Here is a 72089-nt window from a genome sequence, read left to right as displayed (position 1 = left end):
CTCTGCCATCCATCTAGCATGACTTACAGCTCCTGGTATACGAAACGATATTCTGTTCTTCGCAATGCCACCAAGAAAGATCATTATTAACTCCAACAATTCTCGATAATCATCTCTCTGCTGTTTTTGTGTAGAAAGGTAGTGTTCAACAAATCCAAGAATGGTAGAGCGAACATCATCAGGCACTTCATTACTACCAGTTATATAAACTTTCTTGTCGAGTTTCGTCTAGGCTTCTCTAAATATTTTGAAAAGCGCCATGTCCGGAGAAGAAGTTGCACCCATCAGTGACTCGAAACAGCTCCTCAAAACTAACTCAAAAATGTGGTAACGGCAAGGGAGGTACAATAGGTCACGATTGAAAAATTTTTCTAGGTTTTTACAGGCATTATTTACTCGACCTGTGTTGCTTGCTGTCGTATCACAGCAAATTGCTTGAATTTTGTCAATTAAACCCGACAGTGAGTGCTGGGAGCAACTTTCCATCCCAGTATAGCACTAATTCTTGGCAATCATTTATTTTAAAGTTTTGCTGAATTTCTGAGTGTCTTGCTTATCTAAATTTTTTTCTAAGGCGTTGAAAAGAAATGCGATTTATCACCAGGTTTTCAGTGTCACATCCGAAAGCTTCTGCAGCAGCCATTAATATGTAAACCCAATTTCTGTCAGTAATTTTGCACCTATCAAAAACTTCTGCGAGACGGGGAGTGAAAAATGGCGATGTACCATCGTGTTGTTGGAACTTTTGCTGCTGCTTCTGCTGTTGATATTTGCCGAACGATGGCAGGTGAACTTTAACTGTCGTCACAACTATAAATGTCTTCACTGCTTGATGCTGAATAATCAGTTTTTGATGTAGAAAGCTCATGAGTACCAAAATGTTGCTCCATTTCTTCATAAGTCCTTTTTCTCCTGGCAGTTTCCATTGCAGTGCGCTTCAGTGCCCTTTCTTTCTTGTGTTTTAGCTTGTAAACCACACCAAGCATAGACCCTGGTCGTCCTTTTTGGCGCTGGAGGATTAAGAAATTCTTATCCTTTTCATTTTTCATCAGAACCAAAAGTTATGAATGAGCTATGTCATACAGATCATCCATATTGTCTACAAAGATATCTCTTTTCTCTTTGTCTTTGCCTGCACCTCTCGTCAAATTCTTTTGTAAGCCTTTCCATTCATCATATAGTTTCAGTAACTTCTCAACACAGTGGTCAGTTTCTTTAGTAGGAATTCGTGCTTTTTGCCAAAAAATGAAACTTCTTGAATTACCAGTATTGCACTTTCCTTTGTTGTAAGCTTTACAACTCTTACATTGTAGAAGAAAACGCGTAAAACTTGCCGGTTCGGAGGCAATTTGGCTCCGACAATTTGATTTGAAATGTAGCCAACAAGACAGACATGAAAATCTTTTCTTAACTTCTGTGACGAACTCCCAGACAAACTTGATGCCATTTTACTGTCTAAAAAGAAGAAAATCTAAAAGTCACTTTACATGAGCAGCACAAACAGTTTTGAAAACAGTTTTTAAACTTTTCACCTCAAAAATGACTCTCAGGGCAAAAATTTCGAAACTTTATGGACAATGTGGGTCGACTTACAGTTGTCCGACTACGCTAAAATTTTGTACAGATCATTATTTTCATGAACAAGAAATGGGGTTAGGAGCTAAACAATTTGAAAGTTTAAAAATAAGGGCCACCCTATATATACATATATATATATATGTATATATATATATATATATATATATATATATATATATATATATATATATATACATATATATATATATATATATATATATATATATATATATATATATATATATATATATATATATATATATATATATATATATATATATATATATATATATATATATATATATATATATATATATAAATGGACCGTTTATTTTGAAGGTGATGTAAAGTCCATTTTTTCTGCTTTCGAGATATATAAAGGTTAACATTTTAGGCGATTAAAAAATATGAATAAATTGTACTAAGTTTGGCAATGTCTCTTCGAATTTAGAAATGTGTAATTTGATTACATAAATAACTTGCATGTGAATTTAACTAAAATATTCTTTCAGTTTCGTAAATGGACATACACCACTTTCATAATTATTGAATTGTAAAAATCAAAAAATTTCAATAATCAAAAATTAATTTTCACTTGAAATACATTGTTTTGATCTTTTTTTCTTTATAAAAAAAATAATAACAAGAAATAAAATAGTGTCTTTTTAATTCTCAACGTTAAACGAGCTTAAGCATTAGTTACTGGTTTTCATGTAGGCTCATTATGTGGAAGTGTTTTGAAATATTTATTATGCGCAAAAGGTATATAAGGCAATAACTGCATCATATCCTTATATTTTTCGTGTGTAATGGGTCTGGCATTTATATACAAAGACTTTAGCGCGATTCTTTCAAATTTTGGTGGTTTCCCTCGATAGGTTGGTGATAAGTCTAAAGTCTTAAATTCCGTATCCTCCATCGATGTTTTATATAAAATAGTATATGGTGCACTTTTACAAAACCTCAGCCAACATATTTTCAGCCAGTTTACCTTTTCTCCTTCAGTGTTTTTTTTTCCTCTTTTGAATTGCATTTTCTAGATATTTTGTTGAAATAAAATTCTCACGTTTCATTTTGTACAAATTAAACTTATTATTTCGTCGACATTGTTTTAAAATCTCATATTAATCCTTAAAAGTGAACAAGAAGTTCTTTTTTCGTAATGCCATTTCTATAACTTCAAAATCTGCATCGTTTGGTAAAGACGAATGCCCAGAAAGCAAAAATTTACGGTCGATGATTTCAATGTTATTTTCCGAGGAGGGACAACTCTTAACCACATTAATGCCATTTGAATATTTCGATTTTGCCCAGTGCAAATATCACTTTAAGCTATAACATGGTTTTGGGTCGTTACATTTTGTAAATGTCTCAGGCAACAAGATGCAATTTCCTGCGATCCCCTAGAAGCAGTAATTTTGTCCCACACACATAAAAACTTTACCGTCGTAAAAATTATGGAATCCCTCGTTTAAAACATACATATTCCGATTATAATATGCAATCGAAACGGATAATTTTGGATATGGTAAGGCTTTTTGTAAATTGAAAGAAAAGGCAAAATACCTTTCTGGATTTTTTGTTGCTGGAATAAAATATGTAAAGCTTTTTTTTGCTAATTCGGCATTTTTTAAGTGAACATCATGTCTTTATACAAGAGTCGCCTTTTCTTCGTCACTGTTTGTTGTCTGAATTTTCATGTTAAAAAAATCACATTTTTTACACGTGTCTTTGCGTGGTTGATGGAAATATATGATTCATTAACTGCAACTTCATTAATTTCCGCACATTTTTCTAAGTATAAATTAAACATTTTGTTTATGTTCAATCAGGATTCAAGTACTTTCGTTCTGGATTTTTTGGATCGAGGACTCTCAAAAGCCGTAAGACTTTTTATGTGTTCTCTAACAAATTTTATAGCGAGTTCTCCTGCAGGAACCATCCATTCTCCCACGCATTTCTTTTGGAATATCTTTTGGTTTTAAGATGCGATCAATCCGTTCCCATAGATATATTAAAAGTATTTATAAAAAATTTCTTACATACTAAAATGTTTTCACGAGGAGTGCTCAAGTGAAATTTATACATATTAGTCCTCAAAGTTCCCGCATAATTTCTGGGCCTTATTCTTTTTACAGGATAACTATGAACACTTTCATAAAAAAAAAAGTTTTGTTTATCAAAGTCCCTCATTTTCCAAAATTGCTGAAAAGTTATTTTACGTTCTGCTTCATTAATACGTTGTACACGTTTCTTCGAACAGTTACAATTTTTATTTTTAAATTTTTTTTCTGGAATAATTTTACCGTTTTTTGTATATAGTATCGGACAAAACGAGTGCAACCAAATAATGCTAATTTGATTTCTTTATATAAAAGTGCTGCATTTTTTCAATTTAGAGAAATAACTATGTGACTGTTTAGAGACAAAGTTCTTCAAGTTTTATTCATCACAAAGTTCATTATTTGTACGCGAAAATTAATAAATTATTCAAAAGTATTTAAAAAAAGTTGATTTCCTTCTGGACAAAACAAGTGCAACTCGACAAAATGTTGACCAAGCTATATTTCGCTATCAATATTTCGTGGCGAATCCTTTGTTGTCGATCACAGCCTTGCATCTTCGAGGCATAGATTTGATCAGGTGATCAATGAAACTTTGTGGAATCGCTGCCCAGGCCTTTTGGATTTGTTCAAACAGTTGATCCTTATTACGAACACCTTCACGATTAATTCTGCGGTTGACGATCTCCCACAGGTTCTCGATAGGATTGAGATCCAGAGATTGAGGCGGTTGTCTTGAAACCACTGCTTGACTACTTTTGCAGTGTGTTTCGGATTGTTGTTATGCTGAAAAACCCATTTTATTGGCATATTCCATTCAGCATGAGGTAACGTAACATCTTTCAGGATATTTTTATACATGAAACGGTCCATTATTCCATCGTTTTGATGTATTGGACCTAGACCCTTAGCAGAAAAACACCCCCAGAGTATTACATTGCCTCCACCATGCTTCACGGTCTTATGGCAGTAACTTAAATCGAGGCGTTTTCCGGCCGGTCGACGTACACGGCAAATGCCATCGCTCCCAATGATGTTGAACTTCGATTCATCACTGAACAGGACAGTTTGCCATTTCTTCACATTCCAGTCAATATGAGATGTAGCAAACAGGAGTCTTTTCTTCTGGTTTTTTAGTGAAATCAGCGGTTTCTTTGCAGGGCGTCGAGAAAACAATCCGGCTTCAACAACACGTCGTCTGATTGTTCGGTCCGATACAGGCAGCTCTAATTACTTTTGTATCTCGACTGATGATATCCAGGGATCCTTCTTGACGGATCTGACGATCATAGAATTCTCTCTAGAAGTAATGGAACGCGGTCTTCGACCTTTGTTATTTGCTGCCAACTTCACCGTAGAACGATATTTGGAACATAGTCTTGATACGGTCCATTTTTTCACGCAATATTTATCACAATTACTTTTTTGTGACATTCCACTTACGTAATCGCTAATAATTTTCTTTCTTAGTTCCAATCCAAGACTGTCGGGAGCTGTTTTTGCACTTGAAGTCATAAAAATAATAAAAATAAATAATCACGCTTCTCAAAGGTTACCGTGTTACATTTACCTTGTGATGATACAATAATGCTCTGTGGGACACAACGTCTTGGTTGGATGTGGACTGTATTGATGTAATGAAACACTTGTTGTATTTCACTTCTTGTATTGATGTTCTTTGATAAAACACTTTGATAAAACTCACTTCGATAAACTGTCTTGATAATACTGACTGATTGACTTCCATATACTGACTGAATTACATGTCGATTTACATGTCTCTTATATAGTAAAATGAACCTGTGTGAACCTGTTCTGGAAGATTCTAGATGCTTCTTTTCGATGCTTCTGGAAGCTTCTGGATGCGTCTGGATGTTTCTGAATGTTTCTGGATATTTCTGGATGCTAATGGATGCTTCCAGATGCTTCTTCTGGAAACTTCTGGAAGCTTCTGCATGCTTCTGCATGCTTCTGGAAACTTCTAGATATTTTCTTTAATTATTAAAAAACTTCCGTGACGTTGACACGGACCAGACTTAAGAAAATGAAACAAATCAAAAAAGTTGCACTTGTTTTGTCCGCTGCAAAATGGCACTTGTCAAGTATATATATATATATATATATATATATATATATATATATATATATATATATATATATATATATATATATATATATATATATATATATATATATATATATATATATATATACTAAATATTATATAGTTAAATATAGCATCAATCATAATAAAAATAATATTCAATAATACAATATATCGTAAAAGACTTAAAACAAATATTTATAGCAGTTTTTGAATCAATACTTATTTACTAGTTTTTGCATCAATTCTGCATCACTCTTCAATATGTAATCAAAATCATGAAAACTCTCTATATTGTTGAATGGCAAATCGTTAATCGTCTATTCGGATGTTATTTTTTGGATATCAATTGTGTTATTGTTAAGGCTAAATAACGTTTTTGTGATTTTTGCTTCCTCTTTAATACAATATTCAATACTTCTCCTTACAGATTCCATATTGGCTTTCGATGCAGAAGCATCTTTAGGAGCTGTCATAAAAATGTATATATTCGCATTAGTAAAAAATAAATTCTTAGATTATTATTTATTAAATTATCATTTTGTAATTTTTGTTTTTTTAATGTAAAACTTTCGCCGCACTTGTGCAGTTTAACCAGGTTTCCATGTCATTCTCTTATCTAAGTGACATTATGAAAAAGTTAAATTACTTTAAATTACTATTATAAATTTTTCGATGAATGAAGCATTCAAGATAATAAAAAGAGGATGAGACCGTACTTGATTATCGTGAACTTAACACCTTTGTACAAGCCTCTACAAGGGGTGCGGATGTCATCAACGATGCAATGAGAGATTGGAGACTCATGAGTAAAAATAGCAGCAACTCGGTGGTGGATCTGAAAAGACCTACAAAATTTTTTTTTTTTTTTTGTTCTTTATTACAATATTTATGATACAAATACAAATAATATAAAAAAAGAAAAGTTATCAAATCAAGATATTGTTAAGAAATAAAGAATAAAAAATAAATATAAAGAACGCGGATATTCAAAGAAGACCATCAGGTTTTGTCACAACCGCTATTGAAAAATTTAGAAAAATTTAGTTTTTTTTTAAGGGCTATTTCCTTTTGTTATGGTATTCACGGCTTGCATCAATCAAATTACTGTGTCTTCCAAACAGCTGACTCATCCGAACAATAATGTTCATAATTTTCTAGATAAATCACTTGAGCACACTGAATTTAATATGTCAAAAATAATCACTGAATCTTATTTATCGCTATATATTATTCACTATATACCACTGAATATAATCAACATAATCTCATTTCCAGACTGAATATAATACATTTCTAGATTGTTCAAAAGGTTGTGCAAAAGGACCTAGATAGCCTAGATACGATCGTTATCGCTGTGTGTTAAGTCATACTACCAAATTTCCGTTTGCGCTTCTGACAATAAAAAACGCCAAGCCACTGCCAAATATATAAATTAACACTTACGCTTCTGAAGACAAAAACGCCAAGCCACTACTAAAGGATGGTTCATCTCCAAACGTAGCCTACATACATATATTGGCAGATATAGGTATGTAGCATGCATCCATTCTTTTTTATTTTCTTTTTTTCTTATATATATATTTTAATATTTTTGTATATATATATTTTTTATTATTATTATCATTTTTTTTTTTTTTTTTCAATGTTTTTATTCTTGTTATTTATTTATTTTTATTAAAATTTTTTTATTACAAAATTAAATTTAATAATAGAAATATATAAAGTAAACATGCTAAATAATTGCTTGTTGATAAAAAAACAAACAAAAAAATAAATAAAAAAGAGTATACATTAATTATATACAAATACTAATATAGGTAAGGGATTTTCAAAAATTTAAAAGTAGATTAGTATATTTTCAGTTGGAAAAATGAGTTTTAAGATTTTGTTTAAAAGAATCAAAATTACATTTTTGAGGAAAATTGTTAATAGTATTTAGAACTATACTATTCCATAAAAATGCTCCGCAAAATGAAATAAAAAATTTTTCAAAATTAGTTTGAGAAAATGATTGTCGAATTAAATTATCGTTCCTTAAAATATATTTATTTCTATCTCTTTGTAAATACAAGTTACGAAAAGAATCGGGTGTTAGGTGGGTCTTGCATTTATACATAAAACAAAGAATGTCAAAAACATTTAACTCATATATATTGAGTGCTTTCATATCATATAAAAGAGGTTTGGTGTGAGCAAAATGGTCCTTGAAATTTATAAGGCGTGCTACATGCTTCTGTTGCCGATAGAGAGGTTTAAGTTTACTTTTATAATTGCTACCCCAAGCAATGTTTGCATAGTTAATATGACAATGAATTAGCGAATAATATAATTGAATTAAGGCATGTTTATTAAGAATGTTTCTTATTTTGTATGAAGTGCCTATACTCTTTGAAATTTTATTGCACAAGTTAGCAATGTGGCTTTTACATGTAAGATTTTCATCGATATATACACCTAAATATCTTGTCACTAGAACTCTTTTAATAATTATGTTATTGATAAAAAGAAAAGGTAAGATGCTAGGCAGCTGGTGCTTTTTACCATAAGGATTAAAAAGAATCCATTTAGTTTTATCAATATTTAATGATAGTCTGTTTAACCTAAACCATTTGGAAATTTTGACTAGTTCAATGTTCATGTTGCTAAAAAGTGTAAAAATGTTGTTATGAGAAAGAAGCAAGTTAGAATCATCAGCGAACATAATTGTCATAAGGTTAGAAGCTTTTGGTAGATCATTAATATATATTAGAAATAGGAGGGGTCCAAATATGGATCCTTGAGGAACTCCACATGAAATATTTAATAAATTAGATGATACGTTATCATCCGCATAAACAAATTGTTTTCGATTATTTAGGTAACTTTTTAGTCAAATTAATAAATTTCCAGTAATTCCGTACCACGCCAACTTTTTAAAAAGAGTTTCGGGATCAATAGTATCAAAAGCTTTTGCCAAGTCAATGAAAACACCTAAAGTAAATTGAGAATTTTCAAATGAGTCAGATATATTTCTTGTAAATTGTTGAATGGCATGTTCAGTGAAATTGTTTTTTTGGAATCCAAATTGATTGCTGTATAATAAATTGTTTATAGTAAGATGATTATAAATTTTATTGTACAAAATTCTTTCTAAAACTTTAGAGAATACAGAAAGTAGTGAAATTGTACGATAGTTACTTATATTCTCAATGTCACCACCTTTTAATATTGGTATGACTTGTACTAATTTTAGAGCTTGTGGAAAAATTCCCTGTTTAATTGATATTGAAAAATCTTAAAGAGTATATCTTTTAAAACATCAAATGAACTTATAATAATGTTGCCGTTAATACCATCAGAGCCAACTGCTTTGTTAGATTTTAACATTTTAAAGCCAATTTCAAACTTTTCAAAAGATAATTCAAAAGAGTTCAAGTAAGAGTTTAGAAGGAAACATAGATCACTCATTAAACTGTTAGCTATAGCAATTCTTTTTGCAAGATTTGGTCCTACAGACACAAAATATTTATTCTTCCGTAATTTTTTCCGTAATTTGTCTTCTGTAATTTGTCTTTTATCAGATAAAAATTCATTATTATGTTTAACCGTGTTTGGCAAAGAGTGAGATGTACATTTTTTGCTGCTAGTAATTTCTCTTATTATAAACCAAGTGCGTTTAAAATTTAATTTATATTTATCTAGTAAATTTAAATAATTTTTATTTTTGTTATTTCTTGAGGCTTTCAAAAAGTTTAGCGAAATTTTTTTATATAACTTTATTTTCATTTGTTTTACATTTTAAGTAATTAATGTATAATTTTTGTTTATTTTTTGAAGACTTCCGCAAACCCTTTGTAATCCAAGGCAATTTAATACTTTTAGCTTTGAGATTTAAATTAACTTCAGGGAAATTAGTGTCGTAAATATCATAGAAAGTTTTAAAAAAGGAGTTATAAGCTAAGTTTGTATTATCAGAGGTGTTAATAATGCTCCAATCAATTAAAGATAATTGTTCTTTAAAAGATTCAAGGTTTTCATTTGTAAAAATGCGCTTTTTGAAAACTCGTTTTCATTAGGAAGTAATTTATTATCTATATTTATAAAAAAGAAAATCGGAAAATGATCAGATATGTCATTTTTAATTATGCCCTATTTTAAGGATTCGTTGAAAACATTAGTGGTTAAAATATTATCAATTAAAAAAGCACTTGATTGAATAATTCTTGTCGGTTTGCTAATCAAAGGAATCGCACCATTTTCAAAAATGCCAATATTAAACCTTTTAATTTTATTATTGACGTGATATTGAAAACAATATAAATTCAGATCACCCAATAAGTAGATAAATATATTTTCGTGGTTACTTTTTTTAATAAGGTCATTACATAAAAACGAATTAAAATTTTTAAATTCACCTGAAGGTGAATTTAAAACAACTTAGAACTTTTACAACAACTTAGAACTTTTTTTTTTTTATTGGTTAAAATTTCAATCGTTAAAACCTCTTTATCAGCATCAGTGATGCTCACGTCATGTCGGGTAAAATATCGTAAGTTATTTTTAACATAAATAAGAAAGCCTTCGCCACGCTTATTTGTTTTTCGTGCCAATGAAATTTCAATAAAACCCGGCATTTCAAAATTAGTAAAAGAATTTACGTCATCCGAACTGTACCATGGTTCTGTTAAGCAAATTATATTAACACGTTCGCAGCCAACTACGAGTATACTCGTAGTAAGTTGGCGTCATTTATTTGCCAACTACGAGTATACTCGTAATTAGCGGGACTTTGATATTTTCCAACTACAAGAATACTCGTTGTAAGCCGGCGTCATGAGTTTGCCAACTACAAGTAAACTCGTAGTTATACTAACTTATTTCAAATAATATTTGTGCATGACTGGCTTTGTCTATTCACTTTTTTTTTTTTTTTAGCTTCACATTTGATTTCAGAAAATATTACATTCAGGTTTTTATTTTAAAAATCCAAGGAACCTAATTTAAATGCGGATAAAGACAGAAATAGCTTAAAACAAATAAAAGTAAAATATTGATAATGCTTTAATTTTATTTCATGAAAATTAAAGTGTAAAATTATTCTTTTGAATGATACATTCTGAAACATTCGCCAATACATAACTGAGGTCTATTTTTACAAACAACACATTCATATCGTGTTTATTTACGTTTTATTTTAGAGCAGACTCGACATGGTTTTGTTGGGAATTTTTTCTTTTCATTTGGTGGTATTGAAGACAAGTAGTGAAAGCTATTATTGGTGATTCGAGGCACAATTTCATTCAAACGTTCACTAAATAAATACGTAATAATTAATTCTCTAAACTTAAGCAAGGAAATTGTTTTATCTAGTCCATATTTGCTGTTTAGACAGGAAGCATTAAACAAAAAAGTATTAAAGAGATGAAGTGCTACTTTTTTATACCATATAATTGTCTTTCTTAGGGAATCATAATATGATACCATTTGTTCCGCCCTATCTACTGACATACATTGATTGTAATCGTTAATAATATTGGGTTTCATTTTCTTCTCTCCTCTCCTGTTTGTCACTTCAATCATTTGCAACGAATGCAAGTTGCTAATCATTAGCACGTCTCTTTTGTCTTTCCATTTAGCAACCACTACACCCTCAGTGCTTCTGCTTATAACATCTCCCTGTTTCAGTTTTGCTTTTGTACATTCTTTTGGACTTGACTTTCGGTCAGTTCTTAAAATACCACAAATGTATGTTTTTTGATTTATCATGTGCTTTGTTAACTCAAAGGAAATCAAAAAAGTTATCGGTGTACAGGTGATAACCTTTTCCCAGAAACTTTTCCATTAAATCTAAAACAATAACTCCCGTTTGACCCAACAAATGTTTACCGAGAGTTGTCTCGCCAGAGTAGATTTTTACTTTTAGTACAATACCATCTGATTCGCATGGCTCATAGAACTTGATACCATAATTATGTCTTTTATTTTTCACATACTGCCTGAATACAAGACGTCCCTTCCAAAGCTTCATTGACTCATTGATTGATTTTTTTTTTAGGACAGTTGATGTTATCCATTGTATTATTTAAGTGATAGAGAAGTCCAATAAGTTTACACAAGCATCCACTACCTGAATCTTCATTGTTAATAAAATGCCAAAACCGTAACATTAGTTGGAATTTATTTCGTGGCGTTATTCTAGAAAATAAGGGAACTCTATAGAGACTGTTCCTAGACCAATAGTGTTCTAAAGGTGGCATTTTGACACACCCCATATGCAGGAGAACTCCAAGAAACTGCCGCATATCTTCTGAATTTATTGATTTCCAATCTTTAAAACGTGAGCTTCTTCTGAGGGGATGCTGCTTATTTATTTCTTGCGTAGTGTAGCGATTAGTTTCAACTACCATATTATTTAAAAGCTCTTCTCTAACAAAAAGTCTAAAGAAATCTAATGGTTTCTTGCTCTCCATGTTTATCTTCAAACCAGGATCGGCAGTAAATTGAATTTGTTTTACAATATTCGGCTCATCTTTCCATTGGTTTGAATTTCTAGATGGATTTGTTTCAGAAGTTATTTTGTCACGCAAAATATTACTTATAAGATCTACCTGTTGAGCTTTGTTTTGATTTTGTAGATAAGCAAGACCACCCGTTGTTCTAGCTCTTTTCGGTGGCATTAAAAAATCTTCTGCAGTGGCTGCTAGATAAACGTCTGTCAACTGATTGCCATCACTTTCTTCAGTGTTATTATCTTCAGAACCAGATTCTGATACACTCAAGCTCGAAGACGTAGTAGTATTAGCGAAAAATGAATCCAAATCTTCAATGTCATCATCTTCACTATCCTCACAATCTTCCATAATCATACGTGCTAATCCAATTGTGGAATATCTGTGCTGAACTAATATGAGATAGATAAATTTATAAATTATCTATTTATAAAAAAGAAATTAATTATCTATAAAACACATTAATTAGTATACTGTGTAAAAAAATTCGAAGTGCACGCTAAAATGTTTTTTAATATGTTAAAAAACATTTTGTAAACGTTGTGTAAATCAAATTTTTTTCACATTTTTAATAACATGCAGTATAATGTATTTATCAAATATATTAGTGTAGTTATCAGCTTCTAGTCTAAAAAACACAACAATTTAGAATTAAGAAAACAAAATATAAATTACCTTTTTTACTCATGATAACTCCCAATGTGCATGTGCATGTGCAAAAAAATTGAAACACTCTTTATAATAATATTGCATCAAATAAGCTACATTACTATTCCTTTTCAAGATGTAATTGAGAACTTGAAAGTTGTAATTAAGAAAAGTAAGATGCAATTAAAAAATACAACATGTAATTTAGAAGTCACAATATGTAATTAAGAAATCGCAATATGTAATTGGAAAAACAAAAGTTCTAATTAAGAAATCGTAATATGGAAATGAGAATACATTATTTGTAATTGCAAATTCACAATGTAAGCTTAAAGTTCATTATAAAAAATCTTCTTGTACGTGCATTTTAATAAGTTAATAGTATCAAATTTAGCATTTGTACGCACCAGCAATACAGTAATTAAGTAATGGAATTGAAAGATCATTGTGTTATTTCTTAATACACTATGAACAGAAAGTCTGTTATTAAATTGAATCCGTGCATTTATTTCACTAAATTTGTTTACATCCACTTTTGGAACAACCAGATCACCTTGTCCAATTTGTAGACATGAAATACATACAACCGAATAAGTTGAAAGATAACATTATGTTTTATCTTCATCAAATAAGTTGTTGTATGTGCTGAGCGAAATGACAACCCAATCGTCATTTTGCGACTTTGGCGCAAACTTTAGGTGTCAAATATAAGACAGCATACAATTGGGTCCTTAGCGGAAATTTAAATTTCTTTGGAAGATATGGAGTTACCGCCAACCGCAAATCCCTTATTCATCACTTTTTTATTTTATTGATAATATATTATTATTTATTGAAAACCAACCCATATGGCCACCTTGGTCAAATAAAGATCAAACCTAATATTACAAGATAAACTAAAGCTACAAAATTAAAAATACAAATAACTTCTTTCTGATAATCTATATTATAAACATTTCTCCATTACAACTTTTTATCTTCTCAATTACATCTTACGATTTCTTATTTACAACTTTCATGTTCTAAATTACATCTTACGTTTCTCAATTACAACTTTCATCTTCTAAATTACATCTATCGTTTCTTAATTATATCCTCCATGTTCCAAATTATATCTTACGTTTGTTAATTACAACTTTTAAGTTCTCAATTACATCTTGATAAGGTGTAGTCACCGCAATGTATTATACTCATTACGGTGTTACGAGTAAACTCGTACTTCGGTACTGAAGAAAAAAATTTCTTCTCCATTGCCAAAGTACGAGTATACTCGTAGTTCTTATTTTTTGTCACTTATATTCAGAATAAAAAATATCATAGAATTATTTTAGATTAAAAATATTTTATTTATTGAAATGTTGATATCTAGCCTTGGCAATGAGAATGAAACCGCGAAAAACAGCCTCGGCAAAAATAAAATAGCTCGGCAGCGAACGTGTTAACAACATTTATATTTCATTAATAACTTCCAATACCGCAGGAGACCGCAGTAATCCCTTTATATTTTAAAAGTAGAAATGTTTATTAACTAGAAAAAAAAAATATATATTTTTGGAACTCGGTGGAACATTTTTTTAGCTGATATATAAACCAAAAAAATACAATTACTTGCTGCCTTTTTTTAAAAAAAGGCTTTAAACTTAAATTAAAAAATTAGAATTTTTTTTCTTTTTAGTAAATTTGAATTGTATGGAGCCAAAAGATTATCTTCAAAATAAATATACACTTTTATTTAAATTAAAAGTACCCTATTTTAGTTAAATAAAAATCTCACATTTTTTAGATTTCTTTGAAAATAATAGCAAACTTTTTCACTTCTTTTTACTATAAAATAGGAAATAAAAGTTTTATTAAAAAATCATTTCTACTTTTGAAATAAAAAGTTATTGCAATTTAATATTATTTGAAAAAAGGCACTTAATTTATAGAAAAGTTATGAGGGGTTTATTACCATTTTTTTGTTATTTTGAGTCACTGTGCACCGCCTGCAGATAACGCGTGTATGCTTAAACTCTCTAATATTTAATAGCAAAATATTGCTTTGGATTTTACTGAATTATTAGAAGCAGTGAGTTCCAGTAATGAAACTGAGTAATAACTATTTATTATTCTTTTATGATTAAAAACAATAAATTTAGAGTTAGTTGACTATATTTAGAGACTCTCCAAACTTTTAGCATGCAATGTATGTATAAAACGCGAGACTAAATATAACAGATTTTTCTTTTAGTAAAGCTGCTATTTTTTTAAAGATTTTTTTAAAGCTGCTATTTTTAAAGATAAAACTTAAAATTTTGTTTTTAAACGATATTTTGTTAGGCTAACATCTTACCCCTATAACATTTTAAAGTTACGTTACGTATGTAACGAAAACGAAATTCGTTACGTTGCGTGCAATATATCCGTTATTTTTGCGTAACCGAGACGTAACATTTTACGTAACACTGTAACGTAACGCTACGTGCAAAATGTCCGTTATTTTGACGTAACCGAGACGTAACATAACATTTTGACCTAATGAGACGTAACATTGTAACTATGGTATCTTTCTAATTAAATGTTTTTTTAGATGTTAGAATGTGTTAACTATACAAATAATTGTCTAAGTTAATTAACGTATTTAATGTAACATTTTATCATAATAAACGTTGACATTTTATATACATTTTAAAGTTACGTTACGTCTCAATCGGTTACAATTGGTAACAAAGTTACATTCTCTAATTTTTTGATTACTTGATGATTCAGTAAGTGTTTGTTTATCATTGCCTTATTGCTAAATACTACCTTTTATTTTATTATTATTGTAAAATAGCTTCGTCTCAATTGGTTACTTTTTACCAAAAAAAAAACAAAGTCTCAATACGCAACGTTACGTCTCAAATGTTTTATTTTTTTTAACTTTAAAAAGTGTAACCAATTGAGACGTAACGTAACTAAATCTAGATTTGAGACGTAACTAAAATACGTCTCAAACATAGATTTTCTTTACGTTACGTTACGTCTTAATTTGTTACACTTAAAAAAAAAAAAGACGTAATGTAACGTAAAAAAATTTATATATGTGATAAAGTGCGGCCGTGGCGCAGTGGTTAGAGCGCTTGCTTTCAAAGTAGGAGTTTTAGAAAGCGTGTTATTGCGTTTTCAAAAATCAAATACATAAACAATCAAATACTTAAATAATAATGTTAATAAAACAATTTTGTTAAAAACTGTAATTAATGAGTTACGGTATTTAATAATGCGTTTGTCAAGACATTCGTAACTAAATTTTTTTTTTGAAAAAATGAAAATTATCATCGTTTAATTTTACTAACTTGTCACAAAAAAAATAAAGTTTCCAATCGCAAACTTAGGTCTCAATTATTTTATTTAAACTTATAAAAATGCAACTTTTAAAAAATGTAAATTAAAACTTAACGTTAAAAAAATATACATATAAGACGAATTTTAACTACGTCTCATATTTAGATTTTTTTTTTTTTTTTGGTGAATAATACAAGCATAATACTTCACAAGTTTTTATGAACCCACAAGCAAAAATGTATATTAAATGTGAATTTTTTCACATAACGTAATTTCAGGAATGATATCGCAATTAAATATTCCCAATTATTTGTTTACTGCATGTTCTGTAACTGTTGTTTTGTATTAATTAAAAATTAATTCGCGAATATGTTAGAGTGAAAGATAGAAGTCGACTACTTCTATCTTTCACTCTAACATATCTTCGTTCGTCCTAAAATCACTTTACTCTTGGTCCGTAGAGCGGGTTATGACGCTCCTTTTGGAGCCGAACTTGTCTTTGCGGTCCTTGGTAATGTGGCTTCTATATGGCAATTAGCCGGTGGAGGATAAACCACAGTACCAATTCTTTGTTTACTTAACACAATGTATGCGGTGCAATATCTGTCAACATTCTTCAATATGTCTTACTAACTTGACTTCCCTCTCACACTCATCACTTCCTTAACACTAACTACGCTACCTGCAACCAGTTAATTTTCGTTTAATTTAGGCTTGTATAAAGAAAATGCGTGTTAAAAAAGGTAAACTCATAATATAAGCAAGATCAACATTCCTATGTATGTATGTATATGGGGCTACTACTAAAAAGGTTATACAACAATTGGATGTTGGCAAAATAGTTCTTGACTATAGTAGAGGATTCTATAGAATGAACACCAGCTAGATTGAGATTATGCGCACTGCGAGGCATGAACAAAGCTTAAGGATTTTTCTTGAGAATGATGACCTGCACTCCTTTGTATAAGCCTGAAATATTAGCCCCGTAATCATAGTCCTGGCCTCTATAGTTCTTTAAATCAATTCAGCTTTGATCCAAAAGGTCTATAATCAGCTTCGCAATATCAGAACCCTTTTTTCTCTCCAGTCTTTCTACCTTCAGATAACACTCTTTTAATATCCATTGGCTCTCAGATCCTAGACGGACAAATCGTGTGCGGTCGTGGCACAGTGGTTAGAGTGCTTGCTTAAGTAGCAGGAGATCCAGGTTCGAAACGAGCTCTAGACTATTTTCGCGTCATTGGAAGGAAGGAGGCGTGAACTTCCTGGTTAAATGCTTTTTCGCGGTGCTCTGTGACAAGATCGTTAGGTCTTCTTGGGGCACCTAAATAACAAAAATTAAAAACAAAAACAAAAACGAAAGTAATTTGTACCGTATGAGACACGTACGGAGTTCCATCGACAGTAATGGAAAAATAAATGGCTGTGTGGATCTCTTCGATGAAAGCAGCAAAAACAGTTTCTCCACATGCTATATTGAACTCATTTTGAGTTCTCCAGCTCAAATAGTGCGCTTGCATTCTTGCTCCTTGTTTTAGGTGTCGATAAACTTCTTCTGGATGAAACTGAAGTGTCTTATTGTGTTTTTCCACAACAGCTCAAGGGTGGCAAAAAAATAACCATTATCATATTTGTCCAACATGTTTGATTAACCTACACAAATATGAACATAATATTAAAATAAAGATTCTTCTAGATTTATATTCCAAGCAACATTAAAAATATTTTATGAACATAAACTGCTAACACACCTCAAAAACTTAGATTTCTTGAAGCTAAATGGAGAGTGACGTCCAGAACGCAGCGTAAAATTTCATACCACTTAGATGCCTCATTTCTTATTGACTTTTCCAGTTCTAAATTGATACCGGTCTGATTTTTCAAGGCTTCTAAGGCTGATTTCCAGACAATGTATAATTTCTGTGTTGAACATTACACTGATGGGTTTTAATCTTTTCTCCTAGTATTTGTCAGTTATCTTTTATTCCGCCATTCCACATCAAGAGGAAAGACTGAAAGGGCAGGGGTAAAATCCAGGGCAAAAATTATGCTTTTGTCCAAAATAGAGCAGGGAAAATAAACGAAAGCTTTTGCAGTTCCAGTCCGAATAAGCCAGTCTCTGTTAATCTTCTCTCCGTTGAGAGAAGTTTCGTAAAAAACGGAGGCAGGAACTGTTTTTTTGGTAGAATCTCTTGGAAAAAGTGCCGGATTTTGAGGTGGTTCATTTAATATGACTAGACCGCGTCCGACTTTAGATAAAATCCTCTTCCACAAAGTGGGGTTGTTTCTAATTGCTTGATCACCCAGTTGAATCGCCTCTTGATCCTAATAATTTAATACCTGCAGATATTAAATGATATGTTTTTAATACCTGCAGATATTAAATGATACGTTTTTAGAACCTGCAGATATTAAATGATATATTTTTCATATCTGCAGGTTTTTCATAAAATAAAAATGCGTCCCAAACTCACCCGATTATCATCATCTTCTTCAGAGACCGTTTAAAAATTTAATAGGAAAGGTGGCTTTCTTAAACTGAAGGGTTCATCAACGCTGTTAGTAGCATGGTCTGTCTAAAAAAGAATTGTTTTTACGGTTTTGAAATTATGAATATAAGATTGTGAATAAAAAAATAAAGCTGTTAATCTATACCTTGACTACTTGGTCGGATGTAGAGTTTTTAGATGCCTTTTTTTTTTGACTTTATTGAACCTACACTCTTCCCATGTACATTCGTTCTTGTATTCTTTTACATCTTTTTCTGCAGCTTTTTTTCTGCCATGGGATCCTGAATCATGCTTTTGGAAACTGGACATGACGTTTTTACTCTAAGATGTGCGTTACTTACTTATAATTAAAATAAAAAAGTTTTTTATTTGTTTTGAAATCAAAATGAATTTTTTATATAGAATTTAATTCTCAAAGGAACTAAAGAGAAATGGAATTAAAATTACGATTTCACAATATCAAATTAATTGGAATGAATATATTGAGAATGAATATTTGAAAAGTATTGGAATGAGAGTAACTTAACTGAGAGTAAGATAACAAGACATTGATAATGTTTTAAAACAAGCCTATTGTTCGGATAAGTGTTACGTAATACGAATTTTAACTATATTTAAATTGGAGCCATTCCAATCAGTCCTTCCACGCAGAAAAAATAGAAATTGTGAAATCTCCATTTAACTTAACCTAAATTTCAAATTCATTCCACGTTATAAAATTCTAAAACTCTTACAAAATATCTTACACAATAAAAAAACTTTGCTTAAAATTATGCAGATAATCTTCCTTTTTTATGCCGTTTGATAATTTGCCTGTTTGAAAGTTTGCAGTTTGATAAATTTACAATAAATACATACTACATATATAAATTCAGGCCGGAGTAAGAAGAAGACATAAACTGTCTTATCACCGAGCCCCATTTACATATTGTCTTTGTTTACATAAAAGCAAATATATAAGCTTTGAACATTTATTTATCACGCATAAATAAAAAAATTTCAATTTTTCTTTCATATTAGTAATTAGAAACATACAGAAAATTATATTGATAATTGATATTGTGAAATAAAAAAATGAAAAATAAAACTTGTACTCAATATTTAATTTAAAATGAAAACATCTACTTTGACCGAACTTTTAATACCATCTCATAAGTTCGGTCGCTATATAAATACTTATAACTATGGAGGGCGTCGCCCCGAACTCAAAAAAAAAAGTCTTTAGGGACATCAAAGAAAACCTGAAGGAGCACATAAAAAAGGCCTTTTTAAATATAAGTAGTAGTATTTTTAATTTTCATTGTAATTTGTCAACTATTTTATTACTTTGGTATTTTTATTACTATTTTATTACTTTGGTATACTTATTACTTATTTATTTTATTACATTTGCTACGTCACTTGTAATAAAATTAAAAATATAGTTTTCAATTTAAAAAGTTTTTTTCAATTAACAAAAAAAGCAGAACTTTGCTTACTTTAGATTTTAATTGGTGTTTTGCTAAAAAATTATTTCAGCAGGTTGCATATAAACATTATTTTTTTTTTATAGATTCATATTAACGAACTAATTACAAATATGAGATGAAAATGAGAAAAAAAAGTTTGTAAAATTTGAGTTTTGCCTGCTTTTTTAATATTTTTTCTTAAATAACCGAAGTTACATGGTGACCAAACATAGGCGATTTTACGGTATTCAATTAGTTATAATAACAACGTTTTTTTCTTTAATTCTATTTTGAATTAAATTTAGAATAATAAATATTTGAAGTCTGTTGTAATAAATTCTAATTGTAATAAGAGGTCATCCATAAAGAGTCTTTTAAATTCTGTTTTAACTTTCTCCAAGGAATAGTGCTATTTAAGATTATTAAAAATTTTGATAAAATCTTTTATTGAGGGTTGCATGTGCCCCCTTTGTCCGTGCGCCTAGATAATATGTACCCATTTCTCCCCCCCCCCCTCTGGGCGGCCCTGAACCTACCTTACGCAAAGAACGTATGTACGTAATGAACGTATGAACGTATGTACGTACGCAAAGAACGTAGTACGATATGTCGATAAACCATCTTAGCTGCAGCCGAAAAGCCATCTTAAGTGGATTAAATATCCTAGCTGGATGCAGCCGAAAAGCCATCTTAGCTGGATTAAATTGACTGATTTTAGTTAGATCGAATACATTTTTATTGGAAGTTTAATTTTAGTGATGTAAAAGAGTTCAGATTTTCTAATTGATAAATTTAATCTTTAGCTCACTTAATTGGCTCAGTTTATAAAAAAATTGCAAAATGGCCGATGTCAATGTTGGAGCGTTAGCTTTTATTGTAGCAATTTTAGCATTGATTGCGAATTTTTCGATTCACAAAGTCGAAGAAGGTATTTAATTGTTTGTTTTCTCGTTAAAATATTTATTGAGATTTTCATTATAGTATTTGAAAATAACTTAACAGTTAAAAGCAAAACATGAATAAAGCATTATTCAAAATAATTAGATAAATCAATATTTGTATATCTATGTTGTCCTTTAATTTTTGATATATTATATTTTTATATATAGTGGTGATAAATGCTTATACTAAAAAAGGGGTAAAAGGGTTGTCAAAATTTATTTTTCACGTTTTTTGACACAAGGACTGATTTTTGTAAAAATATATAAGTATTTATTTGTTTTAAAAATGAAAACAATCAAAAAATTTACTAATATTGAAGAAATTCAAAAAAAAAAAAAAAAAAAAAAAAAGAAATAATTTTTAAATAACTAATATATTGTGCTCACCTTATTGTGTATAGCTTCTTTATAAACCACTTCCATGCATCAAGTCTCAAATCTTATTGTATAGTTTTATTTTTATTTTTTTTTTTTTTCATTTCATCGCTATGATTCTCAAAATATAGTCTATCTATCTATTAGATATGTCACATAAAATTTTGAAATTAATTAATTACCATATTGTTATATATCATCGGAAAGAGCTCCAATACAGTATTTTGACGATAAAAAAATTATAAAAATTGAAAATTTTTTAATGCTTAATGTTACATGCAGCACCATTAGTAGAGGAACTTAATTTTAAAGCACTAACTGACAAAAGTACAGATCATGCAATGAAACTAATAGAATTAATTGTTGAAGGTAAATGCTATCCTGCTTTAAATGATCTTATCCAAGTTAACAATAATGGTCTATAAATAATAATTGATTGAAAAATACATATGGTAAAAAAAGATTTTGTGTCTCTGGAGCCATTTTGTACAATAAAGAATTAAGAAAGCAAAAAAACAAAGAAAAAATTATAAAATACAAAAAAATAAAAAATAAAATAAGAAAAAATGAAAAATAATAATATTCTAGTAAAAGATCAACCTTCGAGGAGCAGAAGAAAGACAGTTAAATGTAACTAAATTATAAGGAAGTGCAAAGAAGAAAAAAAAAAAGAAAAACTATAAACCAGTTAATGATAGGCTAGCACATGGAATTAAAGGTCAATTGTTTTTTTTGGACGGTCATGAATATTCTTTTTCAAATATTTAAAACAATATTTATAAAATATTACAAAAATTTAAACCTAATACTTAATACTAAAAGAAATTGTTTTGTGAAATGCTACTATAACAATTACTCATGTTACCTAAAGCAAACTTCTTTCTAAAATTTTATTTTCAAATTTCAACCATGACTTGCAAGAATTCATTTTTGAAGGTCAAAATAGCAATTTTAGTTATTTCAGGCAGTTATTGACTGTTGACTGACTGTTATTTTCCACCCTATATATATATATATATATATATATATATATATATATATATATATATATATATATATATATATATATATATATGTATATATATATATATATATATGTATATATATATATATATATATATATATATATATATATATATCTATATATATATGTATATATGTATATATGTATATGTTAGTGATGTACCTATAGCACTTTTTTGACCCATACCGGAGCCAATGGATGAGAAAAGGTCGATACCAATGCTGATACCAATAAATTAACTAATTATTAAAATTTTGAAAATTCAAAACCATAAAACTTTAAATCGTGTAATCTCTTTCATGAAATTAGTACTGGTAAACAAATGCTTCGACCCAAATCAGAGTCAAACCATTATTTAAAAAATCTTAGAAAAACTCTTTTAGATTTTCTTACTATGAAAAAAAAACTATTAAAAAGAGAAACAGTTTGAGAGAAATGCTTTTAATTTTAATTTGAAAAAGAAAATGGTACTAGCTTAGGTAACATTTTCTTTTTAAGTACCATTTTCTTTTAAAGCTAAAGGATTACTACTGTTGATATGCGTCATTCAAGATAATAAAAAGAAGATAAAACTGGTACTTGATTATCGCGAACTTAACATCTATGTACAAGCCTCTACAAGGGATGTGGATGTCATCAACAATGCAATGAGGGATTGGAGACTCATAAAAATAGCAACGACTTCGTGATGGATCTAAAAAAAGCATACCTACAAATTCATGTGCATTAACGACATTGGTCTTACCAAACTGTCATTTACGAAGATAATGTTATGCGCTTACACGTTTGATTTTGTTTGAACCTAGCACCTGTGATGATGGGCTCAATACTATGATATGTTCTCCAGCAAAATTCTGCAATTACAAAATCAACAAGTGGATTTAATGATGTCGCCTTAGCAACCAATGGAAATGGAAGAAAGCTGGTGGCACATTTGAAGTAATGGGGTCTTCATGCAAAATCACCTGGATATTTTGGCGAAAACCCAGTTGGTGCACTAGGATTAGAAGTAACAGTAAATCCATCTACAAAAGAAGTGTTGTGGACGAGAGGACGCGAGATTCCCATTATTAAAAATGTGCTTACCAAAAGGGAGATATTCTCATTATGTGGTAATCTGGTTGCTGATCTACAAGTTGCTGGATGATTGAGACTCACATGCAGCTTTATAAAGAGATGTACAAACAAAAAAGGTTGGGATGAACCTATTATGAATAAGTACGTTAATGAAATGATGCAGGAAGTTGTGGATAAAGTCATCAAATACGATCCAGCAAAAGGCGTATAGAATATCAAACCAAATGCATCTCTAACTGTATGGTGTGATGCAAGTTTGCTTTGACCAAAGTCTGATGTAATGTATACCATTGTAGCTGAATTGGATGCATGTATTAAAGGTCTCAATATGGCATTGAAATGGAACCCAAGTGATGTCTCTATCAAAACTGTTCTCATAGTGTATTTAGTTGCCTATATTCTGAATTGACTTGTGACAAATCTGTAAAATGTGCTGGGCAATGCAAAATGCTAATTCAATGAAGACTTCAAATATTTGGAAAATTGGTTGAGGATTATGCCATAAATATAAGTGTTACATGGGTACCAACAACAAAAAATATTGCAAATGAACTCACATGAGTGCCAAAAAAATGGATAAAAAACAAAGTTGCAGCGCAAGAATGTAATATCATTTATAAGCACGATAATCAGCAGATTAAAAAAGTTCATTCAGTAACACATATGGGAGTTTCCAAGAGTATGGAGTTATGCTTGCGTGCTGGTATCCACGTTAAAAGAAATACAGTGAACCAAGTTATCACTGAATGTGATGAATGTAATTTAATTGATCCTAATGTGATTTTTTTTTTTTTAACATCTCCGCTTCTAACAAGGCTGCAAGCAACCACTAGTTAGAGTTGGAAGTTACTGCAAGAGAAAAAATGAAGATTGTACAGCAAGATAATGATTGACTGATTTCATGGGATAAATTAAATCTTGCTGTCAGTAAAGTGTAGGAAAGAGTAGCCTGCGATATTACTCACGTTGATTCGTCGCTATATCTCACTTGTATTGATTGTGGCCTAAGCAGATACACATTATGGACACCATTTTGCGACGAAAGTGCAGCAATGGTTGTTCAATCGTTAGGGACAATATGATCATCGCTTGGACCTCCTTCCAAAGTTTTCCTTGATAATTCTAAGTCGTTTAGATCTCAGACTATACAAGCTATGGCGTAGAAGTGGGAAATAAGACTTATCTATCAAGCTGTTGAAAAATCATCAGGAAATGAACATGTTGATAGAGTTCATCGAATGGTAAAAAGAACTATATATATATATATATATATATATATATATATATATATATATATATATATATATATATATATATATATATATATATATATATATATATATATATATATATATATACACTCTTCCTTGGTCAGGGCAGTTTGATGTTTTTTTTTTTAAACTTTTTGAAGACCTGAAAACATTTAAAAACTTTTTTTAAAGTTTTTTCTTCATTATTTGATAGACTACCTGCCCCAACCAAACCCTCAGTCGATGTAGCAGCACTTTCTTGTAGCAGTAGACTATAAGGTAGCAAAACTCTCTTGTAGTTTCATGGCAATGAAGCGGCAATTGTATCAAGAGGGTGAGTTTTAACTTGTACAGATTTTTAGCCCAGTTTAACTTAATCAGATTCTTTTTCTTTTAAAACACCTTGACCATTTTTTTGCTATATATACTCACTTTTAATTTGATTTGAGCAAGCATTACAGTTGAAATACTCATTCACTTGTGCAACATTTTTTTTTAAACTCTCAATTTCCAGGTCAGGTTCAGGATCTTCAGGATCTTTTTTTTGCTTTTTTAGGCAAACGCTAGGAGAAGCAACTCCAATTCAAAAGTTCCCTGCCTTTAGGCTCTTGGTTGAGTAAAGGCTAGAGATGGTGTCTCAAAAAAAATACTCATCTTGGGCAGCTTTTAACTGCATCCAGCTAAAACTCCTATGTCTTGGGTCTCTTGGTTGAGTAAAGGCTAGAGATGGTGTCTCTATAAAAATACTCAAGTTGGGCAGATGTTAACTGCATCCAGCTACTGTTTTGTAGAAAGCCTCCTAGGCAAAGACTTTACGGGTAAGCAGAAAAGTTCTGATAACCAGCTTCGAACAACTTTTGTGTTACATTGTTTCCTGCCTAGAATGATGAATGCTGGATCTTCTGGAATCTTCTCATAGGTTTTTACTTTTGCCTCTTTGATAGTAGCTATGCAACTTTTTCTGTTATCTCTTAATGAGGGTACAGCTCTAAAACTCAGTTTAATGGTTTTGAGACCAGCTGGTAGTAAGGTTTCTCGAACTCTGTGGTAGCTCTCAGAGTGGCTAATTCCTTTAACAGCTGCAAAATATCAGAGTATTAACAGTGCCATGTTGCGGATGGATGGTGTCCCTGTTAATGCTTTAAGTACACATTGTCGAGGCCACATAAGAAGCCCTATGTTATGACTTTGGGTTAATTAACAGGACTGAGAAAATTGCATAGCTCATTGCTTAGGTGGTCGTGCTCTATTTATGAATAAGTCAAGTTCTCTTTAAACTTAAATCATGTCAAAAGTAACCCAATATTAAACATAAAAAACCATCACCACCACCTAACTGTTTTAATATATCTTTTACTAGTATTCGTGGTCTGTGAAGCAACCTTCCATCGAATTCTTTTATGCGCTTTCCCTTAGCACCTCTTCACTCAATCACCTTTCTCTTTATTCTTTATTGTTCTCCTTCCCAAGACTGCACTCTTTTAGATGTAATTTCTGATCAAATTGACCATGCCCTCTTTCTTTACTCTCTGCCAATATTCTTACTATTGGTGATTTTAATGCTCATAGCACTGAGTGGCTTGGCTCTAACGCCACTGACCCTGGTGGCACTAAAGCCTGTAATGTCTGCATTTTTCAATCTCATACTCAGATAGTTAACTTTGTGACTCGTTTTCTTGACAACCCTAGTCATTTACCTTCACTCGTTGATTTATGTTTGATCTCTGATCCTAGCTTGTGTTAAGTTTCTCATTTTTCGGTTATAGGTGGTTTTGACTAGGATTCTTTTTATGATTATCTTCGTGATGGTCCTTGGGCTAATGTCTTTTTCCTCTCAGCTGAAAAATGCGCCTCCTACTTAACCTCCTGTGATTAACTCACAGTGGTTTGTAAATTTTAACTTCAACACAACTCAGTTATTTACTGCCAACAATTATCGCAATACTGTTGACATTCCTATATTAATGAATATTGACCCTCTTACTGAGTCCTCTTCTTTATGTCTTCTTGGATTATCATTTACTACTGACCTTTCATAGAAACCATATTTACAATCAATTGTTAAATTAGCATCTGCTAAGGTTGCTTCTCTTTATTGTTCTCACCATTTTCTCTCTCCTAATTTCATTCTCTATCTCTACAAATCTCTTATTCGTTCCTGTATGAAATACTGTTATCATATTTGGGCTGGTTCTTCTAATGATGCTCTTTCTCTTCTAGACAAGGTTTATAAACGCATTGTAAATACAAAATACTATCATGGTGGCTTCTCAATTATCTACAAATACCATCATGGCGGCTTCTCAATTAAGCCACCATCTCTAGTTTGATCAACCAAAACTCATTCTCGCTTAGCTTGTCATTCAGCAAAGTAACATCCTTTTATTGTATCTGTCCCTCCATGCTATACAAATTTTTATTCATCTAGTTTATTTTCTTGCATATCAACAAAACCTCAACCCCTTCTTCCATCTTTATGTTCTCCTAACCCATACAACCTAAAACTTTTTAAGTTTATTGTTTCCTTTCTCTTTAACCCTAACCTTTATTTTTTAGTAACTCATAACTTAACGGTGGTTGCTAAAAACTTGTTAAAAGTGAATTTGTATACATATATATATATATATATATATATATATATATATATATATATATATATATATATATATATATATACACACACACACACACATACATGCGCACACGCACACACACATAAAGGTTTTGTTTTAAAGTGTTACGCATAAAGCGATTTACATACGCCTTAAGCGATTTTATGTAAGCAGTAAGCAATTTTGGCTATGCGACTTTTTATCATTTTTTAACTTAAATTATTCTATGAGTGATAAGATAAAAGAAGTAATTAATTTTTAAAAAAGTCACATTAACTTTTGAATGACATTTATGTAAAAATATTTGTTACAAAAGTTTGAATGACAATTATGTTTGATATAAGCGCTATTTACTAATGAAAAAAATGCAAATAAAATTACAAGTTTATTTTTATTTTGTTTTTATTTTATTGTAATGATTGATTTTTTTAATGAAGCCAAGATTATAAAAACATAATTTAATTCTGATGAAAAATATATGATTTAATTTTAAATTAATTTAATAAAAATATATAATTTTATTCTGATAAAAAATGTATAATTTAATTTTGATTTAAAAAACATATTTAAGTTTATTAAAATTAAAGTTAATGCTTGGGTTTAACTTGTTAACTGTCAAATTTATTTAAGAATATTACTAAATATTATTCAATATTGAAATTTTATTTGTTCTTAAAAAAATTTAGCTCATTTTTATCGCAATTGTTTTTTCGGTTCTCCTTCTTGAACATTTTACTCAAAATTAAGTTTTAAATAAACGGCTGCATCAAAAATTTGCACAAAACGTAAGTTCAACATTTTTTTTTTTATAATGCAAGTTAAATCGCAGCGATTATTTTTTAACAAACAATACAATTGATTTTTATTATTTATAACCGGAACCGGAACAGAAAATCAATAATATATATTGTTTTTTAAAGTTGGTTTTAATTTAAACAAAATATAAAATTAATAAAAATAACTAATAATAGAATTCAACAACTGGAAGATTTTCTCAACAAAAAAAGAAGTTTTTCCAAATTTTCTAGATGGATTCTGTTCTTTTGGTTTGAGAGAATATCTCCAGCTGTAGAAAACAGTAAACTTCTGTAGTATTTTTTGCTAACAATTTTGTAATTAGGAGCAGCAAGAGCATGGTGCCTTAAAAACCCATGCATCATTGACAATATGCTATGGTTGGAGGTCAAGAACCATCATTTCAAATATTGACTTGTGAAATTTTTGGCCTTTTTTAGAATTATAGTCAATTTTTAAAGAAGCTTGAACCCAGTTTGGAATTGTAGATTTGAACATGTCAATTCTTTTTTTTTTGATGGTATATTGAAGATTGGAACCGTCTTTCTCTTGTTTAATTTCAAAGCAGCTTTTTCGTTGGCTTTTGGATTTCCTGAACTTTCTGGCGTAAGTTTGATGTCAGGATGATGATTCTCCAGGTATGATGTTATTCCAAATAATCCTTGTTTTTTGGGGTCATCTGATCCTCTTGAAACTTTGCTGTTGCATATTTTGCACTGAACTATTCTTGGATTATTTCTTTCAATTATGAAGTATTTCCATGCTAAACTTGCTTTTTTTTTTGAATTTATTTTGTTAGAATGAAGTATAAGATGGTTTTTCAGTGTTGCTGGTTTGCGTCAAATACAAATGTTAAAAATATAATTGACAAGTTTTTTGCATTTCCAATATTTATTGTAATGATTGCTACTAGTGATCGACCGAAGTTGAAATTTTGCCGAAATTTCGGTTTCGGTTCATTTCGATTGCGGCATTTCTCAACCGAAACCGAAATTTCGGCAAAACTTTTACCGAAATTCAAACCCAAGTTTCAGCACAACCAAAATTTTTTAAAAGTAAGAAATAACGTGTTTAAACAATGCTCTTTTGATATTTGTTTTATTAAGAGTTGATTTGTTGTTATAAATGAAATGATGTAAATTAATAATTAAGAATATAATGTAAAATGTTAACTTGTAATTAATTAAAAAAATAATTTTTGAAATGTCAACAAAATTTTATTAAAATAAATTAAATTTTTTATAAAAACGCTACAATGTCTTCAACAAAATTTGTTACAAAAAAAAAAACGTTTACATTTTATATGTACGACGTTTATAGAATAAATTATAGAATTAGATTGTAAGGGTTTTTTAATCATAAAATATGCATAACTTTATAAATTAAAAAAATAAATATATTAGATAGCTATATTAATATATTTAATATTTATATATAAAAAATTAATTAAAAATCTGTCAGCAAAGTTAAATTTGAAAAAAATTAATTATTATTTTAATAATGCTTTTTGAATCATGGTTTTTGGTTTGAAGTTGAACCGAAATTTTGGTTTGAACCGAAACTTAAAAAACTACTGAAACCAAAATTTCGGTTTCGGTTAAAAGCAAAATTTCAGCCGAAACCAAAATTTTCCGATCACTAATTGCTACACAAAAATTCCCTTTGGACAATAATTAACAATATGCTCTCTTTGGACAAATATTAATGATTTCAGTACTACAATTCCCTTAAGGAAATTATAGTGTTGAAATTGTTGTCCAATTGAAGTAGTTGTCCAATTGGACATTGATTTCCAATGGAAATTCTCACATGATTGCAATTAAAAACTGTTGTGCGAAACTTAAAAAAGAGTTGATTGAAGAGAAACAACAGATAATTTAACACTTTATAGATTAAATAAAATTAGGATAAAAGTTGGATTTTTTTAATTAATTGTAATATTTAATATATATATCTATTTATATAAAAGTTATACTCATAACAACAATATTGAATATATATATCTATTTATATAAAAGTATAATATAATATATAATATATATATATATATCTATTTATATAAAAGTTATACTCATAACAATAATATTATCTTTCAAATAATAATGATAAAAAACTTTACAAGATATGAATATTAATTTAAACAAGAAAGTTATTTCATTTAGTTTAAAAAACTTTTTTTTGAAATTATTTTATCAAAATAATGCTTAATAGAGCTTTAAGATATCCATTTTCAGTAGTATTTTGAACCGAAATTCTGGCCAGAACCGAAATCTTAAATAATACAGGAGCCAAAAAATCTGGTCAGGGTTGTGGCCAGAACTGAACCGAATTTCGGTCGATCGCTATAATTTTAAAAAGTTAATGTCTTTAAATAATAAAAAAATAAAGAGAATTTTTTTATGTCAAATATCACGTTAAGCTTATTCATTAAGTATTTTTAATTTAAAACAAGGCCTATATATATATATATATGTATATTTATAATTTATTTTGTATATATACAGGCTTGGTCGGGAAGCGTGAGCAATCGCTCTCAATTACTGACCACAGAAAGAATATTTAGTTGCAAAAAACTGGCCAGATTTTTTACTCGTTTTTAGAACATTTAAGTTTATGTATGTTCGTAAAACAAAAATTATGGACATACATTGAAACATACGTAAACTTGAATGTTCTCAGAATATCTTGGTGCGGAAGAATAAAAAGAATATTCGCAAACTCTAAAAACCTGCCAAATCTACGAACAAACTAATTCTATTGGTTCAAAAAATACGCCGACTAATCCAAATAAAGTTCTATAGTATTCTGTTAAAATGTTTTAAAAATTGTATTATTCAAGATTTGTTAAGTTTTGAGATTTTTAGCATAAATTGTTTAAGAATATATTATCAAGCAAACTATTATTTTGTGGCTCATTCTTGGAGCCACATCTGCAAAGCTGTAAATCTTTTAAACTATTATTTGTTTACAAAAATAATGTTTTAAATATAAATTTTTTTAATTGTCAAAATTTTGAAAGTTTGTTATATTTTATAGATTTTATTAGTATATTCTTATTTTTTATCTAAAAACTATGTATTTTATTTGTAAATGTAGTTTTGTGTATCTGTTTTTTATTCTAATGTAATCTTCTAAAGCAATTTTTATGATTTATTTTGTAAACAATAAGACTTTCAACAATAATTGCATTTTCAATGAAGTTATTAATAATCATTAAAGTTAATAGAACTAATTATAAAATAAACTACAAGAAGTTTCTGGGTACTAAACACAAACATGCATACAAAGTAACTGCGGATGAACAAGCACTGCGCCTGAGGTCACAACAGAACACAAATATATATATATATATATATATATATATATATATATATATATATATATATACATATATATATATATATATATATATATATATATATATATATATATATATATATATATATATATATATATACACACACACAGGAAGTTAACTAGAAATAAATTTGATATAGCATTTTGACGAAGTTGGGAATTTTTCAAAATATTTTCCAATCATCAGCCCCCCTTCTCTGAGATTTAAATGTGTTCCAGGAATGCGTGGGGTCCTTTTCTTATATACTTTCTTCTTTTATTCCACTTCATCGCTGCATGCATTGATTGGACAGCAAAAATAAAATAAAATACCGTCTGTAACATTTATTGAAAATGAATATGAAAACAACACAAAATTAAGAGTGGTTTCACAACGACAAAGCAAATTAAGTTCCGATTTCCAAAGATGTATTAAGAATTAAATATTTTTATATTATAACATAATCAGTGTATATTAATTAATTATTATTAAGAATAATATATTTGATTTATTTGTAATCCTAATATCTTGTCGCTTTCATTTTAAGAGTATTCTTTTGAATAAACATCTCTTTTTTACTGGTGGACATTAAAGGATGATTTTTAAAGTAATATAGCGATTTATGTTCAATGAAAATCTCCACAGAAGAATGTCAATGATCTTCTATTATTATTTAAATTCTGCTCAACATCCTTTATAGGCGAACCCCTGCACCATCATGTAATAAATTGTGACATCTAAAGAAATATTTTAAAATAGAAAAATAAAAAAGGTTTTAAAAATAGTAAACATGAGCTTGTAAATTTCATACTTCACATTTATTGCAAGTTCAATTTTATAATTAATATTAATTTTCTCTGTACATAAATTGCATAGCGAAAGAAAGTTACAATTACTAAGTCTGAGCAATAAACAACAAAAGATATCATTTAATTACAAAAGGGTATTGATCGCAAGCAATTGCACGCTATCGTTGCAACGAAAAATACCAATTGTTATTTTTTATTCATAAAATATTATTATGACTATGTTTTAAATTCAAGCAAGCAGTGAATCTAGTTTTCTTGTTTTTTAAATTTCTAGTACCAGTTTGTTGTAATAAAAAAACATTCTTGTTATTAAACAAATTTAGTTTACATTTTAATATTCGTATTTAAATTACATTTTAATTAAAAGCAAGCAGTAAAGTAAAGAAATCTATTATCCTTGTTAAATAAATTTCTATTACCAGTTTGTTATAATCATAAATCATTTTTTGTATTTAACTTATAATTCAGAGTTGGTCTTTTAAAAAAGATAGTCGAGAAATGATAGTAAATAAGTAAAAAAAGATTTTAGTCGATGCGAATATCTAATTCAGTTAATATAAATACCAAACAAAAAAAAAGAAAAACAATAACTAAAAGATTTATCGTAATATCCAAATTTGATCAAAATTTCGATAGTATTTGACGTAAATGACTTCTTGATATTTTTGTTGACAAAGCACATGTATTACTTGAAGTAGAGTTTGCAGTAAGACTTAATAAGTTATTTAACTTTTTGGCCAAAAAGTGAGAAACTTGTAAAGAAATAGCAATTGCGGATGTTAAACAAATTTGTTATTTTTTTATATGTACTTTATTTCTTGCTAATTTTTTATATAGTATTTGATGTTGTTGGAACGTATTGCAAAATATTATTTGCAAATTTTGTGAATTGAATTTTAGAAGCAAGTTGCTGATTCTCAAGAAGTTTATTTTAAGTGACATTTTCGCAGTTATGCAATAATATTGCATAACTGCATAATTATACCAATAACAGCAATTTTATTTCAAGTTTTACACAATAACTAAATAAGAATTTCTTATGTAATTTTTCTATTATTTTTTAATAATTAGTTTTAAATAATTTTAAGAATTAATTTTTAAACTTTAATTTGACGAACTTTATTTTGAAAATGGGATTTTTTAAACTTTTAAATTAGGAATTTCAATTTTATGTACTCTCGAGTACTTAATAGAAGTGGGTAGAGCGGATGTTTATTAATAAATTTTTAGAAAATTTTCCCATCCACTCATTATTCCCCCCCCCCCTGCCTCATTTTTTTATTTTTACTTGTTATCAACAGCAAAATTATTTCTCAAAACTAAAAAAAAAAATTAAGTGAAAATAGGCCTTAAGAATTAAAAAACATACTAGTAACTGATAAATATTGAAACTTTCAGTGTAAATTCAGACCCACTCCCCCCCTTCCTCCCCCTGTTTTTTTGGATCTGGACTAAAATTCCCACCCACCCTTTCATTCCCATCCCCCCTTGTATTAAGGACTCAAGAGTAACAATAAACAATATTTTTTCGCCCTCTAAGACTCTTTAGTAATGTAATGATTTTATGGGACTAAATCCAAGCAATAAAACTAGAAAACTGTTTTGTTGTGCACAAACTACAGAGCAGTGGGCAAGCAGTAATGACGCGCTCCATAAGGAGAGAGCTCAACAAAATTACAAGTTAAGGAGCTATATTGACAATATTGTTTCACACCACAAACATAATTAATCCATTTTCTTCCGTGTACCTGAAAACTGATTCTTTCCCCCAAGAAAGAAAAGTTTTTAAGTTCATAGATATTGGTTTACTAACTCTAATTACTTTCGCTTCAGTTGCCATTCTTACAAACTCGATTTACTTAAACTTAAAGTTACTTTTTTTTGTTTTAAATACTAATTAAAATTAAAAAGCCCACTCACTAAACATCATCAGTGGTATTGTGAAGCAGTTCTACTTCCTCTTCATAAATTATCTTTAACCTTTTTAGTTGATTTCTATCTAGTTAATTTAATTTCTACAGTAACTCGATGATTTAATTATTTCATTTGTTCATCTTACGAAGAATTATTTCAAATATGTTAAACTTTTCAAACTACGCGAAGCATAAAATAGTTATTAAAAAAATTAACTTTTATAAATAATTTAGCTTAAATTAAACTAAGACTAGCGTTAGTTTTATTAGAATCTTGTTGGACTTTAACAGTCTTCTTGACTATTTTGGGGCCCCTAACGTTGCGACCCGGGGCTATATAGCTCCTTCTAACCCCAATCCTCCTTAATCCAGCACTGGAAATAAGACATGAGTATATAAAAAAAAATTGTATTATACTCTTTGATAAATAAAAGAACATTTGTTTCCTTATTAAGCAATCATAAGATGTTACTTTATATAAAAAATGTCACTTAATTTTATGAAGAAATTATAAAAAAGCAATATAGATATTTGTTTTTTTGTATTTTTTCTTGGGTGAAAAAAAGAAAAAAATCCTAACGTTTGACTACTAAAATACGTCTAATAAATAACAGTTTATTAATTTATTAATTAAATTAAAGATGTGTTGTAATTTTTGTTGTAGTCGATATTTGTATTGTTTTGTTTCTTTTTGTCAATCTTAACAAAGTTTTCATTTTGGAAGCGAAAAAATGTTGAAAGCCAAAACTGCAAAGAAACATTTTATATATAGAAAATATTCTATTATTATCTCAATCTTCATTAAATTTAATTTAGTTGAATATTTTAAAACATGTTTTTATTGTTTTGAACATTTTTCATTAAACTAAGCCTTTTTTTTTTAGAAAAAAAGAATTTCCAGTTGCATCATTAATTGTGTTCTAATAATGATTTTTCACATGCATCCTAATGTTTTTTATTTTGTTAATTTTGTTTGATAAAGTTAAAAAAAATTTATTTTACTACTGAAAAACAAAAGATATTCAGTGTTATTAATGATTTAACTGCCCATTCACGTGATTCAAAATACAACTACAAGGTTTAAAAAAATGATACCATAGCATTTGAGAATGAAAAAAAAAAAAAATTTAAAACTCATTTTAAATTAAGAAGAAGCCTACTTCTAAATGCAACAACAATTTTTAAAAAAACAGTACAGTTGCACTTTGAAATATTCAATCGCGTGTCGGCTTCTTTTATTAAGTTTGGTAAAATTATATAATGCACCATGGTGTACCCATTGTTAAATGAAGTGTATGCTACTTTAAATGCTTTTTTCTTTTAAATAACACACTTTTGTAAGTAATAAACTGTCTGGTCGTCCTGCTGGGCTACTGACAGGCATTTTTTTTTTAATTTCAGTTGCCCTTGGAGAAAATGAGTTGTCTTGTGCCACCGGACGACCATGAGAGTACACCCCTGTTATATCATCAAAAATATTTTTTCATTATTTCAAAAGGTCTGTGTCAAACACAAAATAAATGAGCATTACCACATTATTGCTCATTCGTATTTTTATAATTAAGATATATAAATATAAGAAAAAGTACAATAAGATAAGGCAATTTATAAGAATGTGAATATGTTTTTAATATATTTATACATTTGCATTTACTGGATTAACTGTATTGGAGGAGGCCAACCATTTTTATTTTATTTTTTCTCAAGACTCTGTTCATCCTATTTTAACTTTTTTTACACCTTGATGAACAAGGTTGCTTCGCAAAGAAGCATGTTAAGTGCTTTTAGAGAAGGAACTGAGCTGCTATCAACTGATTTAACTTATATTGCATAAATTGTAAAAAAATTTTATCGTTATTTCATCACCTATTTCATAAACTCCTAAATTATTGGAATTAATATTATGAATTCAAACCAACCTGATATGCGATAAAATTTCCAAGAATTAGATCAGTTTTTTTCTTGGAAAAACTGTATCAGATTTTCCCCAACAAATATTAATGAAATTATGCAGTTCCAATAGCTAAAATTCGGACAAATTTTTATTCAAAGTTAATTCTTTTTTATCATTTAAAATAGAGATTATATGCTTTCAAGTTGTTTTTACTGATTTTTGTAATATTATTATTACAAAAAAGTTTTACTGTAGTTTTTTGTTTTTAAATTATTTTTACTTGTTTTAGTAATATTTTAGTAAAAATGTTTTAAGCCATAATAATTTATGTTTTGAACAAATATTTAATGTACTTCAAGCCATTTTGCTCATGAAGTCTTTATAATAAAAAATTTTAATATTGGTGCAACACTTTTATAAAGAATTTTATATTTTGTTTTTTTTATTGATAAATATCTGCTGTTCTTTACATTTTTAGTTTTTAAATCTTAATTTTTTTTTTAATTAAATAATTATTTAATGCTAATTTTGTTTTAGGCCATGTTGCAGTTTACTACAGGGTAAGCATGATTTTTTTAATGTTTTTATTATATAGTTATGGCCAAAAAGATCTGACCCCTCACAATTATTATAGATAAATACTTATAAATGCAAAATGTTTGTACTGGCACCATACTAAACAATCATGCAATGTGTAAGTGTTTGCATAGTTATCAACCAATTGAAAAATATCTTATTTGCTCTATATACATTTAAAAGATGTGTCATTTGATTACTATTATCTTAGAGTGTGACCACAACATCAATTTTAAATACGCATAAGTACAACTTTTAATGAAAGATGACAAGTCTAAACAAATGGTTGATAAATGTTTGAAAATGCCTTAAACAACTGTACATGATATCATTTAGCACATCAAGTCAACAGATAACATCAATCAAGAAAAATCCTGTGGAAGACCAAAAATTATCCCCTTAAAAACGCAGAAAATGATATAATCTTTAATCTTTTTAATGTTTTACTTTACTGTATTAAAGCAACTCCTTTCTCCCCAAAATACTTGTTATCACCTCAAAAATACCTGTTATCATCTCAAATTTTGAAAAGAACACAAAGGGTGAACTGGTCAAATGTCATTCTATATTTCTGCTGTAACTATATATGTGTGTATATATATATATATATATATATATATATATATATATATATATATATATATATATATATATATATATATATATATATATATATAGGGTAAACAGTTTGTCTGTGATTGATTTTTAAATTAGCAAAAAGTTTAAATTTTACAAGTTTTCATAATCTACAGATAATGAGTTTTAATATCTAAGCTTAACAGATTAATTTTAATGTTAAATAACACATACTTAAGTCATTTAGAAATCTTTTCATATCAAATAAAGTTATAAAATACAAGAGCACGAGTACCCTAAAGGTGACCTAAGAACTTATATCAAATAGTTGTATATAATTTGTTTGCTTGTTTGATCTAGTGGATTGACACTTTGAGTTTCATATTTAGAAGTAACTTCTGATGACAATTTAGGCTTTTTAGTTAGAACATTGATAAATTTATTACTTTTTAAAAGTTAGCTTTCTTTTTTATTGAAGAGGATAAGGTAGGTTTACAGGAATACAATAGCCTAATAAAATCATCTTTGGATTTGTAATGAAAAAATTTTAAATAAAATATTTTTTTAAAAAAAGGAAATATTTAAAAACGACACTGCATTTAAGTAAAGTTATAAAGTAAAAAAGACACTGCATTTAAGTAAAGTTATAAAGTAAATGCTTGTTTTTTATATGTAATCCTTTAACTATAATGCCTTGTGTTGTACACACAGACAGCTCTTTGCAAGACTTTTAAAATTGGCGTTGTGTTGTCCTATCTTTTGTATTTCCCAAAAATTTTTAAAGTCTTTATAAACTGATTCAAATGCTTGTTCAGTCCAATACCCTAAAACTTAATTCAAAACATTTAATATTAATATTATCAGTTATTTTTCTAAATATGCACTTACCAAACTTTCCTCCTTTCATAACAATAAACTCTTCAACATGATGCTCCACTATATAAACTTTCAGAGGAATGTTTGAACCAAGATCTCTGAAACTTTGTGAAAATCTTTTAATATAATCAGAGTAGTTTGGATTTAACATTTTCCCAAAATACTCATGAACAACATCGCTAAAGTCTCTCAAAGCTTTCATATATTTTCCACCAATAATATTGTGCTCATCCAGATAAATTTGAAAGCAATCAAGTTTTTTTAGAAACTTGTTGGATCCATTTCCTTCTAACCTGTGTTTGCCTTGATAAGGTACTCTGGCAAGATTAATTGTAGATGGATAACTATTTACAAAATAATATCCTTGATTAGTGTCCTCTAACAAGCTTTTTTCAATTATTTTGAAAAATTTGTCTATTATGCCAAGCAAAATATGTAAGCCTGGTATATTAAGAATTTCCAAGATCTTCTTTGTTACATTTCCAGTTAATAAAGGAGGATTAACTACATTACTAAAATTTTTAGCTTTTGCAATATTTCCTCCAGCAGCCATCCATTTGTTGTTCCACTCACACAGAGAAGTTAGAGAAAATGACTCAGCTCTCAGCATATTTGGTGATTCTGTTTCACAAAATGGACATTGATGCTTTGAAGCTGCTGACTGCTTTTCAACCATCAGTAGAAGAACCTTTAGATCTTCTGAAATAAAGTAATCCAGAGAATTAAATTTTAATTTATCCAACAAGATTTTTATGTTTGCATAATTTTCATCAATAGAGGGTAATACTGCCAAAATTAAAGTTTTTGAACACTAGTATACTTGAAATCTTTAAATCCATACTCATCAGAATATTTCACTCTTTTCTTTTCACTTGAATGTGCTTCTAGCTCTGGCTCTAATGTAATTGATAAAGTAACCTTATGATAGCCTTGCCCTCCCTCTACCCCAATCTTAACATCAACATTCTCTGGTTCAAGAGATCTATGTCATGAAACTGTTGCAACAAACTCATCAATATTATTGCATATTACACCAGGAATAGTTCTTTCAATACAATAAATAATAACAAAACAACTTCAAGTCCGAGGATGATGATTTATTTTAAATAATCAATATTCAAATTAATCAAAGTATAAAAATATAATGTAGTATAGAATAATATTTTATTATAATACATTACTTTTATAGAGCTTTTTAAGAAGCTAAAATCTCTAGTTAAAGTAAAACACATGCATATATATATATACATACATACCTATATACATACATACATACATACATACATACATACATACATACATACATACATACATACATACATGCATACATACATACATACACCTAAAGTACCATTTTTGGGGACAGATTTTATAAAATGACTGAGGGTTTGGTTTGGGTCAGCATCACAGTCAGGCTTAGGGTTAGGGTTATAGTTTAAATATGACTTTAATTAATCATTTTTATAAATTGATGAAAATAAAAATGAAATATAATATATGATAAAGAAATAAAAGTAACAAAAATAAATATAGAAAATAAGTTTTTATAATAAAATAATATATATAAATATGTATAAATAAAAATATAAATAAAATAAAAATTGAAAAAAGTAATAAAAAAATACATGAAGGAAACAAAAAAAACATGTACCTGTAAACGCTGACTAGGAGTATATATATAGTTATATATATATATATATATATATATATATATATATATATTATATATATATATATATATATATATATATATATATATATATATATATATATAGCTATACCACTTTTTTATTATCTCCAGTATACTGTTTTGACTGAATCAGTATAAGTTTAGCATCAAACAAAGACAATCGATTTTTGTTTTCTTCTGTTAACTTTTTAGAAAAACTAGTTTTGACAGATTTTTTTCCTCCATTCACTCATATAAATTGGGCAATTAATCTAACATCTAATTCTAGTAAATTTGATACAATGTTAAAAACAATGTTTTTTTTTATCATAAATTATATTTTTTCAGTTTAGTAGTAGACCTTGTATAAAGTTTGCTTTGTAGTTGTTTAAGTTTTGAGTGTGAAAGGTGTTTTTGGTTCAACTACTTCAATAAAAACAACAAGCTTCTTAAGGCCAAAAGTGTTCAATGCTATTTTTGCGTCATGGGTTACTTAATTGTTGATTGTGGTTAATAAAACTTTTCCTTTAAATACAGGTGAGGTGGATTGTAAAATATGCATCAAATTCCTTTGCTTAGCTAACTTTGTGCAATAATAATAAAAATAAAAAAAATTTAATTGGCTTTTTTTTTTTTTTTAAAAAAAACTTACCTTTGTACTTAGGTCAAGTGGTGAATAAAAATCTTTTTGAATCTGTTTTTCTGCAATTAGAACATAACATTTTAGGTAGATCAGGGTTTTCAACAGAGTAGTTTTCCCAAAAAATCTCTTGATAAGGTTTTCATAATTTTTTCCTTGTTTTGGACCTGGTTTATTGCATTTGGTTTGAACGCATCTTAAATCATTACTTTTTTTCATACAGCACATGCAAGAGCATTTTAAAAACTCGTTATGATCTTTAGCAAAGTATGACATTTCTTTTCTATTCTTGAGAAATAGTTCCTATATTTTCAATTGGCTCTTAAGTTTAAGTTAATATGAGTTTTTTACTTAATTAAATAGAGTCGCTGTTATTGCTAAATGTGTTTATAAATATTGTTAAAGTCTTTTAAAGCAACAACAACTATAAGCCAATCGGAAACTAATAAATATTATTATACCCAATCGTGCTGCTGCAATTACAGTAAGTAAACAACTATAATGGCTGACGGAAAAATATTATTTTAATATGAAAACATTGTTATTTATAAAACTTCTTACTAAGTTTTCTCAAAAAGCTACCAACAAATGATTTAAATTTTGTTAGTTTCAAAATGTACAAATGTACTACTTTCAAAAACAAAACAAAAATTCATGGGACTTGATATAAGGTCTTAGGTCATCTTGAGGGTACCCGTGGGGAAAATATTATTAACTACCTCAACACTATTTTAAACCCTTTAACTCCAAAACATGTGCCGTAACAAAGCTGCTGCATGGAGTAATAACTTGATTGCGGTATCACCAGTGGTGTGGTGGGCACTAACTGTACTAAGTACTAAGTAAAGATCTACATCACTGCAGCAATCAGTTAATAGACCAATAATCCTATCCAGGGTTGAAAAAAAAACTTTTTTTATTTTAAAAAAATCTGGATTTTTTGAGAAAATCAAAAAAACTATAGTATTTTTGATTTAATTCCTTTTTTATATATATAAGTTGTGTTTAGTCAACTTTTTTAATCAAAAAAAGCATTAGGCATTTTAATTGAATAATTTATATTTTCCATCAGCATTGCTGCTATAATTCAATTCATACATCATTATTTGATGTGCTTTTTCTATTTCCATCTTGTTTTTTTACTTGGAATGATTGAGTTCAAAATCTGAAAAAGTTCTTTCAAATATAGATCTAGAAGCAGGTAGGTTTAACAAACCTTCCGTATCCATTATAATAATGCAGTCCAAAGGTTTTAGAAATTTCCACCATTCTGTTGGTGAACATTTTTTCTAGCAGATTTACTTTAGAAATAGCTTTTATCGAATGGTGAAGATTTGGCTTTCAACTTGAATATTATTGGTAACAAGTTTATAAGTTCTTGATCTGCGAATATAGTTGCAGCATCATTTTCATTTTCAGAAAGATTAGACCCAAAATATCTATGTTTCTAATGTGCTACATTCAGTAAATTAGATTTTTCAATTTCTTCTGTGTAAATATTATCTAATATATCTCCTCCATTTTGAATTCTTTTAAATAGAATGTAACCAGGATAAAGCATATTGATAAATTTTTTAAAATTTTTGTGTTCAACTGTTCCAAAGCTAGAGTTTGTATATAATTCTGGCAAGTTGCAGATCAAATCTTTCTATTTCTTTGTTCTTGTGAAAATCTGTTTTCTAACTTTTTTTACTAAATGAAGTTGAAGTGGGCTGAGACATTTGATTTTTTTTTGTGGAATGTTGATAGTGAATTATCTGGAAATGAAATTGAAGTATATTGATTTTAAATTAGTATGTGTATACATTAGATTTAGTTTACAAATTAAGTTGCTTTAGGAGTAAAAAAATATATTTATTTTCCTAAATTATCAATTTAAAAGTTTAAATTTTAATTAAAGTATATAATTTATATTGGGATGCATTAATTTAATTAATTACCTTCAAAAAGTTGTTGATCTTTTACTGACTCAATAATTTCAAAGGACTGCGATTGATTGCATTTCTCAAGATGTTCATGGATCCTTTGAACTTGACTTTTTTTTGCGTGCATTACAAACTGCACTACAGTTCTTTCATTCTGGAGAAATACTTTTCACTAAAGATTCTCCAGTGAAAGAGTTGAATTTGTTTTGTTAGACAGCACAATTTTATTAAGTCTGTTGATTGACAAATTATGAAGAGATATGAACTTACGGGATTATGGGATGTTAAATATTTTTCATAATCTTACTGTCATTAAAAGTAATTTGTCTGAAGAAAAAAAAAATGTCTTTGGTTTTCTAGCTAATGTTAAATATTTCTCCCAATACTTTCGTGGTAAAAATTGTTTAGATTAGAACTTGATAAAAAACGTTATAAATCATAACCACCCAAATTAAAACTTAAATTTTTACTGTGACTGTTCCTAAGTGCTCCAAACTTTTATTTTTGTCTAGTTTTTATCCATCAGCATCAGGTTTTTGGAATTCGCTCCCTTCATCTTGTTTTCCTGATTTATTTAATTTGCGATCTTTTAAGTTGTCTGTTAATTGTTATCTTGGTTTTTCCAATTAACTTCCAACTTTAATAGCAGTTGCTTGCAGTCTTATTGGAAATGAAGGTGGTTAAAAAAAAATCAAAAAGTCTGCTCCACTCTTTCCTTCCCAAAACTTTTTCAAAACCTTTCAATGAGAAAAAAACCTTTCACTAGTTGATCAAAATTTTACGTCTTAGAATTTTATATTCCAAAAATGGTAAGTTAAACATTTTTTAAACACAAAATGAATTATTTTTAAGTTTTTTTAATTTTTTTCTTCATCAATTTTTAGCTCATATTTTGTAAAAATGTTCCTAAAAGTTGGTATGTTTGCAACAGTTGTCATTATTTGTATTTAATAGTATTTACATATGATAGTGGTGTACCATAACCCTGGTGATACTGCGCTTAACTTGTTTCTCAGTGCAGCTGCCTTCTTCAAGGTTTGTGTTTCCAAGGGTTGGAACCACAATAAAGTAGCCTTCTCGACTGTAGTGGCCCTCTCAACCTTGGGGAGGTAACATTTAAAAAAAAGGTAATATCTAATAATATTCTTAGATAATCAAACATTAAAGTATCTGTAGCATTCACAACAAACTTAAATATATAGAAAGCGATTCTTAAATAATCTTAATATACTTATCTTAAATCGAACATCAATATGTGGCTTCCTTAACATATCATGCATTTTTTGATAAATTAAGTTCCTCTGGCGAATTCAACTTTTTTGTATCATGCAAAGCATAATATTTTTGTTGTTGTTTAAAAGAATTGATACAATCAATAATACTATTAGCAAATTTTTTAAGAAGATAAGAAGCTAGCTTATCTTCTTAAAATTTGATTTTGTTTAACGAGTTCCTTAGGGGGAACTCGTTAAACAAAATCAAATGTTGCGGATATACTAAAGCATTTTATATTTTTCCCAAAAAATTGTTAGTTTATTGATGTTGTAAACCAATAATTTGTGGAAATAATTAAAAACTTTATTTATAAGTGAATGAGGTCAGTGTATGAGAAAAGTATAAAATCTCCACTGGAGATATTATACTTTTCACTGGAGATTATCCAGTGAAAGGGTTAATACTCGCTATCAGTGCAAATGGAAATTTTGTTTTTTGAGAGAGAAAATTTGTTAAAATATATTAGTGCATCATATTATATTGATGCATTATTACTGTACATTTTTTGTCAGTAGTTACAGTTATTTAGGACAAAACATGAAAATACACTCAAAATAAGTTTTTATGTTTATAATGGAGGATAAATTATAAAATAATGGAGAAAAAAATTAAATAATGGAGGATAAAGTTATAAAACAAGATTTAGACGAAAGTCAGCTTGGTCTTGAAATAGTGGCGTTAAAAAAAGGTGCAATAAATATGCATCAACTATATATTTCATTCAAATAATTCATTAATGAAAATCTTTAAATATCACAAAATAATTATTTTCATTTACTCATCAATCATAACAACTTACATCACTTTGATTCAATAAGAGAGTTCGTAGTCATAAAGAAAGCTATTTTCTTGTTTTTATTTAGTTCTTCCTTGTTTAATGCTAAAGAAATAAAGCTGTCTTGAAAATCTTTGTTTTGTTAAAGTACAACAGTAAAAACTTCCTCTCTTCCACTCTCTTTTTTTGAAAATGTTTATGACATTACACTTATTACATTATATTACATTATTAACATGGAAAACCCATCATATGGGTCATTGTAATCTTTTATTTTTCTTTCATTCCTACTTTCAGCCAAGTTTTTTTTAAACATCTGTAATAACAGGATATTAATATCAGGACATTTATCCGCTATTTTAAGTAACATAAAAGCATTATGTTGTTGAATAAAGTCTGATAAAATCAGTGCTTCTATAAGGTGTAAAGGATTTGGGACATCTTTGGTTCACCCCTCAAGACTTTTTTTTTTTCACATGGAATTCAGACTTTTTAAATATCTTTGTAAAGATGCAGCAACTTAGCTACATTGTAGTAGAGACAATAACTGAAAAATGTTAAAATGTGACATCACTGCTTTTCCCCTTGCACCCTTTACACACACACACACACACACACACACTCACACACAATGAATAAAATATTTTTTCAAACTTTATTAATTTTCTTTGGTTTTTTTAATTGGTATTGATTTATATCTATATAAGATTTATTATTAATTTTCTTTAAAAATACTGTTATTTAATTTAATTTTATATAGGGTGGTGCTTTATTGTCTTCAACAAGTGGTCCAGGTTTTCATATGATGATACCTTTTCTCACATCTTTCCGACCTGTTCAAGTAATTTTTTTAATATTGTATTATAGATGATATATGATGAGGCGATGAGGCATTTGATACTCAGAATAAAAAAAATGAAATGTTTCTATTTATATATTCTGTTTTTATTCATAAAACCTTTAACACAATATTAGTGTCAATTTTATTCAGACAACTTTGCAAACTGATGAAGTAAAAAATGTCCCTTGTGGTACAAGGTTTGACTATATAATATATATTCAATTCATATTGTATATTTTATAATATATTTTATATATGTATATATATAGACACACACACACACACACACACACACACACACACACACACACACACACACACACACACACACACACACACACACACACACACACGATGAATATTGTATAATATAAAGTGTAAAGTATTGTATAGATATAAATTTTATTGCTATTGTTTTAAATGGTTTTTGTTTTAGTTTTTTTATTTTATTTTAGTGGTGGTGTAGTTATATATTTTGATAGAATTGAAGTAGTAAATATACTTAAACCTGCAGCTGGTAAAAAATTTGTTTTCTGTTTTATATGAGTACAAAGAGTTTAAATAAACAACTCGTGAAATTTTAAAATAAATATTATAAATATATATATATATATTTTAGTTTATGAAATTGTCAAAAGTTATACGGCAGATTATGACAAAGCTCTCATATTTAATAAAGTTCATCATGAACTTAATCAGTTCTGTAGTGTTCATTCTTTGCAAGAAGTTTACATAGATTTATTTGGTGAGTTTAAATGTATATTCTAATTCTGTAGTTTTTCTATTCACATGAAATCATGCACTATATCACTCATAATAAACTCTAAATAAACTTCTTTTTTTTTAATTCAATTAAAAATAGCAAAAGTTTAAGTAAGTTGTCAAATAATTTTAATAAGTCCAAAAAATTTGAGTCAAGTTGTGTTTCAAAACTCATGTTGCATGCTACAGCCTTCAGAGTTTATAGATTACACCTAAAGTCATTGCTACAAAAAGTCATTGTATACAAATGCTTGATATATAGTTTTTTCTGATCTTATGAAAAACTAAAAGTTAAGATTTTGAATGCTTTATATGAATATTAAAATAATTTTTATTTACTTATGTGTTTTTGTTTAAGATTTACTCTTCCTAAATAATACTGATCTGAAGTAAAACTGTAGTATACAAATACCAAGTGATTTATTGATGGTCATAAATTGTAGAATTTTATATTTTTATGTCATAATTTTCATACTAATCTTATAGGTAAAAGATTACTACATCTGTCCAACAACATCTGTGGAGTAGACTGTCCAACATCTGTCCAACAACATCTGTGGAGTAGTCTGTCCAACATCTGTCCAACAACATCTGTGGAGTAGTCCAAGATCATCTGTACACTTTTGTCTAAGATCAACTTTATTTTTCTTTTACTCTAATTACATTTGTCCAATATCATCTGAAAATTCAATGACCCCTAACAACATCTTTAGAAAGATGTAACTACATCTGGTAATTTTTCTCCAAGTCCTATAACATCTGGAAGAATTTTCCCCAGATGTAATTAAATCTGAAAAACATCCTATATGTAACTACATTTGAATAAAATAATGCATTTTTAGTTAATTTTTTTTTCCAGATGTAGTTACATCTGAAAAAATTTCTATATGAAATAACATCTGGTTAAAATAATGCATTATTGGTTAATATTTTTTTCCAGATATAATTACATCTGAAAAAAATCCTATATGTAACTACATCTGGTTAAAATAATGCATTATTAGCTAATTCATCTTAAAAATAACTTCATCTTAAAATCTACAGAGGTAGTTGCACAGATGTTATTACACTTTGATAATTTAAAAGATGGAACTACATCATTAATATTCATTTAATTTTTGCACAGATCTTATTAGACACCAATAAAATTTCAGATGTTGTTGGACAGATTTTATTAGACATCAATAAAATTTCAGATATTGTTGGAGAGATGTTATTATACCTCATTATATTTACAGATGTTGTTGGACAGATGTTATTAGACATGGCAAAAACTGATGTTGTTACCCTGACCCATCTTATAAGTTGTCCTAAATTTTTTATAAGACCCATCTTAAAAGTTTGTCCTTTAATATTTTTACATAATAAAAGTGTCTTTAACATAGAAGACAGTTGTGTAACATTTCTCTAGGTGTTTTTGGAAACTTAAGGCTAAAATAAAATTTTAACCCTCATTAAGATTTATTTAAAAAGAAAAATGTGTTGGTTGTGTGACTTAATAATAAAACTAATATTTGGCATGCAGCTGTAACTTATTTTAACAGTGTTTCTGTTAAAAATCTTGTGCAGCTTGTGGTGTGCTGGAAAATAAAAGTCTATTAAATTCAAGAAAAGTTTTCCTATTTTGGTTCTTACTGAAAGGGGGATTAAACCATTTGTTTCGTTTGCGTCTCTTAGTATCTAGATTAGTTTTGAGTAATTTTAAATTAGAATAATATTGGATATTGTTGCTATGTCCAGACTTCATAAGGGCATCTTTGTAAAGGCGTAACGTTTTCAAAAACTATTTTGCTGGAGTTTGCTTACAATCTTTGTTCAATAAATGATTCCAGCTGTTTGAAAATACTTGGTAGGTGATTCGAGCTGGCATGGATATAGTGTAACAAACTTTCAGATTTATGGTAAGGTTTGAAGCTGCAGTTGCTAAGATTTAATGTAATATCAAGCTAATTCACTACTTTTATGTTGCATTGAATATAAATATTAAGGCTGTTACTTTTGAATATCTGAGTTATGTTTTTTAACTTTATTTATTTGTGGATTACTAACATTTTTAATCACAGCAAACTCATCATCTCTATACATCCCAAAATCAAATTTGTTACACCATACAAATTTTATAAACAAAATGGTGATTTCACCTACACACTCAGCAAAAATTTAAGCTAAAGCTTTTATTCATTAGAATGTTTAAATTGTTTTTTTATATTGTATATATGGCCTTTATTTAGACTAAATTAATTATAGTAAAAATCATGTTAAATGCATTTGCAAAATAGTTTTGATTTAGAAATTTCAATTAAATTTTTTCTTTTTAAAAAAAAAAACAGCAAGTTAAATAAATTTTATTTAATTTTAATAAAAGTTTAATTTTAACTTTGAAGGAATATAAATGCTTCTTAAATAAATAATTGTTTCCTTTTTATTTGAAAACTAATTCATTATGTAAAAACATTGAGGTTTTAAGAAGTCTCCATCACAGATTTAAATGCGTAAAAGCAACCATAAAACTACATTTTTTGTTCTAAGAAAAGAGAAATGTTTTTATTTAAGAGAATTTTTTTCACTTCAGACTTTTCAAACTTTTTGCTTTTAATTCAAAATCACGTTAAGTTCGTATGATGTATGTTTCATTTAAGAACAAAAACTATGTTTAGAAATATCTTATTGGTAACTGTTAGAAATAGTTCATTAAATAATTAAAAAAACAAATCAAAAAAATTAAATTGTGATAAAACAAACAAAAGATTATGTAAAAGGTTATGTAAAAGATAATTTAAAAAAAGAAATAGTAAAGAAATATACTCTTTTTCGAATAATAAATTTAGATTTCTTTAGTAATTTTTTTTATCGTTATTGTTTAAAATTAAATTTAATTGCAACACTGAACTTTAAAATAAGCTAACAATGCAATTTAACTTTTTTTATATAAAACATAAGTAAACAACATTGATAAAGATCGTGACTATGATTAAAATGACAATTTTTTTAGGTGTTTATTTGCTTTTAATTAAAAATGTTAGATTTTACTAATATTGGAATTTACAACTTATGGAATTTTTAGTTTAGAAGCCAATAATGGTCAAATGATATGGGGTTAAGTCTGGATATGGCACTGTGTATATATGTATGTGTATATATATATATATACACATACATACATACACAGTGCCATATCCAGACTTAACCTGTATATATATATATATACAGGTTAAGTCTGGATATGGCATTGTTTATGTATATAAAATATATATATATATATATATATATATATATATATATATATATATATATATATAATATTGCTGAACTTAATAGTACTAGTAGTAGTGCTAGTGCCCTTACAAGCGTGTTTGACACAAAACTTGACAGCCATTGCAATCGAGGTAATAGCGAGAAAGAGTTGCAGCACTTTGTTTTATAAGAAAATGTGAACGAAAGTGTATGCAAATATCTAATGTACTTAAACTTCAAATTATGTAATGTTAAACATACTTAAGCATATATCAAGTTTTACAGTTTGACTTTCACTTGAAAATTGCATTGCGTCAACCTCTCCTTAATTTTGATTTATAGCACTTATTTGTGTTGAAAAAAATTATTATATTGATTTTCATCAGTTAACGTGGCCGAGTGGTTAACAAGCAGAGCTTCTGGACAATAAAGCCATGGTTTGAGTCCTATCACTGGCGACTTTTTTTTTCAGTTTTTTAGATTTTTTAAAATACAATATACTTGTGAAGTTTTGTAAAGATTATATACAAACATATGTAACAATATTATACACTTTAAAAAACGAAAAGATTTTTAAAAAAGCTAAAAATTCTAAAAACATCAAAAAACAGGGAGAAATGTGTTGCATATATGTCATGATTGAGATACTTATGTTATTTTAGTTTTACATTTTTTTAAAGTTTTTTTTGTAAAGTTTAGTTCGTGCAAGGAAAATGAGTATTCAACATGTTTATATAAAAAATATAAATTCTATAGAACTACAAAGTTGTTTTGTTTTGCATTTTAAATAACAAAAATTAAAAAAAAAAAGCATACTAATGATTTGAATTTGCCACCCGGCAACCTGCTTTTTTTTGAAACAGTAAAGGAGTTTAAAAAGTATGTTTTTAATAAGAACATAATTGAAAGTTCTAATTTTATGTTTAAAATTAAACCATTTTATTTTTAAAAATAATAATTTTAATTAAAAAAATAATGTTGAAGTTATTTAATATTGACATAATAAGGAAATTTAGAGTTTTACAGCTACAAGGTGTCTACCAGATCAGGGAAAAGTCAGGGAATTCAGATATCTGCAAAAAAATGAGAAGATTATCAGGGAAATTAAATTAAATTTTAGAAAAATCAGGGAGAAGTCAGGGGAAATGGCTCTTCATCAAACTTGCTTAAGTTAAATAAGTTGTATATGGTACACATAATATAAAAGTTTATTTGGCAGTTTTATGAACCTCTCTTGATGTGGGTTGTATTATTGTTTACATTTTTGAAGTTAAAGAACATTTTTCTATGCAAATCTAGGCTTAGAAAAATGTTCTTTAACTTCAATTTTTGTGAAGTTGAGTTAAGGTAACTTGAAAGATCTTAGTTCTGCCATTTGTATAGCGTTGCATCAATAAGTGTAAACGTCTTTAGCATATGTTGAGTTTGCAGGCAGTATATGGAACAATTGAGTATAATATATCTATGAAAATGAGAATTTGCTTAGATTTATTATACATATATTTTTGCTATATTATAATTTTTTTGTTATAAATATTGCTATGATTATTATAGATATATACTATGATAAAAATTTTGCTATAAATATTGCTATAAATACAGCAAGATTGAAAAATATTCAAAATTTATTAGGATAGGTCTTTAATCCCCCAAAACACACTGATGACAGCCCACTAAACCACTGAGCTATCAATGATATGCATTCAAGAGAAAAATAAACCTTATTATAAATCTCTTGTAAGCTCTAGGTATGCGGAAAAGGTGTGCATGTTAATTTTTTTGTTCTTAAAGCAATTTTTCAAATTATTTTACGTAAATATATATATATATATATATATATATATATATATATATATATATATATATATATATATATATATATATATATATATATATATATATATAATAGGGTGCATCATTTTTTAGCAAATGGTTCCAGAACTTAGGGGCTTGTGTTCAAAAATGTTAAACTCTAAGACTTCATCAAGGAAAAATACATTTTAAAATTTTTTTTCTTGTGGAGTTAAAAAATCTCACAACATAAAGAAGTTCAAGTTTAAAATTTTGAACTTTTTAAAGTTGTTATTGATTTTTTTAAATTGCTTTAAAAATAGTTTTTTTTAAATGGAATTTCTAATTTTTGAGCAAGTTGAATTTTGGAAATCAATAAAATGTATTCATGTAAAAAATGTTATTCATGTGATAGATTGAATTGATAAAAATATGACATAATTTTAATGAAATAAATGACATAATTTTACAGTTATTGTTTATTGAAGAAAATCTTTATATTTATTGTAAAAAAAATTACATATGATAGATCAAATCGATGAAAATTTGAAGAAAGCACTTCAAGAGGATTTAACAGTTATGGCTCCTGGACTTAACATACAGGTTTAATTTCTGACTACTCATATTTATTGAATATTTATTTTGTTCAAATTAAATCTCAAATTCTATACCATGGTTTTTATTTTCTTTAAAAGTTATATTAATGGAAGATCTAAATAAAAATAATAAATAACTTTTAACATAAGAAAATAATAAATTTCTTTTTACACTTTACTACTGTTAATATAGAAATTAGTTTTATTGTGTAGGCAGTTTCTTTATTTTTTCCTTTATCTGACTTACATTTCAAATTCTTTGAAATGTACCTTTAACAAAACGCATCTTATATACAAACCTTGGAATTAGGAAAAATGAGGCCGGCAATAATTTGCTGACCTCAATCTTTTAAAGGTCGGCAAAAAAAAGTTTGATACAAAAGTCTTACCATAAAAAATAGAAACGAGGTCGGCAATTTTTTGGCGACCTCAAATATATTTAAGGTCGGCATTGCCGAATGCCGACCCTAATTCTGAGGGTTGTATATGTCATGTTAATGTTATACTTCTCTTTTGTTATATTTTCAGATACATGGTGATATTTTGTTGTTTAAAACCACCATATCACCATGTATCTTTTGCTTATGAAGCGAGTGCTCTACTATAAATATATATACACGTATATATATACATATAAATAAAAAATGGTATTGTAATGTATTATAAAGTAATCATAGTTTTTACGTTGTTTTTGTATAATTTATTATTGATATGATAATTTTGTAATTAATTTTAATTGCATTTTGTGTGTTATTCCAATAGTGTCATTTACAATAATATATTAAATACTTTTTGGTGTTATTCATAAATACATTATATATTATATATTTATTGTTTTGATAATTTTTTTGCATAACTCTGCTTATTTGTATCCAGCTAAAAATAAAAAGATAAAGAATGAAAAAACTATTAATACTAATCTTTTACCAACCAGTTTAACTACCTGTAGATCTTTTCATTTCCTTTCCATGAAAGTTGTATTTTATTGTTAATTTTGCTTCTCTTTTTCTGTTTTTTAATTTCAAAATTTTTTGATTTTTTTAGGCTGTTCGAGTTACCAAACCAAAAATTCCTGAGCAAATTCGGAAAAATTATGAACTAATGTAATAAGTTATATAGAAATATTTTAGCTTTATTTTTACAAAAAATAACTCTTTCAAATTCTACTGGGTATTTGCCTAATTGCATAATATAAAATATTAATTGTATTGTATAAAATTTATTGTATAATATAAAATTTATTGGGTATTAACAAGGACTATAAGAATAAGAAAAATAATTATGAAATTTTGAACGACATCAAACGCATTTTTCCTTTAAAAATCTATAAAAACTATAGTTTCACTTTTTATAGCTCCCATAATTCTTTTTGTTTTTTTTTTTGCGAAATTTTCACTGAATTTATATGTCAACATTTTTTCACTTCATTTTTACTCTTTTTACTTTCCATAAAAGTTCATAAAATTTGTATCATCTGATTTAATTTAATTTAATCATCTGATTTCAAAGTCTATAAAGGAATAATACCACCTGTTTTTTAAACTAGTAATGTTATCTGTAAAGTAAATATTTTTGGATTGAAATTGATTGTTGAGTTGAAACATTTGTTGAATTGAAATGAGTTGATCTAGATTTATTGTTTTAGGGAAGCTGAGAAAACTAAATTACTCATCACTATTCAACATCAAAAGGTTGTTGAAAAAGAAGCTGAAACTGGTAGAAAGTTGGCTATTATTGGTAAATTATATTTGTCAGTATTATTTGTAAAATTGCTTTTTAATTAACTGTTTAAATACTTTAAATATATAAACTGAAATCTCTTAAAATAGAGGCAGAAAAATCATCGCAAGTAGCACAAATTACATACAACCAAAAAATAATGGAGAAAGAGAGTCAGAAAAAGATATCTGAAATTGAAGGTTTTTATAAATTTTATCTTTTTATAATGTTTTAGAGCGTAAAAATAAAATCTAGTATTCCACAAGTAACTATTAATAACCTAGTAGTAGAATAAAAAATTTGCAACTTTGTTTGATAGTTTTAGTAAAGAATCCTGTATATGAATTTGCAACTTTATTAGTTTCAGTAAAAAATCGTGAATATGTAGAAATTTGCAACTTTGATAGTTTTAGTAAAGAATCGTGAATATGAAGGAATTTTGAACTTTGATAGTTTTAGTAAAGAATCGTGAATATGTAGGAATTTCAATTTTGCAGATTCAACTCATTTGGCAAAAGAAAAAGCAATTGCCGATGCTGAGTTTTATAAGCAAGTTAAGCTGATAGAGTCAAACAAGGTAATGCTTCTAATTTTAATACAAATGCAGACTTACTAGTGTTAATAATTATTTTATGCTTTTGAAAACATTAAAAACAGTTGTTTTAAAAACTTATACCCCATTTATACTGATTATAAAACATGTTTTATTTTAAACGTGTTACATGTTTTTAATGTGATAAACTGTATAAAACAGCATCAAAACAACTCAGCGAAGTTTTATATAAACACAAGCTTTTTATATTGAGAAAACAACCTCACAGTATTGTTTTTTTATACAGCTTTTTACAATAATAATTTAATATGTTTTTAATATAAAATGTGTTTTATTATCAGAATGAACAGGGTATTAGTATATGTTTTAAAAACTTAGTGCGTGTTTTAAAAGCATATTGCATATTTGAAGAGCATATTGTATGTTTTAAGACTTTATTATATGTTTTAAGAGCTTGTGAGAGCATAATGTATGTTTTTAAGAGCATAATGTAAGTTTTAAAAGCTTATTGAATATTTTATCACCTTATTACATGTTCTAAGAGCTTGTAGATTTTAAGAGCATAATGTATGTTTTAAAAGCATAATGTATGTTTTAAGAGCGTAGTGTATGTTTTAAGAGTTTATTTTATGTTTAAGAGTTTGTTAAATATTTTAAAGAGATTACTAAATTTATAAAAAAAAATTTACATTTGGAAGAGCATTAATAAAAATGTTCGATCTATAATATTAAAAAAAAATTTTTATCATTCATTAAATTTGTATCCTTCATTAAATGCATATCATTAAATTCAATTATTCTTATTTACCACACTTTAATTAAAGTATTCTTATTTACCATGCTGTAATGAAAGTGTTCCTATTTACCATGCTGTAATGAAAGTGTTCTTATTTACCATGTTGCACAGTGGTCAGAAAAACTTGATTTATGGCCAAAATTAAAATTTTGATGTTTTTATAAAAAATCTATAATGGTGAATCCAAATTTGAAAACAGTTTTTGATTTCAAGGTTTTGCTGTTCAGATATCCGGTAAGGGCCCAGTCAAGAATTTCAGAAAAAGTTTTCATTTTTTTGCTTTCGGTTTCATAATATATCACATTTATATATATATATATATATATATATATATATATATATATATATATATATATATATATATATATATATATATATATATATATATATATATACACTGCGACCATTTTCTATAGACTCATGTAGAATTTAGCAGATTTACAGTGTTACAGTGGCAATAAAATTGTTCTAACGGTACTTTTGAATAAGTATATGTAGGAAAACAATGATCCATTATGCACCTAATTATTAATTGTCTTGATTGTATTAAAATAATTAAATTTTTAATAATCACGTGGCAATTTTCTATAGACGCACTAAAGTTCTTACGAGTTTTGACGAGCATATTTCTATAGACACACTAAAGTTTTTACGAGTTTAGTTGAACTTAACCAAATGCCAAAAGGAAAGGTCCTTACTGTTATTGAAATAGGTCAAATGTTAGCTTATCATCGAGACAAAGTTCCAAATCAAGAAATTGCTAGAAGATTGAAGAGATCAGATCACATTATCCGTATTTTCTTGAAAAATCCAACAGATTATGCAACAATCAAGAGGAAACCTAAGAAATCTAAGGTTTTAGGCTGTGAAAAACGCAGAATTGTTCGACTCGCATCAAATTCATTAAAAAGTTTGAAAACAATTAAGTCAGATTTGGGTTTAAATGTTTGCAAGGAGACGATTAGGAAAGGTCTTAAAGACAGCCCACACATTGTACGATCAAAAATGAATAAAGCATCAAATTTGAAGCCTGTTCACAAACAGAAACGGATGGAATTCGCCAACAAAAATATGGCACGCGATTGGGAACAAGTAAGAAATTTTAGATTAAATTCTCATAAATACGTAAGATGTCTAAATAGCTGAATGTTTTTGTTTTCAATACCAGGTGATTTTTCCGGATGAAAAAAAGTTTAATCTTGATGGGCCTGATGGTTTTAGTAGCTACTGGCGTGATTTGAGGATTTGAACCCAAATATTTTTCGACAAGGAATTTCGGTGGTGGATCTTTGATGGTTTGACTTGGGTTTTGTGCAACAGGAAAGTTAAATTTAGCATTTACATCTTGCAAAATGAAAAGTTCTGAATACATTGATGTGCTAAAATTATGTTTGATTCTATTTAAAAATAAATACCAACGCAAAAAGTTTGTTTTTTAACAAGACAACGCCAGCATTCACACTAGTAACAAGACTAAAGCTTGGTTTGAAGCTAAAAAATTGAGCAAATGTGGTGGCCTGCTTGCAGTCCAGATTTGAATCCTGTTGAAAACATCTGGGGAATCATTGTAAGACATATCTATGCTGACCAGAAGCAATATAGCTCTGTGGCAGAGCTAAAAGTAGCGGTATCAGAATGGTGGGAGGATATGGAGCCAAAATGTGCTGGAAAACTTGGTGGGAAGTATGCCAAAACAAATTTATCAAGTAATTTAGCGCAAAGGAGGTCCAATCGAGTACTAAAAATTTAATGAAAACATTTTTTTTGATAGTTCTGTAAAAAAAATGTGAACTGCGTCTATAGAAAATAGTCAGCTATCTTTTGAATTTAATTCATTTATGATTAACCTCTTTTCAAATTTGATATTATTTTTTGATATTTTTCATTATTTTTTTATACTTTATTTATAATTTATTGAAATACACTAAAAAAGAAGTTAAGTACGCTTTTAAGACATAATCCACATGCGCCTATAGAAAATGGTCACAGTGTGTGTATATATATATATATATATATATATATATATATATATATATATATATATATATATATATATATATATATATATATATATATACATACATACATACATACATATACATATAAATAAATGGGCTGCAGCGAGGGAGGGGGTCAAGGGCAACGCCCTCTCCCCCAAAAAAAAAATTTCATTTTTCATATCAAGCCAAAACTTAATATTTTAGTTAAAAATTGTAGATGATGATTTCCTTTTTTTTTTTTTTCACAAGTTTTTCATCAATATTTTTGAATAATAAATAATAAAAATCACAAGCAAAAATTCCTAAAATTAGTCATAAATTAGGTATTTATTTTTTCATGAAAAGCTACTATTCTAATTTTCAATTTAATAATCGATCTAAAGATATATAAAATCAATACATTAAATTAAAAACCATAATATAAAAAATTTATATTTTACATGGATTTTACTAAAATATGCATTTTTTTAAGTATTTTCATCTAGTTAAATATATGGAATATTTTATAAAAATAAAATAAAAATGAATATTTGAACTATTTTTAACAATTTAGTAGCATGTACGATTGTATAAAGAAAAAAAAAATGTTTTGACACTAGTATTTTTAAGAACATAAAATAGGTATATTTTGGGAGCTTTAAAGTTGGTTTAAATAATTATATCTGCAGCTGATTTTTTTTGTGAATAATATATGCATATTAGGATTTAATAAAATCATATCGATCAAGTCCATGCATGCGGACTTAAGTTTAAGGAAGAAGTTGAAATAGAAGAAAAAACTTCTTTTATGCTAGTTTCAAACATAAATAACTTATGCAAATATACAATAATAAAAAATTATTATTATTTCAAATAAACTCTATACTATAAAATTTGTTTAAATAAAGAAATCTATACATATGTACATATCATTTTAAATTTATACACAAATGAAAAAATGTATTTTTGCAAGAAATCATTCATCAATTTTTAATCGCACTTTGAACGGTTATTGACTTTTCTTTTAAGAAAAAATATGAAACCTATATATTTTTGAATAGCCAGGATAATGTTGTGTTTAAAAATAATAATAACAAAAATTACAGGGTTTTTTTGTTTGTTTTAATTTTGGCCAAAAATCAAGTTTTTCAGACTACTGTGTGCTGTATTGAAAGTGTTCTTATTTACCATGCTCTAATGAAACTGTTCTTATTTTGCACTGAGTAAACTTTAAAGGTTAAAAACAGCTAGTGACTTTTATGTCATCAATTACCAATAAAATCATATTTTTAAGTTAGTTTAAATTGTGATTGAATTACACCCACGTAAAAAAAAAAGTCCTCAGAGCGTTCACAGGATTCACGTACTGCTACTTCGGTACAACTTTCCACAAAAGTTTTAGGAAGATTTTTTTTTTTAAAAAAAAAACAGTGTCCCCAAATAACATCTAGACATTTCAATGTAGGTATCAAAATTATTTATAAGAATAACTTATAATACACATGGATCAGATTTATAAAAACTATTTTCGAGTTTGTTATATTAAAATTAGTTATCAGTAAATGGTTCTATACTATTATTTACTAAAGTTTAATATTTATAGTTTTGTCGCAACATTGTTAGTTGCAGAAAAATAACTTAAAGTCTCTATGTACTTTTGTTTGAAAGTATATATTTTTATTGATGTAGTATTTTTTATATTTATCCTATGAGCAATTTTGTTTGTTAAACATAAATAATGGGTGGTGCACTATTTTTAAAGAAGCTGCTTATTTTTTCTCAATCATTGAATCCCTAATCTTATTCCTTCAACTTCAAATCATGATTTTTTTAGATAACAGTGTTTTCTTAAATATTACTAAGAGCATTAAATGCAAAAATTAGAAAAGTGTTAGAGAACTGATATAACATGATAATTGATGATTTCGAAAACCTGAAGAAACTGTTACAGTTCTGCTAAACAGAATAATCTTAACTAAACTTAAAACCTTTGGGAATAATATATCAAATAAAGTTTTTATACTAAACATTACGGCTGGTCAGTTGTATTGCTAAAAAATTTATGTTAAAAAGTTATAAAATTACTTACTGTTTTAATTTTTCGTTTATGAGTATTTGGATTTATACGTGTTTGTTTTTTACTGGTATTGAATATCTATTTGTAATTAACTGTATATAGTATATTATTGGGTATTTTCAATATGTTAAATTATATATATATACATATGCATACATATATATTAGAGATGTGCTGGAACCAGTATATGCCGAGTCCCCTATTCCGGGTGCTCGGAAGAAAATACCGGTTACATTTAAAAAATAAGTTAGAACAAAAGTTTGTGAAATCTCTTGCGCTGAATTGTTTTCACAAAATAACGCAGATTAATTTGCGCTAATTAAGTTTGCTTAAATATATCAAATTTCTTATTAATAAATAATTATATTTACACACGTGGTCACAAATTTAAATCACGCAAACTAAAGAGTAAACTTATATATAAGGGGTGGATCCAGCATTTTTTGGTCTTTGAGATCCTCCAAACATTTATATGTTTATACTTATGTCAGATAAGGGTGTTTTGCAAAAAATTGCAATGATTGGAGCCTGAGAACAAAAAAGCCCCAAAGTTTTGATTTGACATAAGTATAAACATAAATGTTGGGAGTTAGCTCCATGTCTAGAAGTTAGAAATCTCGAAAACCAAAAAATGCTGGATCTGCCCCTGATATTTATGTGTGTGTGTGTATATATATATATATATATATATATATATATATATATATATATATATATATATATATATATATATATATATATATATATATATATATATATATATATATATATATATATGTGTGTGTGTATATATATATATATATATATATATATATATATATATATATATATATATATATATATATATATATATATATATATATATATATATATATATATATAAGAGAGATATAATCATGCACGCATATTCATAATTTTTTTTTAAATTATTTGAGTTACTTTTTTTAACCTTTTTTTTTATTTAAGATGAAATTGACCCCTGAGTTTCTGGAATACACCCGAATTCAAGCTATCGGACAGAACAACAAAGTATATTATGGAAATACTATTCCTAATATGTTTCTTGATTCTGAAATGTTAACTTTTAAAAAGAAAACAAGCGTAACAGATGAGCCTTTAACATCCTAACTTGAAAATCTGGTTTAAATATTTTTTTAAATTTTTAAAAGATGTAGAATTTGAAATGCTTACAAATACTGAAGAATTGTATCGAATAATAGTTTGTTAATTATTGTTTTCTTAAACTTTTTTTGATAAGAGCTTTTAAAAAAAGTGTGTATTATACTGGCATAATTTGTACTGTTTTATACACAAATAGTTAAAATAACACTGTTTTATAGTAGCGCAAATCTGCCTCGTTTACTCAGCTAAATTACAGAACATCTTTATTCAACTTTTTGTTTTAATTTGATTTTTATTAGAATAATCAACTTTTAATGACGCTGTAATTTATCGCTTCGGAACTTAATAATCTATAGGATATATTAGGTATTTGTGTGTGTGTGTGTGTTTATATATATATATATATATATATATATATATATATATATATATATATATATATATATATATATATATATCGAAATGTTTTAATTGTATGGTTTGTAAAATAACATTTTGCTCTTTTAAACATAGATATTTAGTTTAACATTTTTAGTGAAAACACGTTTTAATACAGCATGAAAATTTTCTTCAAAATATTAATTTTGCGCGATTTGCATTATTAAATGTTCATGTCAAACAGAAAAAAATTTTTGGGTTTTTGATTCTTTCTTTTGCTTTCATATTAAGAAAAGCTTATCGTTCTTACTTTAAAAAAAAAATCTAATTTACTTTTTTAATTTTTTACACTTAATTTAGCCTTTTAGAAACGAATATTTTAACATCTTTAAACAAAGAAATATGCTATTGATAAGCATGTTTTAAATGTCTTTGCTTCTAAAAATCGAGACTAAACTTTTACTTAAAGATTTAAGACATTTAAAATTAAGATCAACATTTAAAGTTACAAATTATAAAATAATAAATGGCTAAAAACTACTGAAAAAATCAGACTATATATAAAAATGCCCATCTGATTGGAAATATCAAAGACTTTAAAGTTATTGTCTCGGCACTAATGTTCCACTTTAACTCAGAAACGACTAAATGGATTATGTTGGACGTTTTCAGACCAATCCAAAACTTTTTCTGCGTTCTGAGATAGAGGCAATATTGTAACGATATCATTTATTTGCTGAGTTCTTCTTGCATCCATTCCTATGATAAATTTCTCCGCAACCAGCTTTGTGAATATAGCTATGAGAAAATGGAGTTCAATTTTTACCCCATTAAACTCATTCATGCATCACAGAATTGTCTCTTTCTCTGCTTTTGCATAAACTGTATAAAAGAGATAAGGTCTTGCCTTTATTTTGTTCAGTTTGAAAGTGATTGATGAGTTTTTCCAGTTGCCAAAATCTGGTGGTTGCTTAAATTTAACTATAACTTTTCCAGAGTTGGCATTCTACTTTAAAAAAGCAGCCGTTGAAATCGTTAGCTTTAATTTGCCGGTTGCTGCTTAGCTAAGTTTGACCTGATTATGAAAGTTATCAGCCGACATAAATGTATTTCTAAGTTCAAAATATTTAACTTCAGTTCTATTTTTTAGGAGTTTTGCTACATTTCATCATTGTATATCACACCCGTTTAAGAAAAAGGTTGTATCTCCAAAATGCAAAAAAAAGTTCGTATTGTCCGATACGTCTCTCTTCTATAATGGTTTTCAAGTTGATGGCATATACACCTTTTTAATTATTAATAACTCATTATAAATAATCGAAGCATAATACTTTAAGATAACATGGACGATATTCCATAGTTTTTACTGTCCAAATTTTTCATTTTTGGAAAAAAAGGACATACGCCCCTTTTATATAACGGGTGCGATATAATAAAAAGCTAAAAAAGCAACTTTTATTTTGACACTATGTCCGTATAAGCTCTAAAATTTTCAGTTAGGTTATTGTTATCTTTCTCTAGCACTAAGTATTATTTACTTTCGTGATGTAATTTTGATTTCAAGTAGATTTACACGGTAGTAGAACACTATATTTAGGTAAGTTTCTTTTTTTCAGATTCAGATATAACAGTCTTTTGCTTTCATTTTTTTTGTGAAACATCACTCTATTTCTTAAATGTTGATAGTTTTAACATTATTCGATTTAACATCGACTACACTTGTAATGCCATTTTCTACATACATGTCAAAATTATCTGCAATGAAATGATTACTTTTTGTATCACAAAATATTATCTTTTAAGTTATTTATTCTTGCAGCGACAATTTTTTCAAATTACTATTTTAAATCATTTCAAACTAAAGATTTTTTTAAACTGCGAAACTCGAATTACCTATTTAAAATACTTTGATTAAATAAAAGTTGACGATAATATAATTTTGATTAAACAAAAGTTAATAATAATAATCATATATTACTTTTCATGCAGTTTATAACAAAAGATATTTAATGCGTTATTGACCTTCGATAATAAAATAAAGACAGTAATAAGGTTATTATTTTCTGACAAAGTTTGGCATATAATTGCTGTAGATACCGTGAAATGAAAACACTTTAAACAAATACTTAGGGATCACATATACATATGTGACCTTTTCTTGACCTTATGTGTGCAAACAAGAGCACCATGGTGTTCTTGTTTGCGCACCAGGTATATATATTTTATACTGTATATATATATCTTATTTTCCTTATTGTATATATATCTTTATATATACATATATATATCTTTTATATATTTATATATCTTTTATATATATATATATATATCTTTTATATATATATATATATATATATATATATATATATATATATATATATATATATATATATATATTTCTATTTCTATTCTATATATATATATATATATATATGTATATATATATATATATATATATATATACATATATATATATATATATATATATATATATATATATATATATATATATATATATATATATATATATATATATATATATATTCTATATATATATATTCTATATATATAAATTTATATTTATATTTGTATATATATATATTTATATTTCTCTTACAACTACAGTAAAGCTGACTGGGATTCTTTCCGTGATTTTCTTCGTGATGGCCCTTGGGTAGAAATCTTTCAACTTCCTGTCGACAAATGTGCTTCTTACATAACTTCGTGGATTCAGGCTGGCATGGAATCTTTTATTCCCTCTCGACGATTCCAGGTCAAGCCTCACTCTCCTCCATGGTTTTCCTCACACTGTGCTGCTGCGATTGCCAATCGAAACCGTTACTTCCATATTTATCAGCAAAACAATTCTCCAGAAAACAGACGTCTGTTTATTACTGCTAGAAACAACTGTAAAAAGGTTTTGTCTAACACCAAAACCCGCTATTCTTAGGTCATGAAATCTCGTATCTCATCTCAAAAATTAGGCTCTCGTGATTTCTGGAGAATCTTTAATAATATCAATAATAAGGGCAAATCTATAATTCCACCTCTCTTGTATGGTTCAGACTTTGTCACCTCACCTAAAGACAAAGCCGAACTGTTTGCTAAAAACTTTTCATCAATATCATCTCTTGATTCCACTAATTGCGTTCTACCTAATATTGCCAACAAACAGGTTGATCCATTGCTTGACATTCATATCACTCCAGCATCTGTATCTAAAGTGATCTCCTGCTTAGACTCTTCTACAGCTTGTGGCCCAGACAACATACCTGTTATTGTCTTGCAGAAGTGTTCTCCGGAGCTGTCGTCTATACTCTCAAAACTATTCAACAAGTGCTTATCAGAGTCTTGTTTTCCAGCCTGCTGGAAAGCCGCATCTATTACCCCTATCTTCAAAAATTCTGGGGAGCGATCTGATTCGTTTAACTACCGTCCCATAAGTCTTCTTCCTATCATAAGCAAGGTTTTTGAATCTTTAATTAACAAACACTTAATTTCTCATCTTGAATCAAATAACTTACTTTCTGACCATCAATATGGATTTCGATCTTCTCGTTCTACAGCTGATTTGCTAACAGTAATAACTGACAGGTTTTATCGTGCATTAGATGAAGGTGGAGAGATTAAGGCCATCGCTCTTGACATTTCAAAAGCGTTTGATAAAGTTTGGCATGCTGGTCTTCTCCATTTCTTCTTATGGTGTATCCGGCAACATCTTTAAGATCATTGAATCCTTCCTTTCCAATTGTAGCATAAAAGTTGTCCTCGATGGACAACACTCTTCTTCTTATTCTGTAACTTCAGGGGTTCCTCAAGGTTCTATCCTTGGCCCTATACTCTTTTTAATTTACATTAACGATCTTCCAGATATTCTCACATCTAAGGTGGCATTGATAAGAAACCAACACCCTCTGATTGCCTGGAGGGGGCATTTGAGCTTGAAAAGGATCTCACTTCTGCTACAGCATGGGGCTCACAGAGGCTGGTGAACTTTAATTCAGATAAAACTCAATTTTTTTCAGCCAATCATTATCGCAATAATTTAGATCTTCCTATATTTATGAACGGTGATGTACTCGATGAGTCACCTACTCTTCATCTTCTAGGATTAACTCTTACTTCCAATCTTTCTTGGAAACCATATATCAAATCGGTTGCAAAATTAGCATCTGCTAAGGTTGCATCTCTTTATCGAGCTCGTCACTTTCTTACTCTGGATTCTATTCTCTATCTCTATAAATCTCAAATCCGGCCTTGTATGGAATACTGTTGCCATATCTGGGGCGGATCTTCTAATGATGCCCTTTCTCTTTTAGACAAGGTGCAAAAGCGCATTGTAAACATAGTTGGACCTGCTCTTGCAGCCAACCTTCGACCATTATCACATCGTCGTAATGTTGCTTCTCTTTCTCTTTTCTACAAATACTATAATGGGCACTGCTCTAAAGAGCTAGCGTCTCTTGTGCCATCTACTAAAATTCATTCTCGTGTTACTCGTCATTCAATTAAGTGTCATCCTTTTTCTGTGACTGTTCCTAAGTGCTCCAAAAACGCTTATTCGTCTAGTTTTTTCCCTCGAACATCAGTTCTTTGGAATTCGCTTCCTTCATCTTGCTTTCCTGATTCATATAATTTGCAATCTTTTAAATCGTCCGTCAATCGTTATCTTGCTCTACAACCTTCATCTTTTCTCTTACAGTAACTTCCAACTTTAATTAGTGGCTGCTTGCAGCCTTGTTGGAAGCGAAGATGTTTAAAAAAAATATCTATATATATATATATATATATATATATATATATATATATATATATATATATATATATATATATATATATATATATATATATATATATATATATATATATATATATATATAGATCTTATATTGTATACGTATCTTAATTTAAAAATATCATAGTTCTTCAAATTCCCAATCAATTATGTTTGATAAAGTCCAATAGGTAATGTATATATATTTACTTAAGTTAATCCCTATGTGTTACTAAATTCATCTAGGGGAGAACTAACTCCTTGACTGGTATGCATCTTTGATCCTAGAGTGTTGTCTCCATACATAAATAACTTTTCAAAGAGAGCTGACCACCATGTTATAAATAATTTATTATTGTTATAAGCTGAATTTTACTTAATGACGAAAATTTGACTTATAATTAAATATGATTAATAAAAGGTTATCTTCTAAAGTATTTTACACGCTTCTTAAAATAAATCAAAACAGACAGCTAACCAGATTTTCAAACAGCAGTTACATTCACCCCAAAAGTTATTTTGCGGCTTCTGAGTTTTCAATATCTACTAGCGGACCAAAAGTATGAAATAAAATATTAACTAATGAAATTAAAGCAACAACAACACTTAATGAGTTTAAGTCAAAATTGATGCAAAAGCTTTTGATGATGTTTTATGGGTTGATTACTGATACTTATTAACTCAACGTTTGGAGGTTTATCATTATAAGATTGACAAACTTAGAAAGGATCATATCACTTGTTATTGTTTCTTCTTTTGTAAAAACTTATATTATAAAAATTCTACTTCAGATATTTCAAGTTATATACGGGTTTAAACGGAAAGCTTCAGGATTGTGCGTATTTGTCTGCAGGCTTTTTAATAATATGGTTTTTATTATACTCAATGTTTTATCTTTGTATTTAAAACTTTTCTTAAGCAATACATAAAATAAGAAAGTTTTCAAAATTGTTTAGCTAAGTTAAAGTAAGACATCAAGACCTATGATTTTTATAAAAACATTTTATATTACATAGTTCTACAATTTTTTAATTTTTTATTTATTTTATATTTACGGTAGAGATTAAGGTGTTAAGACAAATTACGTTTTCTTCTTGCCTTTGCTATTTGTATTTCCATTATGTTTTACGACTTGAATAAATTTATACGGGAGAAAAAAAAGATATCAAGGAAAATGTTAGTTAAATTTAAATACAATTTGCGAACCTAACTTTGTTACCATGCAAGTTTTTGCCAATGAAGAAGAAACTTCTATATCAGACTTAAAAAGGTTTTAAAACTTCACTATAAGAAGTCAACAAAAATAACACAAAGTTTGACATATGAATTTTCTCTGACTTTTCAAGGGTACTTCTAAGGGCTCACAAAATGCGGGGAAATAATGCTTTAGCGATTTTAGGTTACGCAGGAATGAATTATCTTTATAAAATCCCATAAGCCAACAGTTTACCTCGAGCAACTGTTTTTGTTAAAGAATTGGAGGATTCTTTCACCAAAATTAGGAATATTTGTCTGCAACAAAAGTTCAACTGCAAAATATTTATAATGTTGATGAGACAGGTCTCATTAAAAATAGATGTTTTTTATTCTTATATTGCCAAGTCTGACATCAGACTCTTCATAAAGTCTTTTTAGCCTTTAAAAATAACTGAGCCTGGAATTCAACTATCCAATGTTTTTATGAACATCATTCATTAAGCAAGTCTAGAAAAAGTTAGATCAAAGGCTGGATCAAGAAAAACTTTTAATAGACATAAACGGAAGCGTCAATGTGCACAGTTTACAAAAAGTAGAAATAAACCTTACTACAAATCACTCCTTAAATTGACCAAAGAACAACAGAATAAGATCTTAGGAATTGCCAAGAAGTTTTTGGAAATGTAAATTCATTACATAGTGAGTTTTTTTTTACAGTACTTAAAATGATATAAACATGATGCACTAAACATTGCCCTATCAAAATTCTAGGCACACATTTACACTTACAAAATTTAATACTAAAATAATAAAAGTGATCTTAGAATTTTGACAAAATGTCTAGTTTGGCTACAGTTTGGCAATTAGGTCAATTCAATATTACATTAAACAAGCAAAATCCAATCGTTTATATTATTCACTTCGGTGAACCAAAACTGTTTTTGCTTCTTTTTTATTTTATATAATTCATAAATGTAAATCGAAATATGTATTTTATTAAATCAAATTCTACCTTTTTCCTACAAAATCTATTTTTAAACTTATTAGCATTACAATTAAAAAAATGTTAACATCTCAAGACTCTCCCAGTCGGCAAATTTAGTTGTAAATGCGCATTAGAAACTCGTTTAAATACGTATTGATGTGGTATGTATGTTAGCCATTTTATCGTGTCGAATACGCATTAGAAATACGCATTAGATGCGTATAAAGACAGGTATACAATACGACGCCTACTGAGTATCAAACTCGCATTTGAAACTCTTGTAAACACGTATAAAACACGATAACCAGAGAATATTCAATACGATATTTTCCTGGTATTACATGCGCATTTAAAACTTTCCAGAATACGCATTATTTACGAATATTTGTTAGCCATTTTATCGTGTCAAACGTGCATTAAAAATAGACATCAGATGCGTATAAAGACAGGTATACAATACGACGCCAACTGAGTATCAAACTCGCATTTAAACACGTTTAAAACACGATAACCAGAGAATATTCAGTACAATTTTATTAACTAATATGAATTCATAAAATAATGATAATGACTAGCAGTAAGCAACCCGTAATACGGGTTATGAGTTATTAAATCATTAATAACAATAAAAACACATTAATAACTTGATATATTATCTAAAAAATTAAATACAAATTTATCTATAAATGTTTTAACTTTGACTATCCCTATCAGCAACGCCATTGCTTGTAGTTAACGACATAAAGACCGCATTAACATCAGTTGAGTTCTTTTTAAAATCTACACAACACAAGTACCAGAAAAGGACAGTCAAGTAAAGCCTGCAAATACCTAAAAAAAGACATGAAAAAAAAATTACAATTTTTAATTACAAAAGTACTATTTGCATTTTATTGTTAGTAGAATTAGGATAATAATAACAGAAAATATATGAATCTGTCATTTCAAAAAGGGCACAAGTCAGTGGTGTACACTGGAGTTTTAGATGTTTGAGTTTTGACACTTACAGGCATTGTGAAAACTTCAAACTTTTTATGTTTATGCTTATATCAAAAAAGAATGTTTTGCAAAGAATAGGGGTGATTGGAACTTGGGAACAAGAAAACCCTAATTTTTGGGCCATCCCAGTCCTTAACATGGGAGCAACGAATTTATAAAATATTTTCTTCACTATTTTTATCTAAATTCATATTATATTTTATCTAAATTCATATTCATCAAGAAATTTCAAGTTTCATGCAATAGTCTCTTAGTGTTCAGTTTTTATGACCCTGCAATGTTTAGAGCCCCCTTTTGAGGGGGGTTAAAACTTTATATGGTCATAGTTTTTAAAAAATAAGAGATTATTGCATGAAATTTGAAATTTGTTGATGAATATAAATTTAGACAAAAATAGTAAAGAAAATACTTTATAAACTTGTTGCTCCCACATTAAGGACTGGGTGGGCCCAAAAATTAGGGTTTTTTTGTTCCCAAGCTCCAATCACCCCAATTCTATGCAAAACATTATTTTTTGATATAAGCATAAACATACAAAAGTTTGGAGTTAACACAATGCCTGTAAGTGTCAAAACTCAAACATCTAAAAATCCAGTGTACACCACTGCAAGTCCATTTACTAAAACTTTTCAAAATCAACAAAAATATGATTTTTATTAAAATAATGTCTAGGTTGCTAAAGAAATTAAACAAAGAAGTAGATAAATAAAGAACGCATATAACTTATGTATTTTTTATTTTTTATAAAAAAAACATAAATCATACAGAGATTTTTAATTCAAACTTATAAACTAACTGCTAAAAGTTTTGGACTTATGTCTTATTATCCTTTTCGACTTATGTCTTATTATCCTTTTCGAAATGACAGGTTTATATATTCTGTCTACAGAATAATTAAAAAAGATTATAAAAAGGCTAGACAACACAATGTATACATTGTTACTATAGTAACGCTGGCAAATAACACCACAACTTAATAAGATATTTTATTAACTTAAATACTTGGACTAAAAAGATTTTATTTATTTCAATATTTGAACAATCAAGGGACAATTATAGTTAAACAATTTGAGCAACTATATCATAAAATAGCAAGAAACTCGTAAAATATTTCTTATAAATGGTCATTATCATTTGTGGTTTTAAGAAATACGTAAGAGCTCAGTAATTACATAAGTTTTATTAAATCTCCCTCTCATCTAAGAGAGAGAGAGAGAGAGAGAGAGAGAGAGAGAGAGAGAGAGAGAGAGAGAGAGAGAGAGAGAGAGAGAGAGAGAGAGAGAGAGAAAGTAAGTGCTTCCAAAGCAGCATGTTAACAAATGTAAAAAAGCACAGAATAAATAGTAGTAACTGGTTTTATTATGTTACCAGTAAACAAAATTATTTTTATCTTGATTGAAAGCTAATTTCCAGCATTTCTTAATTAAGCTCCAGCTTCTCTTTAACTATTGACTAATGATTAATAGAGTAAATTTCACATCATACTAAATTTACAAAATTAAAACCATGTTTCAACAGTTAGCTAACTAATCAAAAGATGACAAAGGGAAGACAAACTAAAAAAAAAAGAAAAAAGAACATATTTATGATAGAAATTATAAAGAAAAAATAAAATTATTTGGATTTAAAAGTGTTAATTGTTACTATAAATAGTTAAACTCATACTTTGCTTTGTTCTGAAGTGTCTAAAGTAAAATCAAATTAACAGACATTAACACTGCTTGACACTGAATTCTGTAAAGTAAGTTTTCTGCACGCCGAGTTGCATTTCTTACATTTCAACAACGATTAGTTTCATCCTGCCTAGATCTATTTTTTTCATTTGACAACTATTTTTCAAGTTGCATATTAGCATTTTACATTAAAAACTTCGTTGAGCCTAATACTATCTATTTCAATTTCACTGTTATCATTAAACATATTACCAGTAATCTTACTATTGTTACAATTGAATAAATGAACGTAAAAGAATCTTACAAATTGTGATCTTTTCTAATCAAAGACTTTATTTGAACTTAAGATTTATTGAAATCCATATCTTTTTATATGTTTACATACATAAGTCGTTTATCAAAAATATAAAACAATATTTATTTACATTTAATTTAACAAAGAATCTACAATGCACAAAATTATTTTTACCTTAATGAACAAAAATAATAAATGCACAATAATGTATATATATATGTTTATATATATATATATATATATATATATATATATATATATATATATATATATATATATATATATATATATATATATATATATATATATATATATATATATATATATATATATATATATATATATATATATATATACTGAAATATAGGCATTTAAGTTTATGAACATTCGTATCAACAAATTACAGTCAGTTTTCCATGTTAAATACACAAAATATATATCTAATATAATATATATCAAATATAAAATAAAACAAAATAGTAAACTTACTCAAACCAGTATCAGTTACACCGTTTGAAGTAAATAAAAAAAACTTCAGTTCTTTTCAAACACTCTAAAAAATAACTTTCAGCTCTTTCCAATACCAATAAAAAACAAAAAAAACTTGCTTAGCTGAGTTGCCTAGTTTATAAGAATCTGAAAACAGATAAGTAAAAAACCAAGAACAAACAAACATTTATTTGTTAGAACTACTATATTTAAACAAATTAAATTAACCAAAGAATAACACCAATTCTCCTTAAAAGCTAAAAAAAATTTTCAGCTCAAATTTGCTTGCAGACCTTGCTTGTAAAATAAAATGTGAATAAGAAACACATTTAGAAAAGCCTAGAAAAAATTCATAGAAATTTACATACATTTGTTCTTTTATATTGCATAAATCCATCATATGATAAATCTGAAATGAAAAAATGTAATGGATAAGTAAATACAAAGAAAAATATCAAATATGAATCGAAAATCAATATATCTGATAGAGATAAAAAGAAAGCAAATCATGTTGGTACTTCATGGTTCTAAAAATTCAAATTAAGATATAAACAAAATGTATATATGGCAAAATGATTTTTCTTGAGTGGCTTTTAGTGAATGATTAAAAGCAGTGAGTTTCAATAATAAAACCACTTATAATTTTTAACAATAGACACCAACATAAAGGTAAGCCAAATGTAATAACATTAGTAACATAAATAACAACTTTACGCAAAATCTTGCTCAACACGTTTGCCAAATCACACACTTTGAAAACATGGAAACAACATAATATAAACATAATATAAACTATAAAACAAAATACATTTATTTAACTTTATATAACATATATGAACACCTCATATAATATTTATATACATAATAGATACATTTTATAGTATTTTAATGACACATTTATAAAACAATTACATAACAGTGTTATGTAATTGTGATTATTACATATGTGTTATTAACACATATTACCACATACATATATTTATCAAAAACTTTTTAACTTTGAACATAATATAAACATATATGCAAACTATAAACATATATAACTTGAATTGCGCGAACAAAAAATTTAAAAATGACATGAAAAAATCTAAAAAGATTCATATATATATTCATATATAAAAACATATATCTCGTAATAAAATATCAAATTATAATCATATTTAATTTAAATCAAATACTTATTGAATAAAGAACAAAAAACAGATAGAAGAACTGCAATCCTTATAACAAAACTTAACGTTTAGCAACAATAAAATGTCAGTGTTGGCTCGAAGTTTTAAATTATTTTTCTAAATTTTTTAAAACAGTAAAAAAAAAAGGTAATAGTATAACAGAAATGTTA

The 72089-nt window shown here is 27.8% G+C and overlaps 1 protein-coding gene and 1 long non-coding RNA gene across 2 annotated transcripts in view; one reads left to right on the top strand and one right to left on the bottom strand.

The window, feature by feature from the left end:
• The first annotated feature begins 20717 nt into the window (after window positions 1-20717).
• Window positions 20718-60063, top strand: LOC100211586 (erlin-2). The gene is made up of 12 exons (XM_065811916.1): window positions 20718-21076; window positions 36713-36735; window positions 45248-45328; window positions 45479-45525; window positions 45784-45845; window positions 45948-46073; window positions 51645-51718; window positions 52756-52814; window positions 53357-53448; window positions 53541-53630; window positions 53928-54007; window positions 59802-60063. Exons 1-12 carry the CDS (start codon window positions 20989-20991, stop codon window positions 59961-59963), a joined length of 984 nt encoding a protein of 327 aa, XP_065667988.1. The 5' UTR covers window positions 20718-20988; the 3' UTR covers window positions 59964-60063.
• Window positions 60064-67927: 7864 nt separating this feature from the next.
• LOC136088203 (uncharacterized) overlaps window positions 67928-72089 on the bottom strand; it is a 4614-nt gene continuing 452 nt past the window's right edge. Inside the window, exons 1-2 of the long non-coding RNA XR_010642156.1 lie at window positions 70748-72089; window positions 67928-68122 (exon numbers count right to left, since the gene is read on the bottom strand). The exon at window positions 70748-72089 is cut by the window's right edge and continues 452 nt beyond it. This is a non-coding gene — a long non-coding RNA (uncharacterized LOC136088203). The remainder of the gene's footprint in view (window positions 68123-70747) is intronic.

The sequence above is a fragment of the Hydra vulgaris genome, chromosome 12 (assembly GCF_038396675.1).
Source record: "Hydra vulgaris chromosome 12, alternate assembly HydraT2T_AEP".
NCBI lineage: Eukaryota > Metazoa > Cnidaria > Hydrozoa > Anthoathecata > Hydridae > Hydra > Hydra vulgaris.
This window is presented reverse-complemented; position numbering and strand designations above follow the sequence as displayed.

What these genes read in the sequence shown, in the direction of transcription:
- LOC100211586 (XM_065811916.1), top strand. Translation starts at nt 20,989, where the DNA reads ATGGCCGATGTCAATGTTGGAGCGTTAGCTTTTATTGTAGCAATTTTA. An exon ending in AGTTTACATAGATTTATTTG is followed by an intron (nt 46,074 to 51,644) that starts GTGAGTTTAAAT and finishes TACATATGATAG; the next exon opens with ATCAAATCGATGAAAATTTG. An exon ending in CTCCTGGACTTAACATACAG is followed by an intron (nt 51,719 to 52,755) that starts GTTTAATTTCTG and finishes TGATTTTTTTAG; the next exon opens with GCTGTTCGAGTTACCAAACC.